The sequence below is a fragment of the Notamacropus eugenii genome, chromosome 5, assembly GCF_028372415.1.
Source record: "Notamacropus eugenii isolate mMacEug1 chromosome 5, mMacEug1.pri_v2, whole genome shotgun sequence".
NCBI lineage: Eukaryota > Metazoa > Chordata > Mammalia > Diprotodontia > Macropodidae > Notamacropus > Notamacropus eugenii.
Window position 1 is genome coordinate 163,297,376 of NC_092876.1, and position 66,830 is coordinate 163,364,205.

The 66,830-nt window shown below is 37.6% G+C and overlaps 1 protein-coding gene across 1 annotated transcript; it reads left to right on the forward strand.

Moving 5' to 3' along the window:
* The first annotated feature begins 20,166 nt into the window (after positions 1 to 20,166).
* On the forward strand, positions 20,167 to 58,548 carry CWC15 (CWC15 spliceosome associated protein homolog). Its single transcript, XM_072611306.1, has 7 exons — positions 20,167 to 20,848; positions 21,770 to 21,908; positions 29,951 to 30,063; positions 32,842 to 32,930; positions 34,223 to 34,336; positions 55,272 to 55,390; positions 58,088 to 58,548. The coding sequence occupies exons 2-7, from the start codon at positions 21,778 to 21,780 to the stop codon at positions 58,215 to 58,217; spliced, it is 696 nt and encodes a 231-aa protein (XP_072467407.1). The 5' UTR covers positions 20,167 to 20,848; positions 21,770 to 21,777; the 3' UTR covers positions 58,218 to 58,548.
* Positions 58,549 to 66,830: the final 8,282 nt, after the last annotated feature.

Sequence of the window (66,830 nt, forward strand, 5' to 3'; positions counted from 1 at the left end):
GGCTTGGACTTTTGAAAAAAGTTTCTACCATTTGTGGTATTATTTTTTTAAATAATTCTTTTTCAATTGACAAGCATTTTTTTTCTGGCTTCCATCCTTTCCTCCCCTCCTTCCTCCAGATTGAGGAGAAAGTAAGGGAAGATATGTAAATGAAATGAGATAAGGGGGAGGGGAGAATGGAGAACTTTTGGCAAATTGACTCACTTTTAGGGGGGAAATAGGAGGTGAAGTCTTGGGCTGAAAGAGTAGGGGGAGGGAATTCCGTGAGAGGACTGAGACAAGAAGGTTGATTTAGATTGGCAGCTATGGAGAGTGGGATAGTAAATTGATTAGGAAGAAATAGCATTTTGCTTTGCTGCAACGAAGGCCCAGTTGAGATTGGAAAAATATAAATTTTAGTGACCCCAATAAGCACAGATTTGGTTTCATCATTTCCTTTAGCTTCTTTCCACAACATGGGAATAGAAGAAAAGGAGACAGATAATAGAGATAAAATACAGGGCTCAGGTTTGGCAAGGCATATTTGTATAGAATGAGGTGGGGAAAGGTGTCCAAGAACAGAGAACAGTATAGCATCAAGTCAGTTCACCAATAGATAGAGATAGGGAAGGGAGGAGAGTGTGGCTGGTGCAGAGGTGATGCCTGGGATAGAACAGACAGGTCGTAGGAATAGAGGTTACCACTGAGGACAAAGAACAGGGGTAGGGGGTCATAAGGCATTGTTCTCTGCTCCTGAAATGCATGCTTCCTTTCCTCTCCACTGTCTACTTTACATTCTTCTAATCTTATCTCTGAAAATTTTTCTTGTCTTTCAAGGTCTAAATGCTATACTACCTTCTTCATGAATCCAAACCTAATCATTCTCTGGAAAGATAACTCTACCCCTTTAAAATTCTCAATGCTTTGTAAATTGCCTATAGTCTTACTATAGTCTACTCTGCATTGTACGACTCTCCTCCTCTCTCTCTCTCTCTCTCTCTCTCTCTCTCTCTCTCTCTCTCTCTCTCTCTCTCTCTCTCAATATATATATTTATCTATCTATAGATATAGGTATATTATTGACTTTTAACTAGATAGAAATTTCTCCCCAACTAGAGGTATTCTTTTTCACGTCCTCTGACTATTCCTTGGGCTGGAAATCTCTTTCAGTCTGTGGCTTCTGCTGCTCTAGAATTTGTTTAGAGTCATTTTTTGCAGGTTCTTTATGGGCTATGGGGCGAGAGCTACAGCAGGTCCGTTTTTCTACTCCCCCATCTTGACTCTACCCCCCTCCTCTGACTATTTCAACTGGTTATGAGAACTTTGTTAATGAGTACCTGTGACAGTGCTATGCTAGGCCCACGTGGGCATTGACAGAACCACTATTTGTTAATGATCATGAAATAACTATGCTCCCTGCCATTCTGATAAGCAGTCTCTGGAAGGCCCTCAATAAATGTTCAAAGACAAGTCCCCATGGCTAAAATTCTCAGTGTACAAGTAGCAGGTAGTCCATAGTGATTTAGGAAAGATGAGTAAAGCATTTTTTAACAAGGACTTTCTTAACCTTTGACACAAACTTTCAGTAGTGCTAATGGCTAAGGATAAGACACAGAGGCCAAGCTTATTCCTTCTGTACAATAGAAAATGCTGTATCCAGTCAACTAAGACCTCAAGAGGTATCAGTATACTCATAATCCTGCTGACTGGCTTGATAAGGTGCCAAACAAACAATCTCATAAAATGGAAAAACTCTCCTGCTCCAGTAAGGTAGCACATCATGTGACCTTAAAAGATCAATTTCTAATTAATTACTTAGACATTGTTCTAGATCTCTGACAACCAGCCTTCTGATGAAGGAGGCCAGCCCAGTTAATGAGATCACTTTCCTGATGCAGTCTAATACTCAATTGTTAACAGATGTTTAACATATATAAAGCAGACATTTACAATAAGAAAGTTGAAAGAACCCAGAAGCCATCTCAGCTAAAAAAATGTACTCTCCATGCCAAATGGAAGGACATGACAGCCAGCAACAACACTGGTCTGGAGTACAGACATATCTGCAAAACTCCACAGAGAAGGATGGCATAACATTATGGGGAAAGTGCCTCATAAAAACAGAGAACAGAAGTAGAGAAGAGAACAGATCTGCAGAAAGGTTGAGGGGAAATCCAACTAAATCAAGTTATAGTCACAACCAAAATTAGGGAAGGGCAACTAGGATTTTACTAGGGTGCATAAATTTAGAGGTTGCCAATAGCACCATCCTCGGTACACTTTTCCATGAAATAATATTCATAAAGTTTATAAATATTTGTAAATATTTACTTAGCACAGTACATGGCACATAATAGGGATTTGATAAATGCTTATTACCTTCTCTTCTCTAATTGTTTGGAAGTTTTTCCCTTTGAAATTTACACCTATTGCTCTTGGTTCTGCCATCTGGAGTCAAACAGAAAAGTCTAATTCCTTTTCCATTTGATAGCCTTTCAAATACTTGAATACAGTTATCAAATTCCCCCTGAATTTTCTACTTTTCAATCAAACATTCTCAGTTCTAACCAGTACTCATGTGGCATAGACTCAGATCCCTTCCTGGTTGTCCTGTAGACATTCATCAGGCTATCAATGCTCTTTCTTATCTGTGGTGTCCAGAACTTAACGCTCAAGATGTGATCTGAGCAGAGTAAAGTGTGGTGGAACTAGTATCTCTTCTTCCTGGAAGCAATGCTCTCTTAGTGCAGCATACAATAGTGCATACACTCTGGGCAGCCATATACTGATAAATTATTTTGTAATTAAGCTTCACTCATCTTGTACTTCTGCAGTAATTTTTTCCTAAGTATTACGTTATCTATCAAATTTAATCTGATTAGATTCAGCCCACTATGCTACCCCAAAAGTCAGCAAACTATGGCATGCAGGCCAAATTCTGACTGCCACTTGTTTTTGTACAGCCCACCAGCTAAGAAAGGTTTTTACAATAAAATGTACATTTTTAAAAAATATAAAAACCATTTTTAGTTTGAGGATCATGCGAAAACAGGCAACAGGCTGTATTTGGCCCACAGGATATAGTTTGCTAACCCTTGAACTACACCATCAAGATATTTGTGGATACTCATTTTCATTCAGTGTGTTAGCACCCCCTCCCTTTATTTTGTGTTCTATTCAAATCTGGAAAGCAAGCCATCTTAGTCTTTGTCCAAGTCATTGAAAAGAATATTAAATTACACTGTGCCATGCACAGATCCAAGCTGACATCCAACCGCTTTTAAATACATCCAACTACTCTTAAAGTCCAAACTTTTAACTACTTCTTGATCCCATTTAATTGTGTTTCTCTCTTATGTCTCTCCATCTCTTCAACAAAAAATGACATGAGGTAATTTGTCAATATCTAGGCAAAAAAAAAAATGTATCTGTAATATTTGCCTGATCTACCAGTTTAATAACCCTGTCAAAAAAAATAAAAAAGGTTCCTCAGGAATGAACTATTTTTGATGTGGCCAAGCTGGTTCTTTGGGATCATCTCTTCATTTTCTAGTTGTTCACTAATATCTAATAAACCTTCCCAGAATGTTGCCAAGAATCAAAAGCCATGCCCACTGGCTTACAGCTTACAGATTCTATTCATTTTTTCCTCTTTTTGCTTTCATCTGGAAAATTGAAGCATTTGCCCTTCTCTGGTTCTGTGGCATTGTTCCCATTTTCCATGATCTTCCAGATACCACTGACAATGGTTCAACAATCACATCTGCCTTTAAGCACCTGAAGAAGTGGTTCATCCAGGCGGGGTGATTTGAAGTCATCAGCAGAGTAGTTAGGAGCTCTATAATTATCTTGAGTATTAACTCCATTAGTCATTTTGCTCTGTCATTTCCAGTATAAAAGTTATTCTCCTTGGCAGAGGAAAAAGAAACAAAATAAGACTTGAGCAACTCTGCCTTCTCTCTCATCAATTATCATCATACTATCTGCCCAAGCAACAGTCCTATCCTTTTTAACTATTTTTCTCCTAATATAGCTAAAAAAATAACACCCCTCAAAACAAAACAAAAAAAGACCTCCCAACAAACTACCTTTTTGTTGTCCTTATGCCAACCTCAACTAATTCTTGGCTTTAGCTTTCCTGATGTTGTTTTTATATTACTGTGCCACACTCATATCCATCCTCTGTGACCTGCTCTGGCTTCTTTCTTTTATACATTAATTTTTATAGTTTAAGTTGGTTTGTGAGTTCTCTGTACTTCTATCTCTTCATAAAGATCCTATTTTTCCTTAGCACTGGAATTATTTCCTTTTGTGTCTTTGGAATTCCATTCTTAAGTATGTCCCATCCTTCCTGGGTTGATTTCCTCTGTAGCATTTTAGTCCCTGGATCCTACCTTTCTTCTGAACCTCTTAAAATCTGCTATCCCAAAATCCAACATTAGAATATGCTCAGATTTCAGAGTAGTCACCTCTTCCACATTGTTCCTATGATTCTCACCCTGGCAATCAATTTCTCCCCGTCAGTGAGAGTCAGGTCCAGAATGGTATTTCTTTTTTGGCTCATACACCTTTTGAAGGATGAAATTATTACTCAGGTATACCAGTATGTTATTAGTCAGAGGTAAGGAAGGAGGAGGAGGAAGAAAAAGGGGTAGGGGAGAGAGAGAATGAAAGAGAGAGGAAGAAAGGAAGAAAGAGAAAGAAAGAGAGAGAGAGAGTGAGAGAACACTTCAAAAGACACATCTAGGTAGCTGACATCTCCCCTCACTATTATATCATGCCTCCGTACTAGGCATGATACCACCTATTTCCTCTTTCTGTTCAGATGATCTATAGTAGACTCCAGTGACAAAATCCATTTTTATCCTCCCTCCATTTACCTTCACTCAGATACTTTCCCTACTCTGTCTCTTGGATTTCCTTGATTCATATACTCTCCCTCCCCTGGCTCTTGGATTTCCTCAAATGAGTAATATACAGTGTTGCCACTCCTCCTTTTAAAACAAATCCTGCTTCTTTTGAACAAGGTATTCCATTCCAGAGTCATAGTCAAGTCATAAATTTTGTCCCATCAAATTTCAGTGATACCTATGAGGTCAAATTTGCCTGCCTGCTTTCAAACTTCTAGCTCCTCTTGTTACTTTGGGCATATGTGTACAGACATTTGGTGCCAGGAATTCTACTACTGGCTCCTTTCTTGGATCATCCTCTTGTGAATTTGAGTATCTCAGCTGCTATACTTTTTTAAGTGTTTTTTTTTTCATTATGAATTTTATAAACATCTACAGACATGAACATTCTCATATATTCAAAAATATAAAGAGTCTTGTGTATAAAATCATGAAGCTATAATAAGCACAACATGCATTAAATTTGACCCAGCATTGCTAATTCTTCCAGGCATATTTATGCCCCCTTTTGAATTTCTTTTTCCCTCTTCAATATATTTTTTAATGTTTGATTGACATTCTCTTCCTTTACATACTTAACTCAGCTGTTATTCTTTCATTCTTAGCAGCTCCTCTCTTGGTATCCAACTTGGGAACTATACATAATAGCTATCACATAGAGTCTTCTTGCTCTTCTTTATCTCGTATTTTTTAGTTTAAAATCCTTTTGATTAGATTTGCAAGATACTTGGCAAATACCTTCTTACTAGCCTTTGTCAAGAACATTCTGTTTCTGGCTAGGGATCCCTAATCTCAGATTGCTGCCCTTGTCAGCCCCACCCTTTCACTTATTTTCAAACTTCCCCTGTTTACTATTGGTTCATTTTCTACCACCTACAAATATGTCCATGACTCTCCCATTCTGAAACAACTCTCACTTGACCCTTCCATTCCTGTTATTATCCCATCTCTTCTGCCCTTTGTAGCGATAATCCTTGTAAAGGCTGTGTCAGCTCCAGGTTCCTTCACTTTGCTGTCCTTTAAACTCCTGACAATCTGACTTCCAACTTTATGCATGTCTTGAAACTGCTCTCTCCAAAGTCACTAATGATCTTTTAGTTGCCCAATCCTATGGCCTTTTCTTAGTCTTCATTTTTCTTAATCTTCATCCAGTCTTTGACACGATGATTACCCTCTCTTCTTTGATATTCTCTTCTCTTTAGGTTTTTGGGACACTGTTCTCTCTTGGTTCTTCTACCTGACTGTTCCTTTTTATGTCTCCTTGTAATCACAGGTGTCTCTCAGGGTTCTGTCCTGGGCCCTCATCTCCCTCTTTACTTCTTCAGTTAGTGATCTAATTAGCTCCCATGGATTTAATTACCATCTCTGTCTTGATGATTCTCAAATTTACTTATTTTGCCCAAAACTTTCTGCTGACTTCCAGTCTCATGTCTCCAACTGCCTTTTAGATGTATCAAATTGGATGTCCAGAAGACATTTTAAATTCAAAATGTCTAAAATGAAACACACTATTTTTTCCTCTAAATCCTCCCTCCTCCTGCTTTCCCTGTAGCGTAAAGTAATATTATACTCCCAGTCCATCAGGCTTGCAAATTAGGAGTACTCAGCATACCTTGTTGTAATGAGAGTTAAAGATCTCCCCCCTCCCTATTAATAGGCCTCACTTGGAGTCCATTAAGGGAAGTTTGATTAGGGGAGGCTTGTTTTGTAGGAAGGACCACACACACACACACACACACATACACACACAGACACACACACACACACACACACATACGTATACCCTGAGATGAGGTTTTTGTTTTGGGGCTTATTTTCTGGAAGAAGATTCATGTGCCAGATGAGTCTCTGGGGAGCCGTTAAGGAGCCCATCCCCCCAGCTTTGAAAACCCAGATGTTGGTGCTTCTCTCTCTGGTAATGATGTATGTATGTAATGGTCAGACAGTTGGATCTTTCTGTTGATCTGTGATGTATATATTACTTATGGTCAGACACTTAGAAGCCCTTACTCAAATATAGAAACCATTACTCAAATACACTCTAATGGCTCTCTACTGGTCTTCTACGTTAAATATCAAATGCTCTGTTTGACTTTAAAGTCCTATACAACCTGGCTCCTTCCTACTTTTCCAGTCTCTGTATACTTCATTCTTGTCCAAATATTCTACAGTTCAGCTAAACTAGCCTTAAAGTTCCTCCCACATTATTCCATTTTCTCTTTGCCCTTTCACTATTTGTACCTTGTACCTGAAATCCTCTTCCTCTCACTTACCTTCACTTCCTGATTTTCTTGAATGATTTGCTCTGAGATTGTCATCTAATTACATAGTATGATAGATACATACACATGCAATATATTCTATACATACACATATATGTGCCTAGCTACTTGCATGTTGTCTCCCCAACTAGAACATGAGCTGCTTGAGGGCAAGGACCATGTTTTTTGTCTTTCTTTGTAATTTTAGTGCTTAGAATAGTAGCTGGCATATAATAAGAATTTAATAAATACTTGTTGATTGACTAAAATTACTTTTTAGGTTGCTTCATTAATTAATCAAGGGGGCATTATGTAATTAAGGGGATATAATATATAATTTGTTTACCAGGTGGTATTACACTCTAGCTATCCATCTAGTGGTTTTATGTAGGTATCATTTGAGCATGCATGGTGCTTTCTCAAAGGTTGGGCATTATGCCAGCTACTCACCAGAAGACACCTATAAGCTCTTAGATTATTCCCCCATCCCACCACAAGAGCAGCTGGGCAGATTGATTGAGGGCTAGTGACCCTCACTAGCTGGATTTAAAATTCAATCTGAGGGAAAAATGAAATTTCACTCTGCGAACTATTGGACTTATGAGGAAAATCTCTATTAACTCTCTCAGTGGCTCTGCCTCAAGCCCATATTTGGGAAATCTGCTCTCAACTGACTAATCACATTCATAAAATCTACATGACTAATCAACTGTGAATGACTTGGCTATTCTCAACAGTATAGCAATCCAAGGCAATTCTGAAGGACTTATGATAAAAATACTATCCACCTCCAGAGAAGAAACTAATAGAGTCTGAATACAGATCGAAATGTACTTTTAAAAACTTTACTTTTCATGTTTGTTTGGTCTGTGTTTTCTTTCACAACATGACTAATATGGAAATATATTTTGCATGACTGCCCAAATCCTGCACGTAACCTATATCAAATTGCCTGCCTTCTCAATGAAGAGGGAGAGGAGGAAGAGAGAGAGATAATATGGAACTCAAAATTTTTTAAAATGAATGTTAAAAATTGTTTGTACATATAATTTGGAAAAAATACTAAAGAAAAAATAAAATATCTAGATGTCTGACTTTTCAGTGGTCATATAGTTTACTAAAATTGAGCAAAATGAAGAACTATAATGGTCACACAGCAAAAATGTAAAGAAATTTCTGAGAAGGATACTGGAAAAGATTAAAGGAAGGGATTCTGCATTTGGAATTCATTGGTATTGGTTTTGCAAATAGGGGAAATAAGAGGAAGCAATAAGGAGCTGGGCTTTGTCTACTTGTATGATATCATCAGTCTTTGAGAATTCATAGCAGCTGCCAAACTGGTCTCTTCAACAACACAGAAGCATTTCCACATGGGAAAGCTGGTCAGCCTCATCCCTACAAAGCCTTGCCTCTATCTATGCTCCACAGGCTTAGGCTTTGCTACTACAACCCTCCAGCATTTGTTCCAGAACATCATTTGCTGCACCAGCTTGGGCTACAATAGAAGTAGCCCCGCAGCAAGCAAGCAGCAAGTGACTACTGGCAACTGTACTCCCCACTGACAGCATGGAAAGGATGGCCTGGAATTGTGGACCATAGTCTCTTCAAAGGCAAAAGAAGAAGAAATTCATAAATGTGGGAATGTGTATGCCTGGTGTCACCATGGTTTGTCTCCCCCTACCTCTTCTGAGAGAGAGGGACCACTTGAAGCAAATATTTGGGGAATATTTATACAACCTATTTGAGAGAACAGCATTTTGTAAGCTCTTAAAGCAATACAAAAACATGAATTAATAACAATAATATTAGCAAAATAGGAATAATTGTACTACTACTTCACAGGGCTATCATAAGGAAAATGGTACAGTGGATAGAGTGCCAGGCCTGGAGTCAGGAAGATTCATCTTCCTGAGTTCAAATCTGGCCTCGGACACTTATTAGTTGTGTGACCCTGGACAAGTCACTTAATCCTGTTTTCCTCAATTTCCTCATCTATAAAATGAGCTGGAGAAAGAAATGGCAAACCATTTCAGTATCTTTTCCAAGAAAGCGCCAAATGGAGTTACAGCTAAACAACACAGATAACTTAGCTATAAAATATAAACTATATAGAACTATATAAAAATGCTATACAAATGAAAGTTATTATTGTTAGGATGGACCTCACATATTAGTATCACCTCTACTCCAAAGTGAATACCTTCTACCTACTGTCTAGGCACTAGCTGGGGTAGGAGATAAGGGAAGCAGGAAAATGGTACCTTAAATGTTTCGGTCTTCAAGGAATTTTTAATCAACTTGTTTTAAAGTAATCATATGCAAAATAACTTGCAATCTTGCAAGATGCTTCAAAAACCAGTTATGTCGTACCTAGTAACAGTTTCTATGCTAGCAAAAGTAAGCTTATCCTGAAAGTGAGTGAAAAGTCATCTGTGGGTAATGCTTCCACATTCTTTAAGCTTCAGATCATAAACAAAGAGAGTCAGACAGCTGAGCCTAGTCAGGAAGCTAGATTTTGAGCGAAGAAAAATAACTAAATTAAAGCTTTCAGATGTTGTTGTTTGTCCTGCATTCTCAAAGAGGACGAATGACATCATAATGTTGGGGCCAAGGTACAGTGTGTTCAGCTGTGGCTGCTCAGTCCAATATGAGCTTGGCAGGCTCTCAGCAGGGACCCTTTAGCACCAAGAAATCAGGGGCTGGCCAGACAGAGCAGGAATCAAATTGAGAGATTTTCATTCTGTAAGCTTTTTTCAGAACTAAATTTCCAAAGTAAGCACAACCTCTGACTCTAGGATATGAGCCAAAGTAAGTTTGCAACTCAATATTTAGTTCATATTAGTAATCATTCATATTAGCCAGGATAGTACTATGTAGAGCCTAAATGTTTGAAATTCTTTAAAATCTTACTTTATGTTGAATATATGATTATATAAATTATTTTAGTAGGTGGTGATATGTCAAGCTATTTTAATGGAGTATATTTTTATATCAAAAACAGAGAAAAAACATATTTAAAGTATCAAAATGTGAGCATTATTTCTGAAATAATAGTTAAATACTCCTGGAATGAGCAGCTACATGGCACAGTGAATAAAGTGCTAGGTCTGGAGTCAGAAACTCATTTTCCTGAGTTCAGATCTGACCTCAGACACTTACTACCTGTGTGACCCTGGGCAAGTCATTTAACCTCTGAACTGCCTCAGTTTCCTCATCTGCAAACCACTCCAGTATTTTTGCTAAGAAAACCCTAAATGGGTCATTAAGAATCAGAGATGTAAAAAATGACTGAAAACAATAAAACTCCTGCAATGATTCTGTCTTCTTGACCTAGAGTACTCTTCCTGTCATGCTACCTACCATAATTGGAGGTATAGAGTGTCAGTTAGAGATAACCTGGAGATAGTAGGCTATGTAATGAGGAATTTTGAGTTCAAGGTTCAAATCCTAGCTCTGGCATTTGCTACATGACCTCTATGGGCCTCAGTTTTCTCATCTTTAAAAAAGACAGTTGGACTAGATGCTGTTTGGGCCCTTTCCAGGGCTAAATCTATGCTCTTGTGAACCATCTCCAAGAAGAATGTCCTGCAAATCCACCTATTTTGGTGACAGCAAATGTCACAGTTGTTTCAGTCATGTCTGACTCTCCATGACCTCATTTGAGGTTTTCTTGATAAAATTGATACTGGTGTGGCTTGTCATTTTCTTCTTTAGCTTATTTTATAGAGGACGAACTGAGGTAAACAGGGTTAAGTGACTTGCTCAGGGTCACACAGCTAGTGTCTAAGGTCAGATTTGAACTGATTCCAGGGACAGTGCTCTATCCACCATGCCACCTAACTGTCTAAATGTTGCAAGGTCCTTGTCAAAGCTATGGATCCTAAGTACCTTCTTTTAGAGGATGTGTGTGGCCTCAATCCTGGGGAAAAGGAAGCCCTACCCATGGAGGAAATAAGAGCTGTGTTGAATATATGTTTTGCATTTTCTGTTTGGTGAAGCAAAGCCTATAGTATATTGGTCAGTGTTGTGGACATGGAATCAGGAAGACATGAATTCAAATTCAGCTTCATTTACTAGCCATGTGACCTTGGATAAGTCACTTAATATCTCTCCGCCCCAGTTTCCTCCTAAATGGGGATTATAATAGCTCCCACCTCACAAAGTTATTGGGAGCCCTAAATGAAATAATATATGTGGAGCCCTTGGCAAAGTGCCAAGCATAATATAAATGCTAACTATAATGATATGAAGATGATCTGTTGCATTGTTAGCTTAAGTGCTTGCATTAGAGCCAAAGGTCTTCTACCTATTGGATAGGAACCTAGATGAATGCTAAATTCTGATATTCTGAAAGGGAACTCTGAGTGGAAGTACAGATCAAGGGGCCTTTTTTGTGGGATGACCCCAAAATTGAGCCCTGTCTGTATAAACCCAGAATTTTTCTTATGAGTCACAAATTAGTATACCCGTTGGCTTCAGATGCCTCAGTACCCTCTATATTCTACCTACCTTCTGTTTTGGACAAACAGTATTTTGCTCAGTTAGGCTGGCCTCATACAATATAAAGGAGTATATCCTGGGCTTTCCTCATAAATCTATTCTTTTCTCCTCTAAACGTTAAAAAATTCTTATGTCTATTAGCCCCCACCAACTTCACTGAAGCTCGCACTAAATTAGTGATTTTAAAAAATAATCCATTTAATTCATATGACTTGTTGATGCACTTCCATTTTTCTTTCCCTTGAAAAATTAACCAGCTTAAAACTCGTATCAATCTATCATCCCAAATAATTTAGGGGGAGGATGTTTTTGGTATAGGTACATGGCATATAGAATAAATCTGAATAGTGAGTGGAATTAAGGTCAGGCTGTGCAGCTATCCTGCCATGAGATGGTAAGGGCCTGAATAAGAATATGAGATACATTACACTATAAGGTCTTTGAGAGGAGAATTTTTTCTTTAACTTTGTATTCATCATAGGGATTCATGGAAAGTATTTTATGAACAAATGTTATTGGCGGTATGTTGAAGGATGAAAACAAGAAAAACTTTTCTTAGCCTTTTTCTTAAAAAGTTAAAGATCTGGCTTCTTGACCAGGCTCAGCTACCAGACTGTCCTTGTTTGTGGTTCAAATAAAAACTTTTCTGATAAAGGGGAAAAGGAATTCTTGAGTATTCTACATTCCAGCTGCCTGAACTGGATTAAAAGTACACAATTTTTTGAATTCAAATTTGTGTACGGAACAAAGCTCCAGCTAAGAGAATAACTTTGGGTCCAGCTAATGAAACAATGTCCTCTAGCAGTGAGATGCATAGAATTTCCATCTTTGCTATTATGATATTCCTGATGAAACCAATGTAGTTTAAATAGTGCACTTAAATGGACATGAAATATTACTAAGAGTTGCAGAGCTGGTGCCAATGTGCTGTAGTAGTTTCCTCATTTGGAGTTCCCTTATCCCATGAAATCACAAATTTGATCCCATTCCATTATTGTTAAATTATGTTTATCATTGCTTATGGTGACATTTTAATAAAATTGTCTCTGTATAAATTTTCTATTTGGAGGTTTTGTTTTATACCTTAATGTGGAGTTTTACATATGTAAATGTCTCTCTACTCCCTTGTATTACTGTAATAACTTTCTAGGTAGTTTCTTCACAAGTCTTTCCTCCACCAATTCACTTTAAAAACTGTTGCCTGATTAAACTTCCTTAAAAATGTTTTTATTATGTCACTCCACTGCACAAAAAGCTTCAATGTCTCCCTATTGCCCATAGGATAAAATCCAAACTTTTGTCCCACCGTTCAGAAGCAAATTTAAATCCTACTGGCATCTACTGTGAAACTTCTATTCCTGATAACTGTGCCTTATCACTATCCACTATCCCAATAATACAGAATGTTCAAACCTGCCTATTTTTCACTCATAGTGCTCCCTCTACCTGAAATGCTCTCCTAAACCTTCTTCACTTATGTGAATACTGCCATTCATTCTTTTAGACCCAGATCACATTCTCTTTTAAACAGCTGCTACCAAACTAATCCAGTCACATTGATTCAATCTAATTCAATAAACAAATAAATTATATTTGAGAGAATATATAGCACTTTTTATGATCCCAAGCTTCTCCTTGAAATAAAAGCCCAACTTATTTTCAACATGAATATTCTTCCTGTGACTCTATGTGACTGTTTATTCATGGAATACCACAGACTCTGAATACATTTTTTGGGTCACCCAAAGGGCACTGGAGAGGAGCATGGTGGTTGTGAGCTGCAGCATGTTGCCAGTGAGGAATTGTGCAGAAGAAACGGTATACTGATTATTATCCTGGCTTCTAGTGTGGGCTTACAAAGAGAAAAACAAACAAACCAGTTTCTATCCTCCAAGAATTTCTATTCTTTTTTGGGGGGGATGCAAAATGCACCCAGATAAATTAACACAAAGCATATCCAAAGTAATATAACTTGGAAGGGAAGTGTTGTTCACTTGGAAGATCAAGAGGGTGGCCCATAACCAGTGCTTTGAAGGAAGTTAGGGATTTGACATGGCAGAGGTGAGGTGAGAGTTACATAACCAGAAAGGAAGCAGACTGGTTATTTAGTAAGAGTGAGAAATAATTGAAGTACCAAGCCCTTATGTTCCACTGGAATCCACATACTGTCAAGAGATCTAGAAGAAGGCTCCTGGCTTTTTGGGGGAAACCTGTGGAATATTTGATGGAAGACAAAAGGATGAGGTGTAGACAGGTTGTCATCTGTACTATTAGAAAAAGTGGCCACATGTTCAAAGATATCACAGAACAATGAAAAGTATGGATGAAACACTGTGCTTTACACTTAGGGATATAAATATTTAAAAAAAAATAATAGTCTGTGTTCAAGAAGTTTACATTCCAATGGGAAGGCGGTATGATATATTAACAGAGAAGCATAATGGCAGATAGAATGATAAGGACAGATGAGCGTTCCAGACAAAATGCTAGGAAAATATGGAAATGATACCAGAGCTGAGTCTTTGATTTAATTCAACAAATCTTTATTAAGCTCCTACTTTGTTCAAGGAACTATGCAAGTGCTAAGGAACAAAGAGAAAAAAAAAACCCAAAAGTTTCTGTCCTCTGGGGGGATATAACATCATGCAGATAAATAAATACAAAGCATACATAAAGTAGATAAATACAAAGCATACACAAAGTAATATAACTTGAAGAGCTAATATAACTTAGCTTGAAGGAAGCTGAAGGAAGTTAGGGATTTGGCATGGCAGCAATGAGGAAAGAGTATGCCATAGACATGGGGGATCAATTTGTGTGAAGGTACAGAGGTGAGAGACGGAATTTTGTGAACCAAGGAACAGCTATCAGTACAACTGGACTAGAATACAGAATATGTGAAGAGGAGTACTTAATTTAAGTACTTAATGATGTGAAATACTACTACTATGAGTCTAAGTTGCAGTACCAATCTGCCATAGTTCAGTCCTTCCATACCACCTGTCAGGACTACTTCTTGAAAAGCCTCCTAATTGGTCTCCCTGCCTCCTAACCATCATTCACAGAGCTGTCAAAATAATCTTCATAAGGAACAAATCTTCCCATATCATTCTTCAGAGAATCCCTATTGCCCCTAGGATATCCAGTCTTCAGCCTAGCATTTAAGACCCTCCACAATCTGACTCCAACCTGCCTTTCTGTTACTTCTCAAAACAACTGTAGCTCCCACCTTTCCATCCTCTGCAGTTTTTTGTCCAAGTCCTTCCATGGGGGTCTTACTCAAATTCTCTAGACATTAAAAGGGCACCACTAGTACATGTGACGTTCTTCCTATGTTGCTAGCTGTTTTTTCTTCAAATCATGCATTTCTTTAGTGAGAAGTTACACTTGTTTCTCTTATATAAATTCCTTGTTTGTAATAAATTGCAGCCATCATGCCCACCATATCTCTCTTCATTACCTTTTGGATGATCCTCAACTTAAATACTTTGGAGATTAGTAGTGTTCCATGATTCACAGCCATATAATATTACTGGAGGAATACTAATGTTAAAAAGTTGAGTTTGTGTTTGAAAACTGGGATGATTAAAAGAACCTCCTAGTATTCCAAAGACAATGCATCACAGAGAAGTATTTATTAAATTTAATATGTAACAAATAATTGAATATATAATGTTGTAAGGGCAAGCAAAGTAGGATCTTTTGCTGTTTTTGTTTTAGTATAATCAAGAAGTATAATGTCTCTGTTCCAGGATCCATGGCCATTTAGATTGTAAGGCCAAGGATCCTGAATGGGTGGAGTGTGATGGCAAGCAAAATAGGATCTTTTGCTGTTTTTGTTTTAGTATAATCAAGTGACTCTGGTTGAGTCTTGCCTTTATCAATCAAGAGTCTTTATTAGGAGTAAAGTACAGAAACAAGAGTTTCTTTAATTAGAAACACTATATATATATATATATATTTGTATTGTTATTATTTTAATGTGATTAAAGATCTTCCCTGACCATTAATGGGTCTGCCCATTAAGGGGAGTTTGATTAGGGAAGATCTGTGGGAAGGCCCATGCCTTTTGTTAATGAGGCACTGGTTCTCAAAGGGTGTGATACCCTCTGGCTCTAAAAAAGGTATAAATACTCTGAGTTGAGGTTTTACTTTGGGACTGACTGACTGGAAGTGTTTGTTTGGCCAGACAATGACTCTGGGAAGCCACTAAAGAGCCCACTGGCTTTGAAAACCCAGATGTCAGTGCTTCCCTCTCTGGTAACCATGGTCAGACAGCTGGACTTGTCTGTTGAATTATGGTCAGGCAGAGGAAGCCATGTCTATTGATCTTTGATTTCTCTGTATTTTCTTTTAAGTTCAGGGTGCTGACTCCCCTGAACTAGGTGAATAATATATATCCTTGGTTAAAGGAATGATACATGTGATTAAAGTGATTGTTAACCCCTCAAAAGTCACCTTTCTTTTTATAAATGCAGACCTAAGAACCTGTGATAGCAGGCCCCCTGTGTATGTTGGGGTGCTTACTGTTACAAATATGTAGATGGAAATTGTTATAAAGCCTTAAAAAAATCTAAAGTAGGTTTTGATCTGGTTCTCCAGGAGTATGTCACTGGGGAAGTAGTGAAGAGAAAAGGGGAGGCAGGAACAAGACAGGGTTCAGAGATAATGAAGTTTTAAGTCTACATGATTGAGAGGATGGTGTACAAAGATGAGTACTGATTCGTGGTGGTTGAACTCAAAGGGCAGATCTAACAACTGTGAATGGAAGTTACAAAGAGGCTGATTCTGACTTCATGTAAGGAAAAAGCTCTTTGAAATCAAAGCTGTCCAGGGTGGAATGGGCTGTCTCTGGAAGTGGTAGATTCACTGGCTTTGGAAATTCTTAATGCCAAAGCTGAATACCCACATTTTCAGGTACAACTTGGATAAGATTACCTTGAAACTGCCTGTCATTCCGAGTTTCGGTGATTTTTCTATTGTGTCAATTCAGCAAACATTTATTGTAGTACCTATTTGCAAAGCCCTGTGATAGGTTCTAGACATTCTATGGGTCTCTGCCTTCAACTTGCATATCAGGGACCCTGCCTATACATCTTTTCATACTAGCACCCACTATTTACATATACTAGTAAATCGAGAAATCTTTGTCCATTAAAAAATATATATATCATAAATAGACACTATTAATGGACAATGACCTTAGCTCAGAATTGAAGTGGAAGAATAGTGGAGTGAGCTAGATTTTTTTAGGGAAATGGCAAAGTTTCTTCCTGAGGGTGTGAAAAATGATTAACAACCAACATCTAGGGGAGATTCAGAGGCTCTCCCTTTTTTCTAAATTTCTCATTTTAAAAAATTCAGTTTTCTTGAAGGACATTACTGATAATGAGATTGCAATGACTCTCCTAGATCTTAATCAGACCCCACCCAATCTTGCAAGGAATTTAATCTAGGTTGGGGAAGTCCACCGTGTACTCCTCAGGCTTGGGGAAGGGGGTACAGATCCTTTTGTCTAGATAGCCCAAGGCTGCAGGTGGTCTGAGTAGAAATAGTCTTCTCTGTCCAAGGGTGATGTGATGATGGATGACATGAGCCCCTCATTGGAAGGGTAGATAAACTATGAGCCCCACTGCCATGGCTGTCTTTGGTCTAAGAGAGGCAGCCAAATGACCATCCTTTTATTAGTAACCTGCTGTTCTTAGTAATAACATGATTAAATTTCCCAGGAACTATGTCTCTTGAACATTTTTCAACATCACAAAAAGAAAAAAGGATCATATTTTATAGCATGAATATTCTTCTGGTAATGACATATGGCTGTGACACTACAGTCTTCAAAGAACTAAATTTAAGGATTAATCAAAGGGCAATGAAAAGGCACACAGCAGGGCAGGTATAGTGCTTGAGGAAGAGCACTAGATTTGAAGTCAGAGGACATGGGTATGTCACTGTACTCTCTGGACCTCAGTTTCCCCATCTAAAAAGTCAGGGGGTTGGACTCAGTAGTCTCTAAGATTCTTTTTCAGTTTTAAAATTACAATCATTACGAACATGTAATTATGTAGGGATAGTCTCCAAATCTGTGTAGGGAATTCCAGGCGAGGAAATTCCCTCTACCAAAGCAGTTGTTTCCTAATTAACAGACTTAAGATGGTTAGTTGCCTAACTCTTCCATGGTCATACGGCTAGAATATGCCAGAGGCAGGCCTTGAGCTGTCTTTTTGACTTTAATGATAATGATAGCTAACATTTATATAGCACTTACTATGTGCCAAGCCCTCTGCCAAGGGCTTTAAAATCATCATCTCATTTGATCTTCTTAACAACCCTGAGATGTAAGTGCTATTATCATCTCCATTTTGCAGGTAAAGAAACTGATGCAAAAAGAGGTGAAATGACTTTCCCAGGATCACACAAGTAGTCAGTGCTGGAAGCCAGACCTGAAGTCTGGTCTTCCTGACTCCAGGCCTAATTCAGTAACTCTTACAGATCCTTGACTCCACCATTGTTCCCCCTCCCCTCCATTTTCTCTGGCCTACCATCTCTGGTGCTGGAGCAGGAAGGGATCCCCCAGGATACCTGCCAGTGCTCAGGATGTCAGGGACGAAAGCCTACTTTCACATCTCCTCAGGATTTTTCTGACTGAATCCTACCAATCCTACCCTTTCAAAGATCCAATATGGAGATACGGCTCAAGTCCATAATAAGCTGACTCACTCAAATAATTCCTTAATCATTCCCTTAATAAAATGTGTCTAGGTCAACAAGTTATTCAAATGAAGATATCCTTCCTAATCAATGCTCCCAAGCTGTCAAGTCCCTAAGAGGAGTCTCCACATTCTAAAAAAGGAAATTCAATACCTATCAAGGACCCAAAATCAAAGTAAGGATAAACATGGTTAGAACCCATCTAGTTGAGCAGGTGCCCTTATTGGCCCTTTGCTGCATTCCTTTTCTCATTTACTTCACATTTTCTAGATTTCTGAGTTTTCATTCTCAACTTTTCCTTGTGTAACACTGAATAAGAATTAAGAAATTTCAAAGTTGGTGTACCACAGTAATGATAATATAGTTGGAATAAAAACGGTGTTAGAAGTGCTGAATTCTCATCTTTGCTAATTTCCTTATCTGTAGAGAAAGATGTCTAAGATTTTATCTTAGTTCACATTCTTTAACAAATGATTTCTAAATGTAGCAATATAAGAAATAAGAAATCTCATAAAACCAAGTGTAAAAAACACTGGGAATCTCTGGGTTCCTGATCACTTCTCCCTTCCAAAATGAGCACTGCTCAAGACATTGCTTAAACCACTAGCTTCTAGTCTTTTTGAAGTTGAAATATCCATGGATCCGTGACAAAAGCTACAGTTATCTGTCACTTTATGCCTGTGTAGGTACTCCTTCAACAGAAGCAGGTTCTACCAAAGGAACCTTCAAATTTTTGCTTAGAATGTCAATCCTAAGGAATTCTCTTTAGGCACATAGAGGTTGCATGATGTGCCCAGGCTTAAAAGCCAATGTGCCAGGGGCAGGACTTGCACCCAACTCTTTTTCATTCTTGTCTTTGAACTCTTCCACTACTCCAGGTTATCTCTAACCTTATTATCTGATTTGGGCTGGCAGGGGTGGGGAACATGTGGCCTCCAGGTCACATTTGACCCTCTAGGTCTTCAAGTGCAGCCCTTTGACTGAATCCAAACTTCCCAGAACAAATCCCCTTAATAAAAGGATTTGTTCCATAAAATTTGGACTCAGTCAAGGACCTAGAAGGCCACATGCTGCCTTGAGGCTGCAGGTTCCCCACCCCTGGATGGGAAACCCTGTGTCTGGTTGGGGAAATCTCTCCCCTAGTGCAAATCAACATCTCCTCTGCTGCTTTAAGCGTTGCTGGAGCATTGAGAGGGTTCGACAATGTGCCCCTTAAGTCACTATGTGTCAGAGTCAGGGTTTTTTGGCCTCACCGCCTGCTCCTCTGGTCCACTCCAGTGGTGTCAAACTGAAAAAAACGGGCAATACTAATCCACACGCAAAAACCCCTGCCACTATATATTGACTTAGCTTTAAAATGTAATTTTAACCGTTTTATTATATTTTTATTTTGTTCGCTCCTTCCCAATTACATAGTAATCTGGTTCTGGGAGTGTGGCAGACCCACAAGCAACCTGTGTCTGACACCTCTGTACTACACGGCCTCTTCTCTGATTTTTAAAAATTACTTATTATTAGATCAGTGCTCCGCGCTAAACGCGGGGATCTGTTTATGAATTCAGTTCTATTTACAGGGTAATGTATTTACAAGAGCGACACGAGGGACTCAAGAAACCTACGGCCCTGGGTATCTTCTCCCCCGGACTTGGGCAGCTCTCTCCCCTGCCCTTCAGGCATCCTCATCACAGCCCATTCCAAAGCCTCTCATCCGGCCGGGCTCTGGCCCTGGTCCGCGGACTTAAGGCAGATGGGGAGGCCAGGGGCAGGGGGCTTCTAGTTTCCCAGTCGTTGCCCGGATACCAAAGGGGCACCTAAGGGGTCAAGCAGTGACACACGACTCGCCCACCTCCTTTTCCGTCTCCCCAGAGACACCTTCGACGGCTCTCTCCTCGGGTTCAGGGAAGCTCTTTTGTTTGTCAAAAAAGTATCGGTCCGGCTGCATAGGGAGAAAACGGGCGGCCCAGGCCTGGGGAGCCGCGTCCCCCTCAGGCAGGCCAAGGGACTCATAGTCGACCCCTGGCGGCCACACGAGGGCGGCGCCGTCCACAAGTCATGGCTTCCTTCCGTCTGGCTCCGCGCAGGGCAAGGACAAAGAGAGCTGGGGCGAGGTGGAAGGGAAGAAGCCTTTGGAGAGAAGAGTGTGAGGAAGAAAGAGCCTAGCAAAGAACTGGATGAATGACTGTTGGCCAGCCGACCTACAGTTAACCGGAAAGGGCGGGCTCTGGCTTGCCTCTCCCGGGCGTCCTAGCGACTTCCGCTTCTATTCCCGCCCCGTCGGCGGCCTTTCTCCCCGACGATTGGCTGTTGGCTTTGGTCATATGACGCCTTCCGTTAAGCGCGTCTCCGCCACCTTGTTTTTCTTTTCCGGTAAAAGAGAGTCGAGTTGTTTTCAAACTCTATGCTCTTTGGGGGTCCCGGCGCGGAGAGTTGTGGGAAGGTGGAGGAGTAATGGTGCTGGCATAATATCGGAGGGCCGTGGGACCTGAAGTAAGTGATTCCAGAGACCTCTCTCTCTTTAGCTCACGGGGAAAAAAAGAGTTTTTTGGGGAGCAGTGGGGCTGGGAGATGTGGAGAGGCAGGAGAGCTGAAGGGAGAAGCCAAGCCGCACGGGTTCTAGGGCCCCGGGGTCGGGTGTGAAGGGAAGGCCCGGGCTCGGGATGCTGCTGGCGCTTTCGCCTTTGCTGTCCGTCCCCGGGTCTCCTCGGATTTCCGGTGGTACTTCCCCGAGTCTCCCTTTTGCATTAGTTACCGGGGGCCCTGCCGCCCTCACCCCCCATTACTGCGTAAGCCTCTTGAGGGCCGACTCTGGGGTATCTTCTTTTGTATTGTTGACGTCTGGAACATGGAGACCTTGGCTGGAAAGTTAGAATTTACAAAAGAAAACATAACCAATTCGTGCCACATCGTTATGAGCTGCATGCTCATTTGGGGCAATAAACTTTAAAAATAGAAAAAAACCCAAAAAGACCCTAGGTGCCCCACGGCCTTCTGGGCCACCGCAGGCCGTCCTGAGCCGTATCTGGCCCCTCGACCCAGAAGGTGAGGCCGGAGACCTTGCGCAGCCCTGCCTGCCTCCCTGAGTCTGATGGAGATGAGAAAGCCAGTACTACTTGCCAAGGCTTGTGGCCCTAAGAATGATCGCTTCCTCACCTTCCCAGGACTTGTAATTTGCTATGGTAGGTCATTGTTTGGGGGGCGAGGGTGTTCTCACAGTCTACGTGCCGTGGTGATGTTTATGGTCTTTCAATAAAGGTACAGATAGAAAAAGTTACAGAAAAGGGGATGGTGGTGATGCGTTCAGTTAAATGAATTTTGAAAGCTCTTTTGCATAGGATTTTAACTGTTTTTAAAACTAATAATTTTCTTAAGTATGGACATGTGACTGAATATAATTGTATATCCATGAAGCCTCGAAGATGACCACAGCGGCAAGGCCTACATTTGAACCTGCAAGAGGTGGAAGAGGGAAAGGGGAAGGGGATTTGAGTCAGCTTTCAAAGCAGTATTCAAGCAGAGATCTACCTTCTCATACGAAAATTAAATACAGGTAATAATGACTAAATGTTTCTTGTAGAGAGTTTTTCTTAAAAGGCAGAAGAAATTTTGTATGGGGTTCTGTAACGACCTCTTCTGGATAATAGGGTGTTGCTATATATGTCAGTTACCAGAGAATTAGCAATAAAATATGAACATTGACATAAATTTCATTCTTTAATGTATAATGAAAATTTTTTTTTAGTGTTGGGTACACAGGCACATAAACACAACTATGTCTGTGTCAACGCACAGACATGATGATCATAAAACTCTTCTGTGCCATGAGATTGTGTTTTTTATGGTCCTCATATCTAATTGAGATTAAGTTTTTCTTTCCTGCTAAACATGGCCTGACTTGACACTGTACGTAAATTCAAGCATATTTAATTAGTGTCCTTGCATTTAGTCCATCCTACCAGTAGTAGCAAGAACTTTTTTGATTTTGAACTTTATTTTCATCATTATACTCCTGATTACTTACTGATCAAAAATCAGACTCCAGGTATCCCAAGTACCTCACACATGCATTTAGACCTTGAAGTATTGTAATGGGTTTTTAAGCACCCATATGAATCTCTTACCTATAATGTCTTTGTGCTAATACCCTGGCTTGTAATTTGAGTTTCAGGCATTCAAATATATTCACTCCCCATCTCATATTACTTGCTTTACCCTTTTCTATACTCTACAATAAAAAAATAATCATTACTGTCTAAACTCCATAAATGAGATGAATAAGATAATAGTCATTTAAATACAATGAGTGTATGCCAAGAAAAGCTAGATTCAGATTGAATCCAGAGGTCAAGTATAAAGGTGACACCTACTAATGCTTTAGTTTTCTCAAAGCAAGATGTGTTGAGCATAAAAGATAATCAAGGAGACAGATGTGACCATGTTGAGACTTGCTGGAATCATGAAATTAAAGTAGAATCAGAATAATACATTAAGAGCAATTAATACCTACTCAGTGCCAGTCTTAATATACACTTCTGGAACTTCGAAATGGTCGTAACAGGTTTGAAAAGTATCCTAACACATCCTCTACAATGTTAATGAAACATAGGATCCATCACTGTAAGGTAGCTATAGAAAGAGATTCATGCTGCCTCTCCAAGAAGGACAGAGATTGATAAACATTCTTAAAGCACATAATAATCAAGTCTAAAAGCTACAGAAATATTTTTAGACCAAGCAGACATTACTTCACTGGGCACTATAGTCAATGCCATTAGTTTTGTTCAGTAAAACTGAAAATGGATAACCTCTAGAGGGATTGTTTGAAATGGCTAAGATCCAAGAAGAGAATCAGAAAAATGTCACAGAAGATATCCACCGAGATTCTGCCTTAACCAACAACATATTGACAAAGAAGCATTAAACAGATGATTTAGTTGTGGTTTTGTTTGAACAGGTGGAGGAATTTATGATAGCAGTCCAGGTCAGTGCCATCAGAAATGACACAAGGATTATCTTTAAGGAGCTCAGACATAGTAGTAATCAATTAAGGAAACAATAGAAATTATGAAACATTTTTCGAGTTGTAAAAATTTAGCTCCTGCCTTATGCCTAGTATGACATGACTTGATGGCTAGAATTATATACATCTGGAGCTATTATCTAACATAAAGTAGACTAACATAGACTAACATAAATTAAGTCTATACAACAAATACCTCAAAACAGGGAGAGCTCAATCAGGAAATTAGACTGAAATTGGAACATTGTCACAAACCAAACTTGTCTTTAAATCACCTAGACATAATTGTTATAGATGTATAAAAAGTTAAGAATGGTGTTTTCAATAACTGTCACCAAATCTGTAAACTACATGGAATGAAAGACTTTCAAAATACCGAGAGAAGGCAGAGTATGTATGTGGGAACATGAGTTAATGTACCATGCCTGTTGTCCTATTGGCTATTAGGATTGTATCAAGGATGCTTTCATTGAGCCTGTAGATGCTAAGTTTACATCTAGATATTTTTATTTCATTACAGAGAGCAGTTATTTTATTTACCTGTGCAATAATATGTGGAACAGTAAATATTAAAGAATAATATCATAATGATTTATCTATCTTAAGCCTCTTGAAGAAGATGAGAATGAAATGCCAATAATGATAGCTTACATTTGCATGCAATCTTAATTTTTGCAAAGTCGTTTACAGATATTTCATTTAAACCTCACAACAGCCCTGTGAGAAATATGGCATTATTAACCCACACGAGGAAACTGAGACTCCAGAGTTTAAGCAACTTTTCCGCAGTTACACACTTAAGTGTCAGGTGACAATCCAGGTTTTTATGAATGTAAGGATAGCCCTCTTCCACGCTACAACACAGTGCTATTGCACACACCATTCTCTTCCTTGAAGATTCTTTTGCCCACTATTTATTCTCTTACCTCATGTGCTTATCCATTTTAACAACTTCTTTCAAAACTTCAATCACTTTATGAGATTCTTCTAGACTCAATTCTGTTCATCTTCAACCACTAACTACTATATTCCTTAATACAATACATGTGTAGTTGTTTGTGCTTAAGTGGTGTTCACTTATATTTTTATGTAGTTTTGTTTGAACTTTCTTTCCTCTTTGAGTATAGTTTTCGAATGCTTCATAAGCCTTTGTTCCTGCTATAACACTTTCTACACAGTTGATAGCAAAGTATTGTTAGTCTGATGCCACTTTGAAGAAATATAATATTTGACTACAAGTATATGGAGAAGTTGCAAGAAATGAATCCTTAAGTAGCACAGGGGATAAGAATAATCCATACTTTTTAAAAGTTTACTTTTATGCCTAGATTTCAAAATATATGAATAAATCCTAGATGAAAAATCAGTATATAGAATATCATAAAATACTTTGTCATATGTGTAATAACTTTAATGTAGAAATTCTCTCAGCCTTATTATGCTTAAGACTAATTTCTTTTTGAAAAATTGTATTCTTCATGTACCAAGTAGTCTTTATGAAGACAGATATACCAGAAAAAGGCAACTTAGTGAAGAGAATAGCTGACAAATTTGAAGAACAAATTGCACCAAAAAGAACTTAAAATTTGCTCTCTTCCTCTTTCCATCTTCAGAGATGGACATCTATTTCATACTTCAGTGTTTCATTGAATTTATGATTTCCTCATCATGGAATATTGGAACAGTATATCCTAGGCATACCTTATCTTGTACAATTCTTGTTCTATGTGTTATTGTCTTACCTTACATATGGACCAAAGAACAAATAGCCAGTCTGCCAGAGGACTTTTTCTGTTTCTTTTTTTTTTTTTTTTATTAAACTTTTAATTTTGGGTTACAAATTTTCTCCCCTTTTTTCCCCCTCCCCCCCCAGACCCAAGTTTTCTAATTGCCCCTGTGACCTATCTGCTCTCTCCTCTATCCTCCCTCCCTGCCCTTGTCTCCATCTTCTCTTTTGTCCTGTAGGGCCGGATAGCTTTCTTGACCCCTTAACCTGTGTTTCTTGTTACCCAGTGGTAAGAACATTACATTTGGTCCTAACACTTTGAGTTCCAATTTCTTTAGCTCCCTCCCTCTCTACCCCTTCCCCTTGTAAGACAGGCAGTTCAATACAGGCCATATCTGTTTAGTTTTGCAAATGATTTCCATACTAATTGTGTTGTATAAGACTAACTATATTTCCCTCCATCCTGTCCTGTCCCCCATTACTTCTATTTTCTTATGGTCCTTTCCCTCCCCATGAGTGTCGACATCGTATTGCATTCTCCTCCCCTACCCTCCCCTCTATCCTCCCCCCCTTCCTGCTTGTGCCCCTGTCCCCCACTCTCCTGTATTATGAGATAGGTTTTCCTATCAGAATGAGTGTGCATTATATTCTTTCCTTTAGTGGAATGTGATGAGAGTAGATCTCATGTTTTTCTCTTGCCTCCCCTCTTTATCCCACCACTAATAAGTCTTTTGCTTGCCTCTTTTATGAGAGATAATTTGCCCCATATAACTTCTCCCTTTCTCCTCCCAATATTTCTCTCACTGCTTGATTTCATTTTTTTTTTTTTTAGTATATGATCCCATCCTCTTCAATTCACTCTGTGCACTCTGTCTCTATGTATGTGTGCGTGTGTGCATGTGTGTGTGTGTGTGTACTCCCACCCAGTACCCAGATACTGAAATGTTTCAAGAGTTATAAATATTGTCTTTCCATGTAGGAATGTAAACAGTTCAACTTTAGTAAGTCCCTTATGATTTCTCTTTGCTGTTCGCCTTTTTATGGTTCTCTTCATTCTTGTGTTAGAAAGTCAAATTTTCTTTCCAGCTCTGGTCTTTTCATCAGGAAAATTTGAAAGTCTTCTATTTCATTGAAAGACCATTTTTTCTCCTGAAGTATTATACTCAGTTTTGCTGGGTAGGTGATTCTTGGCTTCAGTCCTAGTTCCTTTGACTTCTGGAATATCCTATTCCATTCCCTTCTATCCCTCAATGTAGAAGGTGCCAGATCTTGTACTATCCTGATTGTATTTCCACAATACTTGAATTGTTTCTTTCTAGCTGCTTGCAATATTTTCTCCTTCACCTGGGAATTCTGGAATTTGGCCACAATGCTCCTAGGAGTTTCTCTCTTTGGATCTCTTTCATGCGGTGTTCTGCAGATTCCTTGAATATTTATTTTGCCTTCTGGTTCTAGAATCTCAGGGCAGTTTTCCTTGATAATCTCGTGGAGGATGATGTCTAGGCTCTTCTTTTGATCATGGTTTTCAGGTAGACCCAGAATTTTTACATTGTCTCTCCTGATTCTATTTTCCAGGTCAGTTGTTTTTCCAATAAGATATTTCACATTATCTTCCATTTTTCGAATCTGCGCGGTATGTTCTGAGATATCTGTCTTTCTCGAAAAGTCCAAAGCTTCCATCTGTACCATTCCAGATTTGAGAGATCTATTTTCTTCATTAAGCTTTTGAATCTCCTTTTCCATTTGGTTGATTCTGCTTTTGAAAGCATTCTTCTCCTCATTGGCCCCTTGCACCTCCCTTGCCATCTGAGTTAGGCTAGTTCTCAAGGTGCCAATTTCTTCAAGATTTTTTTGGTTCTTCTTTAGCAGGGAGCTGATCTGTTTTTCATGCTTCTCCCTTATCCCTCTCATTTCCCTTCCCAGTCTTTCCTCCACCTCTCTAACTTGATTTTCAAAATTCCTCTTGAGCTCTTCCATGGCCCGAGCCCATTGGGTGGGCTGGGGCACAGAGTCCTCGATTTCTGTGTCTTTGCCTGATGGCAAGCCTTGTTCCTCCCCATCAGAAAGGAAGGGAGGAAGTGATTTTTCTCCAATAAAGTACCCTTCAATAGTTTTATTTCTTTTCCCTTTTCTTGGCATTTTCTCCAACCAGTGGCCTGACCTCTGAATGTTCTCCTCACACCCACCTCGCCTCCTGGTCCTCCCAGCCAGTGTTTGGGGACTAAGATTCAAATGCTGCTTCCCGCCTTAGGATTTTTGGCGGGGGCAGGGCTGTTATTCAGTGTTAAATTAGGCTCAGGTGCTGAGGTCCGGGGCAGGGCCGCCTCTCTGGCTCAATTCCCTCAGGGGGTTTATGCACAGACCTTCCACAATGGATCCAGGCTCCCGCCCGCTTGGGGAGCCCCTGTCTGCAGCCGCCTCTCAGCCCCCACCTCCCGGGGGGGCCCGAGCTATGGGGGCACCTCGCTCCCCTCTCAACCCGCCAAAGAGACTCTCTCACCTACCCCCGTCAGTCACCTGTTGGTGGGGGGCCTGTGCAGCTGCTGAAGATCCCGCCTCCGGATCCCTCTCAGAACTTTGTCTCTCGGAGCCGCCGCAGGTCCGGGCGGGGCACCGTGTCTGCAGCGCAACGGACCCTTTGCGAGAGGTTTGCAGGTCCCTCTGTGGGTGGGGGGACCCGCGTGGCCGCTGGATCTCTTTCCCACGGTGTCGCTGCCGCGGCAGGGCTGCTCTCCTCTTCCCGCCCCGGCGCCTAGTCCCCGGCGCAAAGGACCCCCCGCAAGAGGTTTGCAGGTCTCTCTGGAACAGAAATCTCCCTCGCTCCAATATTCCATGGTCTCTGGGTGCAGAATTTGCCCTGGGTTAGTCTCCTCTGCCGTTCTGTGGTTTGTGGGTTCGGAGCTATGTGTATGTGCGTCTTTCTACTTCGCCATCTTGGCTCCGCCCCCTGTTTCTTTTAATAATTTGTATTTACCAGTGTGCTCTCTGTCCACTATTCCTTGCTCTTATTTCGTAATTGACCCACTTTTCTGGTAGTACATATTCTTGGTGATGTTTTAATGCCACATTCTGAAGCTGGAATATTCTTCTCTAATGTAATGCAGCCTGTTGATAGGCAGTTTTGTATTGCTCTCAATTATCATTCTTCAGAGATTTGGTGTTCTGTAATTTGTAGTCCTATGTTACCACTTAGAGAATATTAACTTTAAAAAATATAGGATTTTGACAAAGTAAGCAGCTTGGGATCATTGTGAAAGTGCTATGAAGCTTCCCAGGTATGATCTCTGCTATGATATGTCCAGTTATGATCAGCCTACTCTCTGGTGTAGTGGATAGATTGCTAGATTTGGAATTGGAGTACCTGGTTTTAGTTTCAGGTCTTCTATTTTTAGTACATTGGACATTAACTTCATTTCTCTTCTTTGATTCTTAATTTCTTTGTAAAATAAAGGGGTCTACTAGATGATCTCTAAGGTACTTGTAGGCTCCAGATCCTGCAAAACTAATAATTGACATTTTCATAGCATTTTAATATTGCTATACATTTTCATGTATAAAATGATCTTGTTTGTGGGAGACATATTATGGGAGACAAACTTTTGAGGCTGCATTTTATTCTACAAACACCCTTTTTTTAATCAATAAGCAACATACAAATTTTAGCATCTCAGTATCTTAGTTGTGTGGCTGTAATCTGCTATAAAAAAGAATCTACAAATATTCCCTTTCAGTAGTACTTAAACTGTTTCATATCGCATCAAAAATAAACTCAATGAGTAGACCATTCTCAGAAAGATTTTATAGACATGAGAAATTAAGCATCATAGACAGGAGTTGCTAATGTCTTTTGATAGTCTTTTTACAGGGGAAATAATATTGCCTATGATCTTTCCCATTTTTTTTAACGTTTCCTCTTTGAGATCTTGAACTATCTCATTAGTGTCTGAGTACCTTTGAAATTATTTTGCCTTTATGTAGCTTTCTTCTGTATATATTTGGTCAAGTTGAGGCACTCTTGAAATCTTAATTACTTATACTGCTTCCTCAATTAATATTTTGCGTTCTGGGGTAGAGTTTTTTGGGGTGGTTTTTTTGGAATTTTTTTTATTCCTAATTTTTTGTTTATTTTTTTTTTTATTTCTAATGAAAATAACTCGCTGTAAAAATATTAACAGGTGTAGTCTGATTTTTTTCTCCTTCCAGTTTAATCTATGTGTTGAGCATTTCCATATACATAGAAAAGATTTTAAACAAAGCCACAATCTGTTATGTAACGTCTAAGAATAGATAAGAATAGAATAAATTCAGTGTATTCATTTAAATCTGTTTATCTGTCTTATTCTGAACCTCCTGTTCTCTTCTGTGTATTTAAAAAAATGCTACAATGAACTTTTCTTTTTCATCTCCTTTTCCCTCGCAAACTAAAAAACAAAACATCCTATTTCATAACAAATAAGCATAGTCAAGCAAAACAAATCCACACATTGGCCATATACAGAAATTAGTATTTCGGTTTTCTCCTGAATTGTCTAACCCTCCCTCAGGTTGTAGGCAGCCTACTTCATCACTGATCCTCCCCAACAGTGACGGGTCATTGCATTGATCAGATTTCTTTAGTTTTTCAAAGTATTTTTCTTTACAGTATTGTAGTAAATTGTTCTGGTTCTACTCATTTCAGTCTACATCTTTGATTTAATTTCCTCAGTAGTTCTCCACCTACCCGTGCATTATCAAATGAAACATTCTTCTCAAGTTGTCTTAGATTCAAAACTATTTTACTGCTGGGTTTGTAAACAAGCTTTCATTTTTTTAAAGTCTTCATGTTTCCATTTTATTTCTGTGTTAGACAAACTACTCAGGATGCTCCAGAAGAGGTTCGCAACCGTGATTTCAGGCGAGAACTAGAAGAGAGAGAAAGAGTTGCTGCAAGAGAAAAAAACAGAGATCGTCCAACTAGAGGTACCTGAATTATTTTGGATACTTATAAACTATTATAAGATATTTGTCTGTTTAAAAAACATCATGGCATGAAGCATTTTTAGTCAGGTTACTTCAATAGCCTTGACATTTCTGAGCATGTCAGATAATTTAGCAAACATTCATTCAGAGCCTGCTATGTGTAAGGTACAGTGCTAGGCAATTAGGATAGGAAACAATGACAAAAATGGCCCTCCTCTCAAGGAATATTTTGCTAGGGAATGCAATCTATGCTGGAATAAATTCAAGGTAATTTAAAGAAGCAAAGAAAACACTTCCCTGTTGAGTGGACACCTGAGCTGGACCTTGAAGGATTTGAAAGGTATCAGAGTAGAGAAACAGCATGCCAGGCATGGGTGGTACAGCTGAGCAAATTCAGGAGCAGGAGATGGAAGAGTAATTTGGGAATAGAAGCAGTGAGGTGGCACAGTGAATACCATCGTGCTGGGCCTGAAGTCAGGACAACCTGAGTTGAAATGTGACCTCCCACACTTAGTACATGTTTGACCTGGTCCAGGTCACTTAACCTCTGCCTTCCTCAGTTTCTTCAACTGTAAAATGGGGATAGAAGAGTGCCTACCTCCTAGGGTTATTATAAAGATCAGTTGAGCTGACTTTCCAATAGATTGTAAGCTCCTTGAGGATAGGGACTATCTTACCTCTTTTTGTATTCTCAGTGCTTAGCCCAGTGTGTGGCACAAAATAGATATAAATAAATATTTTTTGGCTGACTGACTGAATAGCTGGTTATGCCTTATGGTGGGAATATAGTGTGCATGAATGGAAATGATTTGAAATAACACTGGAAAAAGTAGGTTGGAGCCAGACTTTGGAGGCCTGTAAATGTCAGGCTAAGTCAAGTGGAAGCCATTGAAGGTTTTGGAACTTAGCAATGGCATGTTCAGATTTGAGCCCTAGGAGGATTACAGGTAGATGGAGAAAGAGGAATACCATGGAAGCCAAGGGAAGAGGGTGTATCCAGAAAGAAGTGGTTAAATGTCAAAAACTGCAGAGAGGGAGGTTGAAGACTGAAAAAGCTATTATAGAAATGCAAATTAAAACATCTCTGAGGTACCATCTCACACCTATCAAATTGCTAAAAGTGACAGAAGAGGAAAATGAGACATGCCAGAGGGGATGTGGAAAAATTGGAACACTCATGCACTATTGGTAGAATGGTAAACTGATCCATCCATTTTGGAGAGCAATTTAGAAGAAGAGTTACAAAACTGTGTACATTCTTTGACTCAGCAATGCCATTGTTAGCTTTGTTTTCCAAGGTGATCAGGGAAAAAGGAAAAGAACCTATGTGTTATAAAACTTTCATAGCAGATCTCTTTAGAGTGGCAAAGAATTGGAAATTGAGGGGATACCTCATTAGTTGGGGAATGGCTGAATAAGCTGTGATACATGATTGTGGTGGAATACTACTGTTATATAAGAAAAGATGAGTAGGTTGGCTCTAGAAAAACATGGAAAGAGTTGCATGAAATGCAGAATGAAACTAGCAAAACCAAGAGTACATTGTATACAGTAACAGCAATAAGGTTTGAATGACTAAGCTACTCTGAGTAATATGACCATTCAAATCAACAATGAAGGACTTAAGAAGGAAAATGCTATCTATTTCCAGATAAAGAACTGCTATATGGAAACATTTATCATATGGTTCCATATACATGTTTGTATCAAATGTTGTCCTTCTCCAATATTTGGGAGGAGGGAGGGAGACAGCTTGGAACTCAAAAAATGTGCCATAAATTTAGAAAGGAGGGGGTTAAGTGTCAAAAACTGCAGAGAAAGGGAGAAGATGATGACTGAAAAAGCTATTAGATTTAGTAGTTAAATTGTCTTAGATAAGGTAGTCAGGAATTGTCATAGTTCATTAACGCTAAGTATTATCTTAATTTTCTGAAGCATTATAAGTTAAATTTCATTTTTAATCTGACTAGTTTATTTACTGTAACTTACCTTGAGACTTCTGTGAAATGTAGCAGAAGATAGAAAGTGAACCCTACTTTTTATCTTCTTTGTAGGGACAAATTTCTTTTAGTAAAGAACATTGGCGTAGATTATCTCTACAGGTACCTCCTAGCTCTAAGTCTTTGATCCTAATGGAATCTGAAAATTTCTTGCAACCATCATGTTGTCAGTTACTGAGGGTTGTTGGAAGCCTCTTAGAGCAGTGGGGGAAGAGGTGAGAGGTTAGGGGAGGTGGTGGTACTATTTGTAACTATTGGATGTTGAAAGTTCTTCAGAAGTTAATAGCCATGACAGTATTTATTCACTTTATCTCATGCTTTCAGTGGCTTTTTTGACATAATAGATGCGTCTTTGAGTCTAAAGGTACCTAGTCATCTGCTTAACCTCCTACCCTCCTCTCTCCTTCCCTATCACGCCCCCCCCCCCAAAAAAAATCAGTGAATCAGGGAGTGATCACTGCCTTCATAGAATATTGGTCTGTGTTTTGTACTTTTCTTACGTATTTGTATTTTAGCATCCCTCCTGAATTGTGAACTCTTGATAAGTGAGTGGGACTATCTTATTTATTTTGATATCTCACCCAGTGTGTAGTGTCATTAGTTGAAAATAATAAGGACTTTAATAAATGAAAGAATGACTTGTGTAGGCTTGTATCCAAAGCACAAGATCTCTGGAAGTCATCAGATTGACTAACTTGTTTTAGCTTTTGGTGAGAACAGAATGAACTGGTTGTTTCCATTCTTGTTTCAGTAATCTTTGTGATTTTTTTCCCCCCAGAGCACACAACCTCATCTTCTGTGTCTAAGAAACCTCGATTAGATCAGATTCCTGCAGCCAACCTTGATGCAGATGATCCCCTAACAGATGTGGGTATTCTCTTTGACTTCCTTTTGTTGTTCAGAAGCATTTCTACTCGTACATTTTCTAGGAATACTTAATTTCTATTCATTTGCCTGAAAAGATTATGTAGATATTTTTATTTCTCTCTTTCCAAACATTTAGTCCTTAAATCATTACCAACTGTTTAGGACATTTTGAAATTGAAACCATCCTTTGAGACTTGGGACTAAAAGAACTTTTAAAGGTTATAAGATATTTTTTTTAAAATAACTTTCTTTCCTTCCTAAGAGGTATAGGAGAAAAATTCAGTTTCAAATAACCTTTCTTCAAGTTAGTCTGTACGTAATCAAAATTTGAAGGTTAGCAGTTATGATCCCTGATGAAACAAAAAAGAAGGTTCCACATCCAAGCATGCTTCACTGAAAACCTCACTTTTTGAAACTCCTCCAGTTAAACCTGAGGTCTATGGAATACTCTTGTCTAGTGTTTTGAATTCTGATTATAGAAGTACCTGATAGTCTTCTGGGAAGCTCAGCCTAAGATTTTTGTTTTTTTGGGTTTTTTAGTTTGCCCTTGAATTACATTAAAAAATAAATTGGAGTCTAATGTTGCATATGCATACAGTATTATAATTAACTTGCTTTACAGTTTAAATAGTTGTCCACAGGACATGGAAGAAAAGTCTTCTGGGTGGCCTGTCAAGGATAGTCTGAAACAGAGAGTATATTTCAGCATTCACTCAAGTTAGCTAAAATTGAGTTACCAATAGTGATTAAAAGCATATGTAACAATTTTACTCAAGTGTTCAAAGATTGTTTGTTTGAAATCATAAAGTCTCTTGCCTAGCTTCTGAGAATTCAGCAGCCCTTTTTTGACTTTTGATTATACTTAGCCTGTATAATTCCTAGCTTAGGGCTATTTGAGTTAATTACAATTACTTTGGCTTTTCTTAGTCTTATTTTCATTTTGCCTTGGGTTTTGCCTCTCCTATTTTTCTGACTTTTAGTTTTATAAACAGTTGTAGTTGGACTAAGAATGTTTTCAGTTGTTTGGTGCCTTTTGCCATATAGGGAATTACTATTTTTTTTCCTAGTGTTAGACCTGCTGTCATTATATTCATTAATATTTTGAGAATCTCCTTCGAAATTCTGAAGGTGTGTTTTATTGCTCAGACAATGAGTCTGTGTATCTTCCCTGTCAAATAAAATTAAGACTATTCTCATTGATGTGATGAATAGCAGATCATTTATATGGGGGAGAGGGTAGCAAATCCTTGTTCTAGTTTTCATTCCTATTAAATTATGTCTGTTCTTTTTAGGAAGATGATGAAGATGAGGATTTTGAGGAAGAAAGTGATGATGATAACACTGCAGCTTTACTGGCAGAACTAGAAAAAATAAAAAAAGAAAGAGCTGAAGAACAAGCCCGAAAGGTACAGATTTCTTCATGTTTTTTTTTTTTCTTTCTCTGGGTCACAAAGAACAGAAAAAAATGATTGATTTAATCAGTACCACATCTTCATATTTTTTAGGAATTCTTCTCTCTGCTATAATTATGGATTAGAGCAACTGTTAAACTAAATCTGGTTAGTTTCATATCATAAATCCCTGTGGTAATGTTAAAAAAGTTCTTGTTAGTCTAGTGCTGACCTTATTAAAAGGACCATCACTATAGAGTCCCATTGAATCTAGGCAGTTGTTGGGAGACCTATTCAATTAAGCATTTCACACATTTATTAAAGTGCTTACTGTATGTAAGGGATTATGTTTTGCATTTGGGATACAAAGGCAAATATAGTTGCTGTCTGTAAGGAATTTACATTCTATTGTGAGATACAGCTTGTAAACAAACAAGGAAATACAAAGTGAGTTAATAATGGAGAGAATTTTTCAAATGTTTTATTTTAAAATTTTGTTTTTATATCACCTTCATTTCCTAATATCTATTCCTCCTTCTCCTGAGAGTCATTCTTATATAAACCTTGAAAAGTGAATATGTTGTCTGACTTGATCTTCACTGGGTTTTCTTTTTTTGAAAAAATAAGTATTTACTGATGTCTTTTGTTTTTCACATCACTATAGTTTCCCCCATTTCACTCACTCTCTCTGTCCTCCTCCAGGAGAACCATTCCATATAACAAATAGTAATTTTTTGAAGATCAGAAAAAATGGTAAAAGTCATTTTGTGCAGTGTGCAACACTAGTGGACCTCCCACTTCTGTAGAGGTATGAGTTGGGAGTGTCTTCTTATATCTCTTCTTTTGAGCCATACTTGTTCTTTATAATTTTGCAATGTTCACTTTTGATTTTGTGCATAATTCTTCCCATTTACATTGTTATAGCCATTGTATATATTGCTTTCTTGACTCTGTTTACTTCAGTTCGTAACAGTTCATGTCAGTCCTTCTGTACTTCTCTGCATTCATCACATTCATAATTTCTTACAACGCAGTAATATTCCTATTACATATATTTACCACAGTTTGCTCAGCATCCACTTTTTTCTAATTCTTTGCTAGTATTTGAGGACATCTTTCCTATCAATGGCCTCTATAATCCCAGTAATGGAATCTCCAGGTTAATGGATATTTTAGACTTTATTTGCATAGTTCTAGATTACTTTCCAAAATGGTGGTTCTGATGGACAGCTCCACCAGCAGTACACTGGTGGGCCTATCTTCCCACAACCTCTTCAGAATTTATTATTATTCTCTTTATCATCTTTGCCAGTTTGTAGAGTGTGAGGTGAAACCTCAGGGTTGTTTTGATTTGCATTTCTCTTCATTTATGATTTGGAGCAATATCAAATAAGTATCCCATAACACTGCTGAATGTACCCAAACTAGATTGAGATGTAATTGGGAAATACTCAGCAAACTAAGTAAAAACACAACAAAACGTAGATAATATTCTATTTTTTTTAAAGTCAATGTGTAGCTTGCAGATATTTGTACATATGGCTCAATGGTCATCATTTCTATTTGAGTTTGACACCACTTATTTGGGATTCTTTCATGTGGTTGTTCACAGAGCATTTTTTCATTTGAGAACTCTCTGTTCGTACCCTTTGACTACTTATCTACTAAAGAATGGCTTTTGGTTTTACAGATATATTTATTTATCATCTTGGATACCAAACCTTCATCAGAGAAATTTGATACAAGATTTTTCACTGCTTGACTGCTTCTCTTCTTAATCCTAGGTGCATTAATTTGTGCAGAAGATTTTCATTTTCAGTCAAAGTTACCTGTTTTATCCTTTGTAATTATCTCTTTCCCTTATTTGCTTAAAAATACATCTCCTGGTAGCTGTGAGAGATTTATGATCTGCTTCTCCCTCATTTCCCTTATACTTAATATCAAGGTCATAATGTTGAATATATGTACAAAATAGCATAAGGTGTTGGTCTAAGTCCAGTTTCTGGCAGTCTGCATTCCAGTTTTCTGAGCAGTCTTCATCAGAGTTCCCTCCTAAGTCATGTACTTTATTGAAATGGTTCTTGAGCTCCATTGCTCTTGATCAGGCCTTCACGAGCTGTGCAGCCTGGATGCCACTTATAGGATGCCACAGGATTTAGGGCAGCCCATGTAAAATGTAGAGGAAAACATCATCTACATTTTTTGCAGCCACAGGTTGTACAGGTCTGTTCTTGATTCTTCCTTGTGTGATCTACTCCATTGGTCCACCTCTCCACTTCTCAACCAATACCAGATGGTTTTGTTGACTACTGCTCCTCAATAGAGCTTTAGGTATAGAAATGCAGTTTCCCCCTCCTCCTTACATCCCTTCCTCATTGCCCTTGAAATTCCAAATAAACTTTGGCATCATTTCATCACGTTCTTGAAACTATTCTTTTGACAGTTTGCCATAGCATTAAAAGTACAAACTAACTTTGTTAATGCTGTCATTTTTATTATAATGGCATGACCCAGCTTTGAGCCCTGCATATTCTTTCAGCTATTTAAGTTAAGCATTCTTTAAGGAGCACTTTGTAATTGAATCTACACAAGTCTTTTGTGTGCTTTGGTAGGCTGATCATCAGATACTTTATGCATTTTGTAGTTATTTGGAATAGGACATTCCTCTCTGTTACTTCCTCTTAAATTTTGTTGTTATTATATAGAAATATAGTTGATTTTTTTAAGCATTTATTTTGGTAGCATGAAACTTTGCAGGAGCTACTCATTTTCTAAGTGTGGTATCTTTGATGATTCCTGTCATCATATCAGTAAATGTTCTCTTTACCTCTTTTTACATCTTTAATTTCTTTCTTTTGTATTATTGTTATTGCTAGCATTTCATAAGAGAACATTACTAAGTAGAGATGAGTAGAGAATCAGGACCAGTGCTTCAAAGATTAGGTGGCTTCCAAGATGAGATGATCCTTGAAAGATTATTCTGAGATGCAGAAATGAGGAGGGAGAACATTCTAGGTACAAGAGGCATGGACGGAGTCTACAAGTTAATGAAGGCAGAAGATGGAATGTAGCTCGAAGTCTAGCTTCTCTAGAAATAGATTTCATAAAGGGGAATAATATAAAATCAGGTTGGGTAGATACTTTATATGGTCTTAAAAGCTGTATTGAGGATGTCATATTTATTTAAGAGGCAACAGGGAACCAACTGAAGTCTTTTTGCCAGCGAGTGACAGTTATATTCTTAGGAAGATGATTTTGGCAATGTGTGGGTGAAAAGTTAGAGAAGGGAAAGAATAGAAGTGGGGCGACTTAAGTAAGAAGCTATTATATAGTCCAGGAGAGGAATGATGAGGGCTTTTTCACAGTATTTGCAAACATTTTTTCTGTGTTTTTTTTTGGCATTTGAGTAACGTATGTGGTGCTAGAATATGAAAATGTAGTCAGTCTTTGCCCTCTACTGATTAAATTGGCTGAAAATTTGTCATAAAAGAGAATTCTTTTCATTTAACTTCTATGGAATTTCCTGTCAGGCTGGGTGAACTTGGACTTGAATATTTCAGGCATCCCTCAGAGTACTGTATCTAGTACTGTAGTAGTTTGCAGACCTTTTTATCTCTAGAACAGAGACTGTCAAACTGATTTCCCACTATCCACCAAAACCTTCCACTAAAATGAATGAGAATAGGATGTCACTTTTGTTGAATCTCCAATAAGGAATATTATAATAAACTTTTTCATTCATAACAATTACATACTTTGCTGTTAATGTTGTAAGAAAATTAGATCTAGAAGATTCTTGTGGACTTCAAGCATTTTTAGATTACAGTTTGAGAACCTTGATTGTTTAAGGTATGCTGCTTTGAAAAGAAACTTAAGTATGGAAAGTTTGGTCAAACGTCCTATACATTTGGATAAAAAAGGGTTCTTAAATGTGAATTTAGTGCGTGCGTGCGTGCATGCGTGTGGTCTTTGAAGTGTCAGAAGTACTTGGGATACTTTTGAAACTTCCAGTTCTATTAACTTTGAATTTATAACTTGGTACATGTTATCAGAATCATGTTTTTGTAAATAAATGTACTAGGTTTTAATTTAATTAATATTATATATTTTATTATTATATATTATATAATGTAATGTAACATATAATAAATTTAATTAATAATTAATGAATTAATTAAATACATTTACTGTTTTAATTGATTAGTACATCATATACTAGTACATTTAATTAGAGAACTTTAAACATCACAAGCTTATTCATAACAAACATAACAATAGTCGTTTTATAAATGTCATTACAAAAAATGCTTTGCCTAGTGGAGATGTTTCCCTTTTATCTTAGTATAAAGGCAGAATCAGTCTCTTCGTGATATAATCCTGTTGTTTTCCCAATTTGAAATGAGAAAATTTTGTAAGGCAGGAAAAGAGCATGGGAAAAACTCAGTGGTGTTTCACTTACTGAGTTGTTTAAAGAATGATTGAAATTTTTTTTTTTATATCGTAGCAGTTTGACAAAGGAATTAGCCATAAGAACTAAGGACTTTTCTACCAGCAAGTAGGCAGAGAACTTTGTGCTGACCTGAACCAAGTATTCACTATTTGTGTTCCTGCAGGGGGCTCAAGGAACAACTCTTCACTCCCCACGTTATCAGAGAGAATTGAGTATTCCTTGGGGGGAAAAAATGGAAGAAGGGCTCCAAGGTTTAAATAAAGGAGGAAAAGGACTTGAATAAATAATAGTATATCTTTGCCAGTAATGAGGAGTTTGTAGGATAGAATGTGCCATAGAGAAGAAAAGAAAGGACAGCAGTGCTTGGAGCTAAGAAATAGATGTATCATTGAGGGGATAACTAATCCCTTTAGGGGAAAAAAAGAACAAGTGTGTTGAGCCCCAAGGGACAATAATGTATATTCATTAGTAGGTAAGTACCTTTAATAGAGATATCATCCAGTATGAGTCAAAGGAATACAAGATAAGTAATGTGATTGCTGACTCTGCTTAATAGTACTGAAGGGGATATTGTGGAACCGACTTTGTCAGCAGAGAAATCTGCTGTCTTCTCATGGGGGTGGGGTGTGTGTGTGTGTGTGTGTGTGTGTGTGTGTGTGTGTGTGTGTGTGTACACATATGACAGAACCTCACAAGACTTTCCAAATCTTATGACTAAATCTACTTATTCACATAAGAACAAGTAATACTATGAGAAAGAATCTAGAAAACATTGTAAGGATTGTGAAATTCTTAGTACAAAAATAAAGCCCTCAAGGAGCACACACAGTGGTAGCTACTTTCATTAGTAGTGCTAAAAAAAGACAAGGACCCTAGAAGAGAGAGGCAGATTTGGAAAATGAATGATTAAGAAGTTCGTATCTGAGAATGGGATTTGACTTTCTGGGACATAAAATAAAGGAATGTCATTGTCTGTGCCTGTCAAACTACCAAAGGGACTCAAGCATATTTTGTGTGTGTGTGTTTGTATGTGTGTACATACACATATATACATGTATATGATGAGGGCTTTTTCACAATATTGCAAATTTTTTTTTTTGTGGTCTTCTGGCATTTGAGTAAGGTGCATGGTGCTGGAATATGAAGATGTTAGTCTTTGCCCTCTACTGATAAATTGGGTGGGAATTTGTCATAAAAGAGGATTGTTTTCATATAATATATGTAATATATATATTAATGTATCATTAAATATATAATGTTTATATTTATAAAGATAACAAAATTCATTCGAAGACATAAAAGACCCAATAATGAAATAATGAAAAAGGGTAGGAATCATGGGGGAATGGTATTTCCACACTAAACCATAACAAAGCAGCAGTCATCAAATTATTTGTTAACTAGTTGAAAAGTAGAAAAGTAGATCAGTGGAACAGACTAGATGGGGAAAATAAGTAATAATAAATTTAATAACTCAGTGTTTGACAGACCTAGAAACATAAATTACACAGCAAAAAATGTTTTGTTTGATAATTATTGCTAGGAAAATTAAATTTAGTGTGGTGTGCTGTACTCCACAATAAATTCAAAAAGATCATTTAGGAAAAAAATAAATCACGTACTTTTTACCGTTATGGATAGAAAATCAATTCTTACCAAGAAGATAAAGGAAGTTACAAAATATGAAAGAGATAATTTTGATTACATGAAATTGGGAAATTTTGCACACACAAAATTAATGAATCTCAAATAAGGGAAGTGATCAACAGGGAAAAATCTGTGTCAGATTTCTTGGATACAGGGTTGCTATCCAAAATAAGTAAACAGCTAACAAATACATAAGACCAAAAGCCATTCCCAGTAGGTAAGTGATCAGTGGAAATGAATAAACAGTTCTCAGAAGTTTTAAACTATTAAAAATCTTAGGAAAGGATGGTCCAAATCTCTAATAATAAGAATAATGCAAATCAAAACAACCCTAACGTTTCACTTCACACTCAGTAATTTGGCAAAGATAACCAAAGATGGGAATGATCAATGTAGGAAAAGTTGTGGAGCAACAGATACACTAATGTGTCGTAGGTGGAGTTATGAATTAGGGAAACCATTCTGGAGAGCAGTTTGGAATTATGCAGATAAAATGGTTAAAATGTCCATAACTGACCTAGAGAATTCCATTGCCAGGCATATACTCCAAGGAGGACAATTCATTAAAAAGAAAGGCCCCATATATGCTAAAATATGTATAGCATAATTTTTTTTGGTAGCAGAGAACCAAAAACAAAGTAGATGCACATTGATTGGGGAATGGCTAAACAAACTTGAGTACATGATAGCAATGTAAATACTGTGTTGTAAGAAATGACAAATGTGAATACAAAGCTATGAACTGTTGTTAAATGAATAGAGCCAGGAAGCATACCCACTGACCACAGAAATATAAATTAAAAAAAAAACAGAAACCATAAAACAGTTCAGTTCCCAGGAGTGTGTAACATTGCATATGTCAGTTGTTTTCAGTGTATTAATCTGTTTTGTTGAATTTTTTCTTAACTTCTTTTAAAAATAAATTTTATAAGGGGATCTCTTCTTAGGATGGGACAAAAATCTAGGCAATGTAAAAACAAAAGATAACAAAAATCTTTTTTAAAAAAAGAAGATATATTCTTATTAATATACACATTGATATAATCCAGGAAACAGATTGGAATGTAGAGATTTGGCTGTTTTCTTCAGTGGCCTTCATTGACCACCTTGACAGAAAGAGAAAATTGATGAACTTTTCAGAGTGATCATAAATGTAACATTGAGCCAAGATGGTGGACAATTTTATCTAAACATCTGTTGGAGCTCTCTGCCAGAAACAAAGAAGCTAATAATTTCTTGATTTCCCGTAATTGTAATTTTATCCTTATAGAGGTGAAGGAAATGGTAAGTGGAACTACTATCTTGGATCTAATTCTTAGCAGCAAGGAAGAACTGGTTTATTTAGTGAAAATAAGAGAAACTTTTGGGGACACTGACAACCTCATCTTATAGTTTGTAATAGAGTAAGAATGAAAAGCCAGGCACAGGGTTAGGAGCACAGTGGGAGGTATGGAGGGTACATGAAAAGATGAAAAGAAGGCAGTCAACTGTTACTTTACTTCTAGTTTCTGTTCAAGAAGAATGAATTTTAATTTGAAAAGATAGAACAAGAATGGACAATAGGGAGTTGAAACCCAAGATAAGTAAGGAGACAAAAAGAGATTACCTAGCTGTTGTAAGAGTTTGTCAACAGGTCATTGAAAGAACTGGTACATGTGGTTACTGAGCTGTTGTCAGCTTTTTCTAAAGCATTCTGGGGAAAGATACAGAAGAGTAGATGTTCTGATTTTTCAAATGGAGAAGAGAATGTAGACTGAATACAATATACCACAATCTTGAAATGCTAGCAAAATTCTAGAATGTATTTACTAAATGGATTGTTATTAAACAGAAAAGGAAGTGATGATCCCAAAACATATCTTCAACCTCTTCAACATTCACTTTGTATTCTTTTCTTTTTAGTAGAATTATTACACTGTTATACTGGATATCAGGAGAATGCTGTAGATATTATTTACCTAGGTTTCTACAAAGCATTTGACAGATTTTCTCACATTGTCCTTATGGAGGAGATGGAGAGATGAGACTGAGACCATAGTTTTTGTTCAGTGGAAGGGGAGTTTACTGACAGTTGTCTAAAAGAGGAATGAGCTGCCTTAGGAGAAAACTGGGGAGACCCCTCACTTGGGGTCTTTACGTGAAGATCAAGTTACTTGTCTGTTCTGCTGCAGATGCTACTCTTGTTCACATATAACCAGTTAATGAACATTTTATACACAGACGCACAAACATACACAATATACTTACACAATATGTTATAGATTATTTGAACTGAATGGCCTAGTTCCCTCTAACTTTGATATTCTGTAATTCTTTTATTACTTTGAAAATTACTTTAGATTCTTTTTCATTGGGATCACTTCTTAAAAACTTGAAATATCCTCGCAAGAAAGTGTGAGTTTATGTTTGAGGTTAGGCAGCTTTTTTGAAATATTGTGTAGTGTTAGGAATATTTTGCAATCAGTTATAAAATGCTTGTTGAATAAGCACTGTGTGCAAGATAGTAAACTTAGCTCCCATGGGAAATACAAAGAAAATGAAATATATACCACATTTTTAAGGAATCTGTAACAAATTTTAAACATGATTAAAAAGATAACTATGGTAGATTATAAATAAATGTGGTATTAACAAATACTGTAGGCAGTCAAAGAAGCAAGCATCCACCTTGGTCTCTAATGATCAAGAAAAGTTTCCCAGAGGAGGTGGGACTTTGAAGGAGATAGTATTCAGATTTAGTATGGACAGCCAGGAGGGAATGGTAGGGAAGGCTTAGGAGAGTTTTCATAAACACATGCTGAGTTCAAGTCTTGCCTGTGACATTTACTTAGCTATGTCATTCTGGGCCAATCACTTGGCCTCTCTCTGTCTCAGATTCTTCATCTGTAAAGTGGGGATTATAACAGCAACTAACTCCCCAAGTTTGTTTTGAGGATAAAATGAGATATTTGTAAAGTGCTTTGGAAACCTTAAAGCACTACTTAATGCCACTACTATCATTATTACATGTATGATGATGGGAATGTATAGACCCAGTCACTATATAAACTCAGTATAAACTTTGTTTAGGAATACTGAGTAGACCAATCTGGCTGGAGTGGAATGTTCAGGAAATGGGAATGATAGAAGATGAGAATGGAAAGAAGACTTTTCTGTTCTTAATTTATAAATGTGTAGCTTCACTAACTTTTCACATAAGCATTTTCATTTTGAAGAGGTGTATTTAAGGTAATTTTTTTCAATTATGCTCTCAGAGGTAGATATGAGTACCTTCTTGATTTGATAGACTTATTTTAAAATATCTTAAAAGTATAGCATTCACTTACAGTACTATGTTTACTTTAATCTATCAAACTTTGCTATTTAACTATTTAGTTATTAAATTTTGTCATTAAAAATTACTTACAATTAATTTAAAATCTTGGATTAAATGAAAAATACTTTGGAAATTTTTGATTTTTAAAAATAATAATAAATCTGAATTTTCTAATGTATCTATAGAGCCAGCAGAGGGCAGTTGAAGTTGCCATCTGATTATTTTCTCCTAGATATTTTTTTCTCAGACTGAATCATAGAATTACAGAATTTTAGAGCCAGAAAGGATCTTAGAAATCTTTTTGTCCAGCTCCACTGAAGTGCATTTGCTTAAAAAAATTTTTTCAGATTAAGGATCTTGAGTATCTCTTTCTCTGGAATTCTGCAAAACAGAATTGGGGGAAGACTATTAAAGAAGGGAGGGAAAAAAGTGATGAAAAATGAAGGAGATAAGATAGTAGAAGGGGATTTTTTTCCCCAACTAAAATGATTTTAGTTGTAGACCGAGATTTAGGAACATAAGTTTTACTGCTAAAAGATTGAGAGAATATCTTATTCAACCCCTATGTTTTATAAATGAAGAATCTGAGGTCTAGAGAAGAGAAATAACCTGCCAGTGAATAGAGTGCTGGTCCTGAAGTCAGGAAGACTCCTCTTCCTGAGTTCAGATCTGGCCTCATACACTTACTAGCTGTGTGACCCTGGGCAGTTTTTTAACTTTTTTTGTCTCAGTTCCTCATCTATAAAATGAGCTGGAGAAAGAAATGGCAAACTGCTCCAGTATCTCTGCCAAGAAAACCCCCAAATGGGGCCACAGAGAGTCAGACAGGACTAAAAATTAAAAACCCATATTCACAATTATGTTAGGGATGAGCAGCTAGAGACTGGGTGAAGATATATTCAGTATAACAGATTTCTTTGACAATCCAACCTCCACATAACACTGTTTAGAATGCCCATTTGCCATATATTAAAAACTTGTCATCATACTTTTATGATGTGAGCTATTCTTACATTCTCATATGATCATTATCTTTACTGCACCATAATTTATTTTTCCAAAAGAACATACACTGTATATTGTAAGAAGAGATAGAGCTGTGTAATTGTTATAATTCCTAACCACAGTGTCTGCACTGTGGTTTACATTTACAAATGCATAACATCTCTGAAAATGTTATCAAGCTTGATAGGTTTGCGGATTTGAAGCTTTCATTTTCAAGTCAGATTGATTTGCATTGCATTCTAGTAAAATAATAGATGCAGAAAAATTGTCAAGTCCTGGGTGGTCCTGTTCACTAAATTGAGTAAGATTATGAAAAAAAAATAATGAGAGGGTAGCTCAGCACTAAAATAAAAAGGAACAAAAAAAATCTGAAAGAAGAAAGAAAATGGAGAAATTTAGTTTCTCTGTATCATTTCAGACCTATCATCATCCTGTCATGGATATTCTGTATTGGCTCTCGTGCTTCTCCGACTCTTCCTCCTTTTTCTCTGTCATTGATTCCTCATCTTTTTCCTAACTCCATAGAGGAGATGTTTCCTAGGAGTATCTTTACCTCTTTCCTCTTCTTCCTCTTCATTCCTAGCTTCACTGTTCTATTTTAATTATCTTATTTCAAATAGCTTTTCAGATATGCACAATATCTTAAAGTTTACAAAGTGCTTTCCATAGAACTATTTTATGCATAAGTATTATTGCCCCTATTTTAGAAATTAGGAAACTGAGGTTAAGTGAATTGTGCACAGAGCTAATAAATTAGTGGATGAGAACCCAGGCCTCTTCTGGTTTTGTGTCCAGTGCTTGTTCACACTTGATACCACACTATCTTTCTGGCTCCCCACATCTGCGTTTTTTCCCCACTCTACACATTACTACCTGAGGCATTAAATTAATGATCTGTTAGGTCCTTTCAGTTTCTAAGTTTGTGATCCTACTTACCTTAAAAACCTCAAGTGCTACCTCCAAGGAAGCTTTCCCCACCTTCCCTTTCCCAAAGCGGAAGTAGCCTTTCCTGTCTATCTTAGACCTCATGTACAATTTATGTTTCCAACTCTGCTACATACACTTTATATTGCCATTATTTGCATATTTGCCGTACCCCATCCATACCAAGTTGTCTTACCCCCTTTATCACATAGTTTATGAAAGCAGAGGCTGGCTTATCCTAACTTCCATGGTACCCAGTACAGATGTCACTTACTAAATGTTTATTGAAATGACTGTATTGAATTAAATATATGTTTGCTAGTACCCAGATGAGGGAAGAGAGAAGAGCAAGTAATTAAGGAAGAAGATTAAATCACTTTTTATAGAAATTTTTTAGCCTTGTGAAAGACATTGAAATTTGAACACTTCCAAGCATTGTACTTCAGAGAAAGGAGATATTTTGTGATGCAGATATTTTGTAAGATACTTTATGCTGTTTATTTGTGCCTCCACTCTGGGGTCCATTTTGGGCTCACTTGGTTAGAAAATTGTGCTGATCAGGTCAAAGTTTCAGGTTTGATCTCAAGTCAGCCCAGTTGACTTGGAATGAGAAAAGTCTGTGCTTAATTAACTGTAACCAGCAGTCTCACAAATGCATGCTCTTTGTTATAAAGAGAGTGAACAATAAGGCACGGTGCAAAACCTCTTGTGACTCCTGATAAAGTCACTTCCAAGTGCCTGTGCTGCTTAAAAAATCAGTATTGTGGGATACTTTCAGGCTTATTATTAATTCTTAGTTAAATGTTTCATCTCCCTAAGTGTGTGTGCTTTCATGTAATTTTTTTATGTTTAAACACAAGATTTGATACATCAGTTTTCCATACTTCTAGAACTCTCTTCTTATGTAATGAATATTTAATATGAAGAATACTCACTAGCATGATTATGTAGTATATCAAAAGAATTGTGATCAGATATGAATATAAATGTTCTCAAATCACAGACCATTTGCTTTTTTTTTTTTAAGTATTTCCATTTGATACCGAGATTGCACATAAGAATAAAATCAAAAGTACATTTTGATTATGTGTTATTTAGGAATTTTCCGTACCAGTATCTTTCCCTTTTCTTTCCTACTCTATTTCACCTTCTCCATCCTTCTGCCATATATGCTTTCTAAAATAACTCTCCTTTCAATGTAACTAAGCTTTAAAGGCTTCAACTCCTTGCTTTTAATTGTGGTGTGGAATTATTTAAATATAGTATTACTTGCTTTTCTATAAATGGAAAAGTAGGACATGAAATATTTGCACTACTAACATTTATAAAATATAGTAGTATCACAAAACAAAAAACAAAACAAAACCTTACACTTTAGGAAGTAATTGTGAACCCCCTAAGCTTTTACCATCATTCAAAGCATAATTTGTAATAATAGATAGGCAAATGTTTGAGTAGATTCATATAAAAACGTCAGTGCTCAAAAAAAAATTAAGGCTCTGTGCTAATTATTCTTTGGACAACTAACGAATAGAGTAGTTTAGGGACTTGGGATTGGACTGTTGGGTTCTTAACCCACTGTATTTGGGTATAGTGCCTGCCCTGAAGCCCTCTCCAGTTTGGAGGGGAGGGTGAAGGATCTTGGGAATATCATCCATCTTGTCTGATGTTTTGGGTAAAAGGCCTGGAATTATCAAAGCTTTTTTGCCCCTAGTTCTCCTTTTGCCTCTGACATTGTTTCATCAAATGTAATGGTACAGTCATTCTTTTCCATTTACTGTAGTATCAGCTTTTAAGGTTCTGAGGAGTCAAGGTAAAACAAATAAGAGTGTTGATAACTAGACTGATTACGTAGTAGACTTGAGACTTACCCTGAAGATTCATTAAAACTTCATCTTAATGATCCAAGGAGAGCTTTATAATGATGTACTTTTGCTACTACAGTAACTAAATCCTCTTGGATGGAGACAAAGATAGGCTTACAAAATTCAGTACTCAGGTGTTTTAGTGAGGTTCCATCACATTTATTAGTTTACCCCCAGAGAATCTTAACAGTAGTTTACAGATTTCTAATTGTCAGCATCACTGCTGTTGTAGGTGGAAGTTGTGAGACCCAAGAAGAGTTAGCCAAAGCCAAAGGGCAAATAAGTGGCCACAATTGGAATGTGATACAGGTCTCTTCTCACAGCTGTCTCATCTAAACTTGAGTGTAACCTGGCCACCCCAATAACTGGAATTTATTAATTCTAGGTAGATACATATGTTAATTTTTGTTGGACTCCCCATACTTTGGGCAGCCTGATATTTAGCCCCACTTGCCTCACCTTGTAACTTGGTTCAAGGCTCCAGCCCCACTCAACAAACATGATGACCCACTCCATTTCACGATCCTGCTGCTCTTACCCAAGAAGTCGTTTTGAAAAAAAATAAACTTTTAAATATTAATTAAAATAAAAATTTTTGTAAGAACAAAAAATATTTTTATACCATTAATAACATACCTTTAAAATATTGTTTACTTCATCATTACCACATCTTTTTAAAATTTATGTTTTGTTTTATAATGCATATAATATTAGTGCAATAGGAGATTTTATAATTTATGAATAAATATACACATACTAGGGGTACATGCTCACACATTTTTTACTGATAGGTTAGTTGGTCAAAAAAGTTTTGAGAGCCCTACTGAACACTCCATTGCCTTTCTTTAGTAATAATTTACTGACTGTATTGTTTTCATTAAAGTTATTGAATCTTAAACACAGAATCTACTTTCCCTGTTCCTGCACTTGGACATGTACATGCCTCACACTCCTTCCAAACCCAGATATAGATTTCTTAGTTGACTTTTACTGATATCTATTCTGTGCTTCTCTTGTCCAGTCTCGATAAAAATTTGGTTCAAGAGCCCTTCCCTATTTTCTTATCCTCCTAGTTGATCCTTTAGAGCCACCATGGCCAAGGGAAAAAATGCTATACTGAGAGTGAGACCTGAATTTGAATGGTGACATTCTTATTCTCTGTTAACCATGGACAACTATTTCTCAGAGCCTCAGCATTCTCAAATGTAAAATGGAAGATAGAAGACTTAAACAACAGGCTTCTTGTGAGGAAAGCAATTTTTCATCCTTGGTGTATTAAATAAATATTATTAATGATTTGTAAAGGGGAGTTCTTTTAAATAGTAGTTCTCAGAAGCTTTTAGGCCACAGATGACTTTGGCAGGTAAAAGACCTTACAGCGTACTCATCATCTCACCCATACTTGTCATCAAAAAATTTGTCCTTGAAATTAATGGGACAGATACACTATTTTGGGTGAGCAGCAAGTTGGTTAGATTTTTGTCCATTTTAAATGAGTTATTAAGTCACAGCAGAAACACAATATGCCTATTTTTATGTTACAAAAATTAATGTTTTTTTCTTTTTTAAATTATTTTTAGTTTCGGTACTCATTTCCATAAGATTTTGAGTTCTTTTTCTCCATCTCCTACCTCCTCCTCAAGACAGCATACAATCTGATATAGGCTCTACATAATACATTCTTATTAAACATATTTTCACATTAGTCATGTTGTAAAGAAGAATTAGAACCAGTGGGAGGAACCATGAGAAAGACAAAAAAAAAAAAAAGAGCAAATATGATCTTTGATCTGCATTCAGACTCCATGGTTCTTTTTCTAAATGTGAATGGCATTTTCTGTCTTTTGGAGTTGTCTTAGATCCTTGCATTGCTGAGAAAAGCTAAATAAAGTTAGTCATTGCACAGTGTTCCTGCTACTATGTACAATGTTCTCCTGGTTCTGCTCACTTCATGCAGCATCAGGTCATGTAAATCTTTCCAGGTTTTTCTGAAGTCCATCTGCTCACTATTTCTTATGGAACTATTTCTTATGGTATTCCATTACATTCATATACCACAACTTGTCATCCATTCCCCAGTTGATGATCATCCTCTCAATGTCCAATTCTTGGCCACCACAAAAAGAGCTTCTATAAGTATTTTTGTACATGTGGGTACTTTCCCCATTTTTATGATCTCTTTGAGTTACAGTCCTAGAAGTGGTATTGCTGGGTCAAAGGGTATGAATAGTTTTATAGCCCTTTGGGCATAATTCTAAATTGTTCTCCAGAATGGTTGAATCAGTTCACAACTCCACCAACAGTTTATTAGTGTTCTAATTTTCCCACATCTCCAACAAAAAATTAACAATGTTAAGAGAGTAGTCTACAAATTGTCTTTAAGGATCCTTAGTTACCATTAATGATCCCTGGACTATAGTCTGAGAACTAGTACTTTAAAGAAGCTTTATGAGAAAATGTTTCACTTGTGTGCCAAGGGGAAAAAAATAAAGTTTGAGACTGTTGGTTGGGGAAGTCTACCTGTAGTACCTACTATTATTGCCTTTGGAAACTATTCAGACTTACAAATCAGAAAAAAAACTGTTAAATTTTATTTTTAAATTGAGCTAAAGGATTTTTTGTAATTATTTTATGTAGGGAGATAGACCAAAATTGGCAAGGGTATGGTGAGAATGGATATCAAAAGCATAAAGGAAACAACTGAGAAGAAATACATTATTTTAAAAATTCTCATATAAATTAGCATTAATAGGAAAATACTTGTAGCCTTCAGAGATTTCTGATTTAATTTGGTAGATCAAAAGGTGATTAGATTATTTTATACATTCTAAGTAGTTTCATACTAGATTTTAGATTGTTCCAATTTGGCACATAATGCTAATAAAATCATCTAGTATTCTGCTTTGGAGCAGAACAGCACAACTCATTTGAAAGAATTTGTCAAGAACTCTTTCTCAACTGATAGTTGACGTAACCATAAATCTTTAAAATTATTCATTATGCCCACAGAGCTCAGCTAATGAACAACATTCAGATACATTGTTACTCTGCTTAAAACTATCAGTCTTCTGGAATGGTTTTAGGCAGTCTAAATTTTACAAGAAGTTATGAAACTTCGCAGTCATTTTACAAACTTCAGGAACTGGGGGGAAGATGAGTTTTTTGTTTTCAGTAATCTCAGTGAAGAAGTGAAGTAAACTAAAATAAGTTGATATTGTTGGTTTCAAATTATTGAAATTATTTGAAAAAAATGAGTTTTTAATGATGGTGGCAAATCCATTCTCCTTTCTGAAACCAAAATATCTTTCCTGAAGAGAAGAAATTATGCCACCAGTTCAGCTGACATTTCTTCATCATCATTGATACAAGTAAAGGTAATGGAAATTGTTTTTCTTGACTGTTGAAAAATAGTGTTCTCCTCACTTAGAAACCAGTCTTGGCCAGACAGGCCTGCTTGCTGTTCCCCATATACAGCCATTTACCTCCTAGTTCCATAAGCCCTCTCTCCTTACTTTACACCTCTTTAGAACCTTCTGTCTCCCCTTAAGGCTCCGCTCAAGTGCCATCTGCTACTCTTGATTTCCCCAATTGTTAGTTTCTCCCAGCCCTCCCTTCCTCAAAGAATATGTATTTTGTACATATCCATTTATTTCTCTTTGAACATGTATCTCTCCAACAGAATAGAGCCTCTCTGAGGACAGGTGTGTCACTTTTGGATTTGTATCCCCGGCACCTAGCACAGTGTCTAGCACATGTTAGGTACTTATAGTACCATTATAATAATAACTGATATTTATATAGCAGTTCATGGTTTTTGATCAAGGACATAACATTAAAATTTTGCTTTGGGAATTAATCTGATGACAACATTTCGGTTAGAGAGACTCCACCAGTTAAAAAACTAAAAGTGGTAAGTACCTGAACCAGTCATAGCAGAAGGACTGGGATGGAGGGAATGAATGTTAAAAATGAGTAGTATTTAAGGAAAAGGGAGACCTTTCCATGTTTGCAGACTTGAGGGGCAGGAATACAGGGAAGTGGTAAAGATTGCTGATGGAAGAGAAAACAAGTCAAAAAAGCAAGGTGGTTGTTTTTTTCCAGAAGTGATGAGAGGATGATAGAATCAGGAGCTTCAAGTATTGTGTTTCCTTTTGAAAAAGAGCTGTGTCAGAGTTGAGGGACAGGCAGACACAAGACAGAAAGGGCAGAGATTTGGAGTCTGAAGACCTGGGGTCATATTGCAACTCTGTCACTTAATGACTTTGGGCCAAGTCAGGTACTTTGAAATCATAACTGAAAACTAAATTTTTTTTTTACAATATTTTGTATTCTGTATGCCTTTTTATTTCCTCATTTGTTTCCTCTTAAGCTGTGGAGAAATGTTCATATTCTTGCACATTTCTATCGGAATTAACCTACATAATAAAGCAACTTTTTCTTACGGGGATCACGGCTGAAGCATGAAATTTGTAACGAATTTTGAAGCCTTTGCCTGCTGACAGGAAAATTAGTACTATGAGTATCAGGTAACTTAAGGCCAGTCTTGCAAAGGAAAAGTTTTGGTAGTAACACAATTTAACTTTCAAAGCCAGTAACCTCAATTTTATGCCAGGTGTAATCACATTGCTTTATTCCTTAAAGTAATTTTTTAAGCCATATTATGGAAAAATCTTGTTGTTCTGATGTTCACCTGTCATCACCATCTTCTGTTATCTAGGCTCAAAACTCTTCTTACCTTTGACTCTTCCCTTGCCCCTATGCAGTAGTGATATTCTCAAAGTACCTCTAAAATAGTTCACATCATTTCCACCTCTTCTCTTGTTTCTTCCTTGTCTGAATGATATTTTCCCAAATGCTTTCCCTGTCACACTTCTTTTTCCATTACTTCATCTTATACAGTGCTGCCAGATTAATCCATCTTTGGATTAATATAACTTTGATCATGTTCACATACTGACCAGAAATCTTTGACTGGTTCCCCTTTTCCTTCTGAAATAGATCCAACTCTTCGACCATATAGCCTAGGCCTTTATATTTTGGTCTCAGTATACCTTTCTATTAGCCTTACCTCCTACTGTCTTTCTTTTCATACTCCTATGCTGTAGCCCATGTGACCATTTCCCATATATCTCTGCTTTGGCTTCTCTACACTTGGCTCACATACTCCTGTCTTTCTGGAAATACTTTCAGTGAAACTCTCTTTCTGTTCTTTGGGACTCAGCCTGGACACAGTGTGCTTGAAGCAAACTTTCATTTCTGGCAAATCAGCCCTCAACAAATTTTCGTTCTCTAGGGGTACAAATAGGGAAAGGGACTAGAACTATGATTCCACTGATATGTATGTACAAAATCAATGGGAGGAAATTTAGGGGAGTTGGGATAGAAACAATGGCCGGTGAGGGATCAAGAAGGGTCATATGTAAAAGATAGTGGTTGAGCTGTTCTTTAAAAGAAACTAAGGACCTGGGGGGGTAGAAGGGAGGAGGAGGGAGTATATTCCTGGGCATGGGGGCAGCCCATGCGAAGGTCCTTATGCAGAATACCAGCTATGTGCTGGAAAAGATGCAAAGATGAAGTAAGATGCAATTTTGAATTCAGAGCCAGTCTAGAAATGGAATCTACCCTTTAACATTTAGATACATGATTTCATCAGTGTGAGTGAGTCTCCTTCCACTGATAAAGGTCACAGCTCCTCCACACTTTCTTATTCTGTGTAAATCTAGCCATGTCTTTGTATAAATTTTTGTAGGCAAGCCATCCAATAACGTCTTCCTCTGGTTCTTTTAACATCTGACCTGTTCCAGTGTAGCAGTCAGCTGTTTAGTTATTATAGTCTCTCATTCTTACTGCATGATCTAACTAATATGTTCTCAATTTCTTTGTTGCCACTTGTGTTTACATGTTTGTGTAACACAAAGAAATGAGCTTTTGTGATAGTAGGCAGTTTAGGATCTTTGAAAGCATTCCACAGCTCCCTAAATATGATCTAGTCTGAGGTAGTCTTCCTACTGAAATCTGTGTCCAACCAATTACTACCGTGTGTGTGTGTGTGTGTGTGTGTGTGTGTGTGTGTGTGTGTGTGTATACATAATATATATTCTGTTCTAAGGGCTATACATATCAGTCCCTCTCAGTGAAAAAGATTAGACCCTCCCTGATCACCAAAGTCTTTTTCTAACTTTGGAATTCTATGTTCTTAGGATCAAAAAACCAAAGAAATATTTTTAGAAATTTTTAAGTAGAAGAGAAAGAGATCACCATTTTATAGATTGATTTGTGTCCCACAGAGTGACTGAGATAAGACTGGAATCTGGGACTTCTACCTTCTGGTGTAGGGAATCTTCCCAAAGGGGGATATGATTTTCAGTGAGCTTCAACAGGTCTATTTTGCCATGAAACTTACTTCTTTACACATATTCCCTTACTTTCCAGTCTTGCCTCTATCTCCTTGATGAGACATAGCAAGACCCCAGGACTCAACATCTGTGCTGATTTGTTTCACTCTCCAGGAGTGTACAAAGCAGGTGTCATAAATGAAACTAAGCAGCCAATCTAGTCATCCTTTTCTCATAGCTCCTTTTTTTTGCCCCAGGGGCAAAGTTGGTTCCAGGAAGAGGGATTACCTTACTCCTTCAGTATTAGAATATTGCGATTGGTTCTAGGTACCATATCAGAGGAAGGATATCAGCAGGCTGGACTTTGTACAGAGTAGGGTGATTAGGATGGTGAAAGGACTGGATACCCTGTCATATAAAGATAGACTGAAAGAAAGGATGGTATAGCCTGGAAAAGGGATGTGTTGTGTAGCCCTACCTACAGGGCACATTCATGTGGGCAGGAATTATTTAAGAAACCCAGCCAAAAGAAATAGGCCTTCACTGCACTTTGGATTTGTTTACCAAGTACTGCCTAAGTATTATATATTATTTTATTTCTGTAGAGCATCCGTTTTTACATGATTAGTGTATGAATGATCTCCACTGAGTATTCACCCATAGTTTCTGGTACAGTTATTGTTGACTGATTAAAGTGGGGTTTTAGTATTTGAAACTCTATGACTTTGGAGACAAGCTAAATCAACCATGGAAGATTAGTTAATTCTGCCTTAAAATATTTGCAGGACTGTCATGTGGAAGACTGAGTAGACTTGTTTTACTGGGTCCCAGACATATGGGCTAGGAGCAGTGGGTAAACATTGCTGAGAGGCAAATATCTGCTTGATAAAAGGAAATCTTTCCTAACAGGTTTTTTTTTTTATTTGTTTGGTCTGACCCTGTGATTTCTTTGGTATAGGAAGAAAACTCTCTCTTCTATTGCAGGTAGATAACTTCCTATAACTTCTTAGTTGCTTAGGCCAGTGAGAACTCAAATGATTTCCCCATGGTAGGTCACACAGCCAGCATGTAAGGCCAACAGTTCTTTATCTATTACTCATCACTATCCAAAAGTGGATGGGATGCCATCGATGCTAGTAACTTTCTCATAACAGGAGATCTACTCTCAGAGATGTTGGGTAAAAAGGATTCCTGTTCAGATATGAGTTGGACTAGATGATCTTTTGAGGTCCCTTCCAACTCTCAAGTTTTCTGATTCTATTCCTTTATCAGTCAGTATAATCTCTCTGTACTACCACATGTGAGAGTTTTGCAGTTTAAATCCTACAACCTTTTCTTTTGTAACCTAAGTAAGAAAAGATTACGCAAGAATTACCTTGAGATGTGTATATCCTTTTGCAATTTACAGGAACAAGAACAAAAAGCTGAAGAAGAGAGAATTCGGATGGAAAATATCCTCAGTGGAAACCCTCTCCTTAATCTCACTGGTCCCTCTCAGCCTCAGGCCAACTTCAAAGTAAAGAGAAGGTAGGGGCCTGCTTCCTTTACCCACAGGGATAGGGGCAGCAACCTTATTTCTTAGTCTGAGTAGAAGTCAGACTGATGTTTTAAATAGCTTAATTTGCTTTTATTCTGCTTGTGCCTGGTAAAACAGAATGCCTTTAAACACCTCTACCTGCCCTCCCCTGCAAGATTCCTCACATTGAGCTTCAGGTGGCCATCTTGTGTACATTTACTCTGTAGGTCAATAATGGCCTCACTAGTGTTGCTTCTGTAAGACACACACCTTCTTTTTTGCATATCTCTCATTTCTAGTAGACTGAAGTGAAGCTCTCATTTATCAGTTGTTGTGTAAAGAAATAGGGTGTGTCACCACTTCATTTGAGAGGTAGCCAGTTGCTTCTCATTGATATGTCTTATTGCATGTTAGCAATACTCTTTCCATCAAACTCATATTGTTTTTTTTTCTCTTAGATATGTATTGTGTAGCCCTGCCTGCAAGGCACATTCATGTGGGCAGGAATTATTTAAGAAACCCAGCCAAAAGAAATAGGCCTGCACTGCACTTTGAATTTGTTTACCAAGTACTACCTCAATCATATTATTTTATTTCTGTAGAACATCAGTTTTTACTCTTACCTGATTCATGTATGAATTGTCTCCACTGAGTGTTCACCCATAGTTTCTGCTACAGCTATTGTTGACTAATTAAAGGGAGGTTTTTAGCATTTGAGACTATAAGACTTTGGAGATAAGCTAAATCAACCATGGAACATTAGTTAACTCTGACTTATCAAGAAAGTTGTATCAGGGGGCCTAAGGTGCTACTATTTTAATATTTAAAACCTAGAAGTCTTAAAATTGAAAAAGTATCATTTTGTTCTCAACCATGAAACTATTTTTGTTTTTTTTTCATTAAGAGATTTGGGTTGGTAGGTTGGTTGGTTGGTTGGTTGGTTGAATACCCTAGAATAATATTTCATATTAAGCAGTTCTTAATCTTTTTTGTACCCTGAACCCCCTAGGCAATCTTGTAGACCATTGAACCCTTCTCAGAAAAATACTTTTAAATGCATGATATTACAAATTTTTAAATACATTTATCAAAGTAGGGCAGTTAGGTATAGTGCCAGACCTGGTGTTAGGAAGACCTAAAATCAAATCCGGAATCAGGCAGTAGCTGTGTGACCCAGCACAAGTCACTTAACCCTGTTGCCTTAGTTTCTTCATCTGTAAAAGGAGCTGGGGAAGGAAATGGCAAACTACTCCATTATCTTTGCAAAGAAAACCCTAAATGGTTTCACATAGAGTCAGACACAATTGAACGTCATTTATATAAATATTTTAAAAATCACTTTCCCATCACTTGACGGCAGTATTTGGCACATGGTAGGTGCTTAATAAATGCTTAAGTGTGACCCAGGTTACGAAAATCTTTCTTCTAGCTATTTCCATTAGGGATAACCTTTCTTACTACAGTTTTTTTTAAAAGGCCATTATAAAGCAACTTATCCAGATATTTAGTTGTACTTGGGTCAGATCACTGTATTTAGGAGTGTATAGAGCATCTCTCGTAGAGAGCCGTCATGAAGGTGTTGGTAGTGATGGTGGTGGTTCTTTTTTATTATTTATTATTTTGTATATTTATTAGTTTGAGTTTTCAGCATTCACTTTTACGAGATTTTAAATTTTCTCCCCCTCCCCAAGATGGTGTGCAATCTAATGTAGACTCTACATGTACAATCATATTTCCATATTAGTCATGTTATAAAGAAGAGTTAGAACCAAAGGGAAAAATCATGAGAAAGAAAAAAACCAAAGGCAAAAAAAAGAAAGTAGTATGCTTTAATCTGCATTCAGACTCCACAGTTTCTTTCTGAATGTGGATAGCATTTTCCGTCATGAATCTTTGGGAATTGTCTAAGTTCATTGCATTACTGAGAAGAGCTAAGTCTGTCAACGTTGGTCATAGCACTGTGTTGCTATTAACTGTGTTCAGTGTTTTCCTGGTTCTACTCACTTGACTCAGCATCAATTAATGTAAGTCTTTCTAGGTTTTTCTGAAGTCCTCCTGTTCACCATTTCTTATGGAACAATAATATTCCATTACATTCATATACCATTCCCCAATTGATGAGCATCCCCTCAATTTCTAATTCTTGGCCACCACAAAAAGAGTTGCTATAAACATTTTTGTACACATGGGTACTTTCCCCATTTTTATGATCTCTTTGGTGTACAAACCTAGCAATGGTATTGCTGGGTCAAAGGGTATTTGCACAACCCTTTCGGCATAGTTCCAAATTGCTCTCCAGAATGCTTGAATCAATTTACAGCTCCACTAACAGTGCAGTAGTATTCCAGTTTCCCCATATCTTCAACATTTCTCATTTTCCTGTTTTGTCATGTTAGCCAGTCTGATGTGGTAGATGTTGGTGGGTTTTACTGTGGTTGCTTACATTAGGTAAAATTGAAACTTATGTTAAAGGTTTCGTGGTCATTTTTTATGCAAATGTAATGATATAAGATTGATTCTAAGAAGATTTACATTTATATGAAGGAGAAAAGGTTTGAGACAAAATAAAATTAGCATCAAAATATAAAGTGTGCTAAGTAAGGCACCATAAAAATCATAAGAATCCTTTGAATTCTGCTTACTGCTCATTTCAAACTGTATTACTTAAAATTCTGCTAATAACCCTTTTGTTTTTCTAACATCTTTAGGTGGGATGATGATGTTGTCTTTAAGAACTGCGCCAAAGGAGTAGATGAACTGAAAAAGGACAAAAGATTTGTAAATGATACCCTTCGATCAGAATTTCACAAAAAATTCATGGAGAAATATATTAAGTAGTACAGTTTTATGTGCTTTAATTATTTAAAAGGAGCTCATTTAAAGGTCATTCTGGCTTTAGTTTGGTCAGGATTTTCTTCCCATGCTCTTAATGTCTTATAGATTTCCTGCATTTAAAATTCCAAAATACTTTTTTTTTTTGGTCAGTAATATTTTATTTGATAATGGCATCCTAGATCTAGGAATTGGTTTAACCCCCTCTTCCTGCATTGTTGGTTTATCATTTAATAAACCAGTTTGTGTTCTGTGAATGTTTCTATTTCTATTTTTTCTTGTAAAAATGTTGTATGGGAAAATCTGCTTTTCAATAAAGATTTTAATTGTCTAAATACCCTTTTGTCTCAAGAAATAATCTTTGGGCCCCAGTGTTTAGTTTGAATTTAGGCAAATGGTGAAAAGCTTCATTTTGTATTTTAAAAGATTTAGTGGCATGTTGTATATTAAGGCTAGTAGTTGAATGATGTCATTTAGGTACTATATCAGTCCAAATATAGGTCTTGCCCCTGAGATAGGATGTTTGTGAAGAAAAATACACTTGTGTACACACACACACAAAAAACCAAACTATTGATTATAAACTGTAATGAAGTTTTATATAAGATAGATTGGATATGGGGAGGGAGTATAGTCTATACCACATTGACTTGGTAGTTTATTTTTTCCCATGACTTTCTGTTCCCTTATAAAGAAAAAAGATGAAAGAATCAACAAAGAGAGTCCGTTTTTGTCCTTTTTTCTTTGTAAGCTGGAAAGGTCTGGAAGGGTCTCTGAGAATGTAAGTCTGGCAAGTAATGTATTGCTCTGTCTTCCTCAGGGACTGCATTCTTTACCCTTGGCTTGAGATAAAAAACTTTCAGAAATGAGCACAATACATTTTATTTGCTAACAGGCATGATTTTTTCTCCTCAATACCCAACTTCCATGTTTCTCTTTCCAGCTGAAGTGTACCAGCTCACAGAGTCCACAAAGGCTTAAAGTTTACTACTATCAAACAACACTCAAAATGCTTAGAAACAGGAAAAATTTTCACTTTCTTAAAGGATGTATCAAGTATATTAGAAAAGGGAAGGAGGAAGGGCTGTGGTCAGGAAGAGGGGAGATGTAGATGAGCTTAATAAAATGTTGTCCTTGAATATAGGCTGAGAGGAAGTGTGGCAGAGTGCATGGAGAGCTGGAACCAAGAAGACTGACCTGGGTTAACTCTTTTTCCTCTGGCACACCCTGACTTTCTGGCCAGTCCCTTAGCCTCTCTGTGCACTAGACCACTATATCAGACTATAAATTGCAGAGACGGTACTAACACTTGTATTGGTAGAATGACTTTACTCATCCAACAGTTATCTATAACTAGATAGAGGCCAGGCGTTCAAAGGATATGGCTTCGGTTGAAATTCCAGACCATGAAAACAACTCTTCAGAGTTGTTGGGCCACACATTCTGATAGGGTTTCTCTGTTAATAAGTAAAGCTGACCATGTTCATGAAAGTCATGTATTCAAGAATTCCCTTTAAAACAATAGGGACCTATCTATGTAATTGTTATTTCTTGACATAGTCCTATTCTCCAAGACTTTTTGTTAACCTTCCCTTGAGGTAGGTGTATTGAAATCATCACTTTTCCCATTCCCAGGTGACAACTCTATCACAAGGAAGTTGTGACCTTCCTGAGCTCATTTAGTGAGTCAGTGGCAGGTCTGGGGATTGAGCCTAACTCTTGCCTTGGAAGGCTGATGAGCTTTGTTACTTGGCACATGTATTCTTTCTGTTTTATAAAAGGCATTATCAGTGTCTTCAAGTCAATGGATGATTTTGTTTTTAAATGAAGTAATTTGCCCCAAACTTGGGCTGCCAGCTATGGTTTTTCATTTATTGGAGGGAAAATGTAAGGGGAAAGGTGAGATCAGCTTACTTTAATCACAATACATTATAGAGAAGGACTACACCATATAGTAGAAATTGGAGTCTTAAGTTTGAAGTGGCTTCATGTTTATGCTCTACAACAAAGTATGAGAAATGTAAGATCTAACAGTGTCTTCTTAGGGATGGCCAGTGAAGAATATATTTGCCTCCCAAACGGAAAAAAAAGCAAGAGAGACAATGGTTTTGCCTCAGGATGGGTTCAAGGTTTGCCAGAATATTTTAAACATTGTCATCTCTCAGAGAATCCCAAGACTGTGGCTAAGGTAGCCTTTAACTCTTAAATTCCATCATCCATTTTGAAGGCCTTCCTATCTTTTTTACTTATGGTCCCTTAAAGTTGCTAAAGAATGAGTATGAGCTTTATCTGTTTCTCTGGTTTCTTCTCTTTACTTTTTCATTGTGGTTTTACTTTTTCATCAGTAATTTAACTGCAGAGAATATTTTGTTGTGTTGGACATTTTCTAACCTTGTAGTTTTAAAAAAGTGTCTCATCTCCAGCCCCAACAACTCCAACTTGTTTACTGGAACAGATTGGCAGTGGATGAATGAACAGCTGGATAAATCTCAATTAAATCTCAACAAATCTCAAGTGTTATCACAATAACCCAAAATTACTTGTGGTTTCAGATAGTGTAAAGAGCTATATCACACTTGGCTAAGCTAAGTGAATAAGCAAACATTTTGAAGAAAGATTTTTGTTGTTTAGTCATTTTCTGTCATGTCCAACTCTGTGTTTTAGAGTTTTCTTGGCACAGATATTGGAGTTGCCATTTCCTTCTCCATTTTACAAATGTGGAAACTAAGGCAAACAAGGTTAAGTGACTTGCCCAGGGTCACACAGCTAGTAAGTGTCTGAGGCTGGATTTGAACTCAGGAAAATGAGTGTTCCTGACTCAAGGCCTGGAATTCTTATCTACTGTGCCATCTAGCTGCCCTGAAAGAAAAATATTTTAATGTAAATCTTGTAACTACTTTTAGTCTTATTTGGAAGTTACATATGTGTTTCTATCCTCTTTCCCTACTACTCAACTATATATCAATCTGGATTTACTTTTCTGCAATCCATTAAATTTTGGTGCATTTGGTCTTTGATACTGATTTTCTTCCTATACTGTTCCCAAAAAGGTCTCATGCCCTAATCAATTAGCAAGCCAAATTTGAGTAATAATAATAGTTGACATTTGCATATAGCACTTAAAAGTAGATTAAATTTGCTTATTCTACGTAATCTCCTTTGATTCTTTAAAAATCCTGAGAGATGTTTGCTATAGGTGATTTTAGCTCCATTTTACAGGTGAGAAGTTAAGTTGACCAGGATCTCCTAGTAAGCAGTTCAAACCCAGGTTTCCTCCATAATAGCATACTAGTTTATATGCGAGAAGCAACATGATGTATAAAGATCACAGGTGGAAATGAGAAGCATAAACTAGCTGTATGTCCTTAGTTAAGCAAGTCATTTTATCTCTCTACACTGGCTTATAGCAATAACCCCGACATCATAACTCAACTTTACATGATGTTTCTAAGTTTTACAAAGCATGTACCTTTGAGAACCAGGCAAGGGAAAGGGCCCAAAGAAACAAAATTATCTGCCCAAGACCACCCTACTAGAAAGGTCAGATGCCCTGACTCCAGGCCCACTGTGAGCCAAGGTTCCTAAATGCTCTCCTCAGCTTACTTCCATGGGTGTGCTATGAAAATAAAAGTGGGGATGTTGTCCCAATTAATAATCTGTTGCTCTGATATGTAGCTTTATGATTTTTTTTTGTGCAATATTTTACATGTCATCTTCCTATTCGCATGAGAAGCAGTATGACATATTGGATAGAGATTGAGCCTTAGAACCAGAAGACCTTGGTTCAAATCTTGCCTTCGACCCATACTTACTATGTGATCCCTGGTCAGTAACTTAATGTCTCAATGTTTTGGGCAACTCTTAAATTGTAGAAAAGGTGCAGATCTGCCTTAGTAGACAGTTCCCTCATCAAAAGTTCTCTATATCAAGAAAATTACAGGAGCAGTTTCTATCCATGTTCTTACTCTAGACAGGATAAATAACACGTTACGTACTAAGAATGTTTGTGTAGAGCTTTGTTTTGTTCAGTGAATGTTGTTCTATAATAATCTGAGTAATAATAACATTTATATGACACTTAGGCACTGTGATAAGTGCTTTACAATTATTATCTCACTTGGTGTTCACAGCAACCCTGGGAGGTAGGTGCTGTTGTTTTCTCCATTTTACAGATAAGGAAACTGGAGTTAATTGATTTACCCAGGGTCACACTGTAAGGCTGGATTTGAACTTGAGTCCGCCTGACTCCAGGCATGGCGATCTGTCCGCTGCTTCACCTAATTTGGAGCTATACCTTTTGGATGTTAAATTTATTCAATGGCTTACACCAAAGGGATAATGCTATAGCAAAGCATTAGAGATTAGGGCTACCCTGTAAATTAATAAGAATAATATGAAAAATAAGCAGCAGAAAAGCTTTGGGTTTGATATCAGAGAATCTGGGTTCAAATCCTAACATTGCTACTTAGTACTTGACTGTGGATAAGTCATTATCCCCACATGGCCTCAGTTTCCTTATCTGTACATGAGGAAATTGAAGAAGATGGTGTCTAAGGTTCCTCTCAGTTTTAGATCTTTTCTCTCAGTGATCTGAGTGGGAAAAAAGAAGTCTTCTTTGATAACACACTTCTTTTCTTCACCTCCTATCCCAACTCTCTCTAGCAAGAGGGTTCCATCTGAACAGTGCTTTGTAATATTATCCTAAGTAAACTAAGAGTGTTTTTTACCATTATCTATGCGTATTTCACCTACGACTAAGGCCAGTGGTGGGTGAAGAGTAAGCAGATACTCAAAGAACACTTGTCAAATTGAAATAGATGTTCACTAGGCTTTAACGTAAGTACTGACAGGTTATCATTTGTCTCCTCTACACTTTTGAAATCTGATATGTGCCCTTGAAATTCCCATGTATGTGTGAGCCTGGCCGTGTGATTTACTTTATTTATTCACCCTCCTTGTTGAGGCCAGCTCTGGATCTAGGCAAAGTCATAGAGACAAAATTTGGATGTTTATCCTCACCTCTCTCGGCCCCTCTCATCTTCTCTAATCTGTTGCCATGCCCAGTAGTCTCATATCTCACCTCTGCCCCCCTTTCCCAGCTCACCCAAGTTTATTTTCTTTAGGAAATACCTTGAAGAGAGTGTCAGAGAATGGCAGGTACTGGACTTAGAATCAAGAGACCAGGGTTTGAAGCCTGATTTTGCCACTACACTACTGGGGACCATAAGCAGATAACTCTATAAGCCTCAGTTTCCTAACTTGTAAAGTAGGGATAATAGTACTTTCACTTGTTGTTAATTGTGACCCCAGGGACAGATCAACTTGACTCCAGGCCCTTCACTTTAGCTATTGAGTCACCTAGCTGCTTCTAAAATGAAATGAAAACGTACTACCTGAGTCTTCTGTGAATGAGGACTAGGGAAAGTTTTGTCCTTAAGATTAGGGGTAGTGGGATGGTGATGGTTACCTGGACTGAACTGGAGGCTAGAACCTGGTGAATGCAGAGTCTTGGTGACCGGAAAGAGAACAAAAATAACATTCCTGCCTTGAAGTAGTCAGACTTGGGTTTGAATTCTGGCTCTTATACTTGTTCGTTGTTCTGGGAATTTGCTACAGCAGCTGTACCTCTTCTCTCATGTCTTCAATCTTTCGCTTTTCGCTGTTTCCTTTCTGTCTGTTTACAAACATTATCAGGATTCCCTAATTCTAAAAGAAGAGTAAAAATAAAGCCTTCCTTTTGCCTTTATATCCCTATCTAGGTACTGTGCCACCTTTCTCGTCTGCACTGTCAGACTCCTTGAATAATTATTTTCACCTTGATGCCTCCAGTTTCTCACTCCCTGTTCTCTCCCCCCACCCCCTGCCCTCTGTACTCCACTCCACTGAGTTTATCATCTCATGCATCACTGTTGTTATTGTTCAGTTGTTTTCAGTCGTGTCTGACTCTGTGACCCCATTTGGCATTTCCTTGACAAAGATACTGGAGTGACTTGCCATTTCCTTCTCCAGCTCATTTTACAGATGAGGAAACTGAGGCAAAAAGAGTTAGGTGACTTGCTCAGGGTCACACAGCTAATAAGTATCTGAGGTCAAATTTGAACTCAGGAAGATGAGTCTTCCTGACTCCAGGCCTGGCACTCTATCTACTATACCACCTAGCTGCCCTGTCATATATCACCACTGACACTCTAATAGCTAAGTCTTTTCTCAGTTTTCCACCTCCTTAAATTCACTGCAGTTTTTCATACTGCCAACCAGAAAGGGAGTGGAGCCTAGTGAAAAGAATGGCTACTAATACCCATAGTATCTACCTGACAGGGTTGTGAGGATCAAATGAAATCTGTCTAAAGCCATTTGTAAACCTGACAGCACAAAATGTCAATGTTACCTATAATTTTTGACCACCTCCTTCTATCCTATGTTCTCTCTACCATTGGCTTCAGAAACACCACACTTTCCTCGTTCTCTTCCTATTTCTCTAACCCTCCCTTGATGGTTCTTTAACCTCTTCCTGACCAGTCCCTTTATGTGCACGTTCCACAGACCTCTGTGTTCTGTTCCACAGACCTTCTCTCTCTTAACTTTTTTATTTGGTAACTCATTCCCACAATTTCAGCTCTCACCTCCCAAATCTATTTCCAGCTGCAGACTCCTATCTCCAACTTCCCACAGGAATTCAGTCTATCTGAATGTTCAAAACTGAATTTGTCATCTTTTCTCCCAAATGGGCTTTTTGTTTAGACTTCACTATATCAGGGCATCATTCACCTAGGCTTCTGTGTCCAACACTTATTTGACTCTAATCTCTCCTTAATCTTTCATATTCAGTTATTTAGCTAGTCTTATCAATCCTACCTTTTTAGTATCTCTCAAGTCTATATCTTCTCCTGTATGCCTACTGCAATTACTCCACAACAGGTCATCACACTACCACTTGGACCATTAAAGTAGTATACCCGCTTCTGATTTCTCCCCTTCTTCAAACCATTCTTCACACTACTGCCAGGATATGTCTTCCTCATACATAGATATGACCATAACTTTTCTCTTCAAAACTCTTCACTGGCCCAGCCAAGATGTCAATATAACATTTGAGCTCTTCGCCAGAACTGTTCTACAAAGATCTAGAAAATGTGCCAGACTGAGTTCTGACTGTGAAATGCAAGGGGAAAAAAAATCAGAGTGAGTCATTTTTCCAGCCCAGGTCAGCATAGGGAAACAGAGAGGTCTATTGAAATTGGAGATGAGTATAGCCAAGAGTGACCATCAGAAGGCTTCCAGTATGGGGACTTAAACCAAGGCCTCCCCATAACTGTGCACTATGGAAAGAAGAGGCCCCAGGCCTACACAGATGAGCCTGACCTTGTGTAGGAAGCAGGAGTGGGTGCCAGCTGGCAACTCCAATGCTCAGTACTGAGTCACAGATCCAAGGTAGACTGAGGAGGAGACTTAGACCTAGATGTGACACCGCTAGGCAAAGATTGATCTCAGGCTGTAGGCTGTGTACTGAGCATGAAGAAAGTTTAGAAGTTACCAGCAGCTGTGTGAGAGCAGAGTCAGTCTTGGTTTTAGCCCCCAATCCAATTTGGAACCTGCCCATGCCAAAGAGGTACCTGCAGTCTGTCACTTTGAACCAGCAAAGCTTTCCAGCTGGTCAATATTGATTGATCTCAGTAGCAATTTACTCAAAATCCAATCAGGGGCAAGCCCATAAGTGTGTTGCTTGACCCCAAACCCAGGTCAGGAACTTGCAAAACTCAGACAAGGAGGGAATCACCCTGGATCAGACCACTTGGGGAGCACTGAAAGCTTGCAGGTACCCAGCTTGAGCTATCCCTAAGATCCTGCAATGATACAGCGTTAAGTAACCCCCAAGAAAATCAGGCTCTTCCACTTGTTCCTTATGGAATACAGAGTAAATTTCAAATTCCTTTGCCTTACACTTATCTCTACAATCTGGCACCATCCTGCCTCTTTACTCTTGTTTCATACTGTTCTTCTCCATGTATATGTGTGTGTGTGTATATGTGTATGTATATGTATATGTGTATGCATATGTATATATACATACACCTATATACATATACATTTATATTTATATATATTTATGTGTGTGTATCTATACATACACACCTATATATGTATATAGAGGTAGAGATATATAACCTGTACTTTTCTACCTCCATATTTTTGTTCACCTTACCTAATGCCTTCTCTCCTCCCCATCCCCAAGCTATTGAATTTCTGTTTTTTAAAGCCAAACTCAAATCTCATCATCTCCTGTAAACTTTCACCAATTCTTTCCACCCGCTGAAGTCAATAATGACCTTTTTCACCTCAGACTTCATATGGTAGTTTGCTTATCACACTCTGATGTGCTTTTCATGTATTATTTAATATTATAGTTTACAATATGTTTCCTATTAACCTTCTATACTATAAACTGCATAAAGGAAGCAGTAGCTATGTCTTATCCACGTATTTTATCTACTTCACCTAGCTGAGCAGGACATCTGCAAGTCCTGGGTACTGAATGCTTCTTAAATCAAGTTTTGAACCTCAGTTCCTTCATCTGTCAAATGGGGATAATGTTTCTCCATCCTTCCTCACTGAATTGTT

Coding starts and splice junctions, on each gene's coding strand:
- CWC15 (XM_072611306.1), top strand. CDS start 21,778: ATGACCACAGCGGCAAGGCCTACATTTGAACCTGCAAGAGGTGGAAGA. Junction 32,931..34,222: donor CAGATGATCCCCTAACAGAT/GTGGGTATTCTC, acceptor TGTTCTTTTTAG/GAAGATGATGAAGATGAGGA. Junction 55,391..58,087: donor AACTTCAAAGTAAAGAGAAG/GTAGGGGCCTGC, acceptor TAACATCTTTAG/GTGGGATGATGATGTTGTCT.